Raw genomic sequence first — 60948 nt, forward strand, 5'->3', positions numbered from 1 at the left:
ATAGCAGGTTGATTGACATGTCGGACCCCGCGAACACCGGGTACTGGTCAGTACAACACAACCACCTCCTAGCCTAACACATAACACACAGCTGTCTGTGCGGGTCGCTACAGTTATTTAAAAATATCTATATATTAAAGCTCTTGCATATCTCCATTTATTTCTACAATTAATGAATAATATGCGTAATAATGTTGGCAGTCCATACAAAGGATTGTTACCAATAACCAGGTTTGACTTTACAAAAATTATTTTGGCAAACAATTATTGTAATTCATCCTGTATTGTCCCTCATTACCCCATAGCAACAGATGTGGGATACAGTACATACACACACCTCACAAACATCCACAAGCTCAGATGTTTAACAGTTGTTGGATCCCCGAGCCAAACTCAAGAGAAGACTTGGTGTGAACACATATACAGTTGTAGCTTTTTGAGAAGGCATGCAAATTGAGCAAGAATAGGGAGATTTGATTAACCAATGTCAATTCCTAGCTGATGCCCCCCCCCCCCCCATTGTGACCATTTACCCAAGTATCTCTGTGCAGTCAGGCCTTTTGATTATTTTGTGCCACAATACTTTGCCCCCTCTGACTGTATGTGACCCTCCCCATGGCTTACTGCAGCTAGTGCTGCCAGCAATGCCACTACCTGGGTCATCAAGGTTCTCATTAGCAGCTTGTATATTATGCTCACACAACTTGGGGCTTTGGCATTGTTGGACCAACCCTGCCAGGCAGGCTCAGACTCGGGGGGGCAGTGCTGCTTTAGTGGGTCTCTGAACGTGTTTATCTTTCCATCTTGGCTGCATATAGGCTATTTGAAACAGATAAGGACTTCTCCTTAGTGTGTGGATCGCCCAGGAGGGTGTATAGGGTTGGGGAGCGTTCCATCATGATTGGACACTAAATAAATCATTTATACTGTATTTATAATCTATTTTAAATATCCCATGTATGCACAACATTGAAAGTGCTTCGTCACAACTCCTGCTCACAGACACACACAAATCGGCTCTGGCTTTTGCAACCAATTTCACTCACTTACCTCCACACATTTCCAAACACAAAAAACACACACCCCACCTTCCATCACAATACACTCACACATATCCACATAATGGAATTTCTTGGCAAAGGAGAAATGCTCACTAACAGGTATGTAAACAAACAGATTTATTTTGAGGAAAACATTTTTCGTGTGTATAAAACTTTTCTGGGATCTTTTATTTCAGCTCATGAAACCAACACTTTACATGTTGCGTTCATATTTTTGTTCAGCATCTACAGTTGAAGTCGGAAGTTTTACATACACCTTAGCCAAATACATTTAAACTCGGGTCATTCACAATTCCTGACATTTAATCCTAGTAAAAATTCCCTATTTTAGGTCAGTTAGGATCACTACTTTATTTTAAGAATGTGAAATGTCAGAATAATAGTAGAGAGAACTATTTATTTCAGCTTATATTTTTGTAGTTGTTTCATCAGACCAGAGGACATTTCTCCAAAAAGTACGATCTTTGTCCCCATGTGCAGTTGCAAACCGTAGCCTGGCTTTTTATGGCAGTTTTGGAACAGTGACTTCTTCCTTGCTGAGCGGCCTTTCAGGTTATGTCGATATAGGACTTGTTTAACTGTGGATATAGATACTTTTGTACCGGTTTCCACCAACATCTTCACAATGTCCTTTGCTGGTGTTCTGGGATTGATGTGCACTTTTTGCACCAATGTACGTTCATCTCTAGGAGACAGAACACGTCTCCTTCTTGAGCGGTATGACGGCTGCGTGGTCCCATGGTGTTCATACATGCATAGTATTGTTGGTATGTGGTACCTTCAGGCATTTAGAAAATTGCTCCCAAGGATGAACCAGACTTCTGGAGGTCTACAAAAAAAATCCTGAGGTCTTGGCTGATTTCTTTTGATTTTCCCTTGATGTCAAGCAAAGAGGCACCGAGTTTGAAGGTAGGCCTTGAAATACATCCACAGGTACACCTCCAATTGACTCAAATTATGTCAATTAGCCTAACAGAAGCTTCTAAAGCCATGACATAATTTTCTGACATTTTCCAAGCTGTTTAAAAGGCACAGTCAACTTAGTGTATTTAAACTTCTGACCCACTGGAATTGTGATTAAGTGAAATAATCTGACTGTAAACAGGATTCAATGTCAAATTGTGAATAACTGAGTTTACATGTATTTGGCTAAGGTGTATGTAAACTTCCAACTTCAACTGTATACATATGTGATTCTTCCATTAGTCCCCCCCCAATCTAGTTTTGGAAAATATTTTCTTAACTCCATTTCCTGAACGGCATTGTTGGTTAAGGGCTTGTAAGTAAGCATTTCATGGTAAGGACTACAGTCATGGCCAAAAGTTTTAAGAATGACAAATATTAATTTCCACAAAGTTTCTTGCTTCAGTGTCTTTAGATATTTTGGTCAGATGTTACTATGGAATACTGAAGTATAATTACAAGCATTTCATACGTGGCAAAGGCTTTTGACAATTACATGAAGTTGATGCAAAGAGTCAACATTTGCAGTGTTGACACTTCTTTTTCAAGACCTCTGCAATCCACCCTGGCATGCTGTCAATTAACTTCTGGGCCACATCCTGACTGATGGCAGCCCATTCTTGCATAATCAATGCTTGGAGTTTGTCAGAATTTGTGGGTTTTTGTTTGTCCACCTGCCTCTTGAGGATTGACCACAAATTCTCAATGGGATTAAAGTCTGGGGGAGTTTCCTGGCCATGGACCCAAAATATATATGTTTTGTTCCCCAAGCCACTTAGTTATCACTTTTGTCTTATGGCAAGGTGCTCCATCATGCTGGAAAAGGCATTGTTCGTCACCAAACTCTTCCTGGATGGTTGGGAGAAGTTGCTCTCGGTGGATGTGTTGGTACCATTCTTTATTCATGGCTGTGTTCTTAGGAAAAATTGTGAGTGAGCCCACTCCCTTGGCTGAGAATCAACCCCACACATTAATGATCTCAGGATGCTTTACTCTTGGCATGACACGGGACTGATGGTAGAGCTCACCTTGTCTTCTCCGGACAAGCTTTTTTTCCAGGTGCCCCAAACAATCGGAAAGGGGATTCATCAGAGAAAATGACTTTACTCCAGTCCTCAGCAGTCTAATCCCTGTACCTTTTGCAGAATATCAGTCTGGCTTCTTTGCTGCCCTTCTTGACACCAGGCCATCCTCCAAAAGTCTTCGCCTCACTGTGCGTGCAGATGCACTCACACCTGCCTGCTGCCAATCCTGAGCAAGCTCTGTGTTGGCGGTGCCCCGATCCCGCAGCTGAATCAACATTAGAAGACGGTCCTGGCGCTTGCTGGTCTTTCTTGGGTGCCCTGAAGCCTTCTTCACAACAGTTGAACCGCTCTCCTTGAAGTTCTTGATGATCCGATAGATGGTTGATTTAAGTGCAATCTTACTGGCAGCATAATCCTTGCCTGTGAAGCCCTTTTTGTGCAAAGCAATGATGACGGCATGTGTTTCCTTGCAGTTAACCATGATTGACAGAGGAAGAACAATGAATCCAAGCACCACCCTCCTTTTGAAGCTTCCAGCCTGTTATTCGAACTCAATCAGCATGACAGAGTGATCTCCAGCCTTGTCCTCATCAACACTCACACCTGTGTTAACGAGAGAATCACTGACATGTCAGCTGGTCGTCTTGTGGCAGGGCTGAAATGCAGTGGGAATGTTTTTTGGGGATTCAGTTCATTTGCATGGCAAAGAGGGACTTTGCAATTCATCTGATCACTCTTCATAACATTCTGGAGTATATGTAAATTTCCATCATACAAACTGAGGCAGCAGACTTTGTGAAAATTAATATTTGTGTCATTCTCAAAACCGTTGGCGACGACTGTACACCAGTTGTATTCGGCGCATGTGACAAATACAATTTGATTTGACATGGGTTGTATTAGTTACTGGTTATTTCAGCCCTCAGGAAGTTTGTAATCAAGAGGAAATTCTGTCCCATAAACTACATAGCTACAGTACATTTGGTATCAGATATCAAAGAATTGCCATGTATATGTGTGGGGTAAATTAAATGTAATTGTAGTGAAAGCTTAATTAGTCAACCTTATTTTCAGTAGTCTTAACTGCAGACATTTGTATTTTATCATTTAATTATAAGAATACATTATGCAAAATGCAAATAAATACTTTTTAAACATTCGACTGGTTGTTACTTTGTCTATTGCTCGAAATACAAAAACCTGACTTTATACTACTTGGGTGCATTGACTTTTACGTGAACTTCCATAATAGTGTTAAGTTGATAATATAGAAATGACAGTACAACAGGCATGTTAGCCGTCTGTTTATTGAGCAGTGGATCGTTAATTCTCTTGCAAGCTTTTTTCTCTCCCTTTCATTTAAATACCATCACATTTTAAGCCTAATCTCTGTCCAACATTCCCAAATGTGGGCCTCCATCTCTCCATAGGGCATTGACTTTCTATTACTGTCCCTTACGCCAACTGCCACCTTCTGGCAAGAAATAACAAATCAAGTATCAAAAGTGCATTATTGCAATACTGTCCCGCTGAAAATGCAAAATGCTTTAAATAGTATAAAACTGCAAAAGACAGTGCATACAGCAAAAAATAATAATCACTTATGAAACTGTACCCCCCTCCCTTTGGTCTCAGACGTCAGGAAGCGAACCCAATCCCCCACCCGTCCCCTTTAGAAAAGTTGAAATATCTAAATTTTTAATCCCAATAAAAATGTTTTTTTTAATGAGTGCACTCTATGCAAAGACACCGCTATCTGCATAATAAACCTATCCGTTCTGTGCAGCAGTGACCTGCATTCCCCCGAAGTCCTCGTCTTCTTCCAGGCTTCGTTTCAGGCTGCCTGAGAAGTACAGACATTCACAGGGTCAAACATCCAGAAATAAAGAAAGGGAAAGATAGCAGTGACTGGTGGTGAACTTAAAAGGGATACTTCGGTACAATATGCTACCTTACATTTTTTTCAAACTGCACGCAGAGCCATAAAAATGGTATCTGTGAGTTTGTCTGAATCTGGGTAAGTAGGAAATTACCGAAGTATCCCTTTAATAAACTTTGTGTAAACATCTGAATTTCATGGGAAAGAATCGCTTATCTTTGGGCACTTATGAGAGCATCAATTCTGCTCAGTTGCTGATCAACTTCTTTCAATGCATATTGCAATACAGGGATAAAAGTTGAGCCTACATGTCGACTGCATAAACCACATGATTGGCGGTCACGCCGTTTTGATTTAAGTCGCTTCAAGTCTCTGCAGTTGCTCCTCATCCACTGCGCCCTGCAGCTATTGTGGAAAGCACAATTGTCCCCCAATCATTAATTAGGGTGTTTAGCTTGACCTACGTGAACCTGAATAAGAATAATTTGTCACGATTTATAAGCTGTAGTGCCCCCCATATACTCTAATGGCAGACCGCGGTTGGACTTCAACCCGATATCATATAAACACTCATAAGGCATGGAAAATGTGTAGAATTGCGGGAAATTAGCTTTAAAATGAATAATTCTATCTCCGCCAACAGGGCCGTGAATAGTTTGGGTCGCATGGGTTTCAAGTTGGGGGTTTGCCACCTAGGAAAGTTGTGTGACCGGAACTTCTCAAATAGTACTTGAGTACCCCTGCTATAGTGCATCCAAACAAATGTGATATTTGAGAGACCTCTTACCACAATATGATATTTAGTTTGCGAGTGTTCTTAATGTGTTGTTGGACGATATAGGGTGGTAGAATGTCACAATAAACTCTTCTCTAACTAAAACCTCTATTGAACAACGGTGGATATTTTGACGCTGCCCTGTTGCTATGAGCTTTGCGGTTGGAAAACCACTAAATGCGTTGTCTGTACATAAGAACCTCCGCCGACTGCAATCGAGGACTTTCTAGGCTGTTGGTAAGTCATCTTAAAATGCACCCACGGTGACACAGACGTGTATGGTAATCGTGGAATGAGCCCAGGTTCCTGTAACTGTAACATGAATGGAAGATGCACACACTGACCTGGCATTCCAGCATGCAGGGAGAACGATCTGCCCAGCTGTATTGGTGACATCATCTTGATGGTTAGTTTAGCTGAGTAGATCGCTTCATATTCCTGGAAAACACATCATCAAGAGATGGAGCGCTGCATTACAAACCATTCAGACAGAAATGTCTTGTATCAAGCAGACATCCATCTGACACATTTGTAAAGTTGAAAACTATTGAATATGCCTCATGTAATCTCAGTGATCAGAGCTGTTTGAAAGATGAGTTCACGACTTGATACACAGGACCCTACCTGCAATTGATGCACAAAGCCCACATTAGGGTTGATGCAGAATCTCCTCTCCTGAACGTGGCTGAAAGCATCCCTGTAGAAGAACCAGCACATTTCAGAAGGACATGGTACTAGATATTTGGTCACAATGCATCTGGATAGTGTCTCTGCAATAAATGAAACCTGCTTGGTTTGTTGAACGGTCTTACCTGTACTTTATGCCAAATGTCTCCATAAGGTATGCAATAACTAAGGCAGCGCTGAAAGGACAAGACAATAATTGCGATTGAGAGCAATACTTGTCTAACAGGAAGATCAAGCAAGATCAATACTCAAGCAGACAAGAAGAGTATTTTCAAACACTAAGGATCTATTAAAAATCTAATCTATAACATGAGACGTGACAAACCTTCTTGATATCCCTGCGTTTCCATGAACTAGTACCTTTCCTATGTGAACAAGACAAGGACAGAGTCAAGATACACTACTGTTCAAAAGTTTGGGTCACTTATAAATCCCCTTGTTTTTGAAAGGCACATTGTTTGTCCATTAAAACATCAAATTGATCAGAAATAGTGTAGTTAATGTTGTTATTGACTATTGTAGCTGGAAACAGCTGATTTATGGCATATCTACATAGGCACACAGAGGCCCAATCAGCAACCATCACTTCTGTGTTCCAATGGCATGTGTTAGCTAATCCAAGTTTATAATTTTAAAAGGCTGTTGATCATTAGAAAACCCCATTGCAATTATGTTAGCACAGCTGAAAACTGTAGTACTGATTAGAGGAGGAATAAAACTGGCCTTCTTTAGACTAGTTAAGTATCTGGAGCATCAGCATTTGTGGGTTCGATTACAGGCTCAAAATGGCTAGAAACAAATAACTTTTCTGAAACTCAGTCTATTCTTGTTCTGAGAAATTAAGGCTATTCCATGCGAGAAATGGCAAAGAAACTGAAGATCTGGTACAACGCTGTGTACTACTCCCTTCCCAGAACAGCGCAAACTGTCCCTAACCAGAATAGAAAGAGGAGTGGGAGTCCCCAATGCACAATTGAGCAAAATGACAAGTACATTAGTGTCTAGTTTGAGAAACAGATGCCTCACAAGTCTTAAAACTGGCAGCTTCGTTAAATATTACCTGCAAAACACCAGTCTCAACATCAACAATGAAGAGGCGACACCGGGATGCTGAACTTCTAGGCAGAGTTGCAAAGAAAAGGCCATATCTCAGACTGGTCAATAAAAAGAAGAGGTGGGCAAAACACAGACACTGGACAGAGGAACTCTGCCTACACGGCCAGCATTCCAGATTCGCCTCTTCACTGTTGACGTTGAGACGGGTACTATTTAATGAAGTTGCCAGTTGAGGACTTGTGAGGCGTCTGTTTCTCAAACTAGACACTAATGTACTTGCCCTCTTGCTCAGTTGTGCACCGGGGCCTCCCACTCTTTCTATTGTAGTTAGAGCCAGTTTGCGCTGTTCTGTGAAGGGAGTAGTACACAGTGTTGTACCAGATCTTCAGTTTCTTGGCAATTTCTCGCATTGAACAGCCTTCAAAACAGACAAAATGGTTTTCTAATGATCAATTTGACTTTTAAAATGATAAACTTGGATTAGCTAACACAACGTGCCATTAGAACACAGGAGTGATGGTTGCTGATAATGGGCCTCTGTAGATACTCCGTAAAAATAAAATCAACCGTTTCCAGCTACACTAGTTATTTACAACATTAACAATGTCTACCTTGTATTTCTGATAAATTTGAAGGTATTTTAAACAGACAAAAAAGTAGCTTTTCTTTCAAAAACAAGGACATTTCTAAGTGACTCCAAACTTTTGAACAGTAGTGTATATTGTAGAGTTCACAAGTACTGTATAGTACTGCAAATTCCAACAATTCTCAAGGTGCAGGGTACATGTAAATGGGTAAATGTAACATTGAAGTAAAAGTACCCGCACACTGTTGTACGCACACAGTTTATTGCAACTAAATTCTAAAGACAAGATACTATTCAATTAAAGAAATGTTTATTACCGCCACTGGCTAAACAGTCATCAATAAATTCTTTAATCTGTGGAGAGAGGAAAATATATACATTTTAACATGACAGGGCAAATCAAATCAAATTGTAGTCACATGTGCCGAATACAACACCTTACAGTGAAATGCTTACTTATAAGCATTAAAGAGCAGTGGTAAATTAAAGAGCAGTGGTAAAATAACAATAGCGAGGCTATATACAGGGTTACAGGTACAGATTCTATGTGCGGAGGCACCTGTTAGTCAAGGTAATTGAGGTAATATGTACATGTCGGTAGTTAAGTGGCAATGCAAATAGTCTGGGTAGCCATTTGATCAGCTGTTCAGGAGTCTTATGGGTTGGGGGAAGAAGCCTTTTGGACGTAGACTTGGCACTCCGGTACCGCTTGCCATGCGGTAGCATGGGTGGCTGGATTCTGCCAATTTTCAGGGCCTTCCTCGGACAACGCCTGGTATAGAGGCCGAGCAGGCCATACCTGGCAGTGATGCAACCAGTCTTAATGGTGCAGCTGTAGAACATTGAGGATCTGAGAACCCATGCCACATATTTTCAGTCTCCCGAGCGGGAATAGGCTTCGTCGTGCCCTCGATTGTCTTGGTGTGTTTGGACCATGACGGTTTGTTGGTGTACTGGACACCAAGGAACTTGAAGCTCTCAACCTGCACCACTTCAGCCCCGTCGATGAGAATGGGGGCATGCCCGGTCCTCTTTTTCCTGTAGTCCACAATCATCTGCTTTGTCTTGATCACGTTGAGGGAGAGGTTGTTGTCCTGGCACCACACGGCCAGGTCTCTGACCTCCTCCCTATAGGCGGTCTCATTGTTGTCGATGATCAGGCCTACTACAGTTGTGTCATCGGCAAACTTAATGATGGTGTTGGAGTCGTGCCTGGCCATGCAGTCATGAGTGAACAGGGAGTACAGGAGGAGAATGAGCACGCACCCCTGAGGGGCCCCCCCATGTTGAGGATCAGCGTGGCAAATGTGTTGTTACCTACCCTTACCATATAGGGGGTGGCCCGTCAGGATCCAGTTGCAGTGGGAGGTGTTTAGTCCCAGGGTCCTTAGCTTAGTGATGAGCATTGAAGGCACTATGGTGTGGAATGCTGAGCTGTAGTCAATGAAAAGCATTCTCACAGGTGTTCCTTTTGTCCAGGTGGGAAAGGGCAGTGTGGAGTGCAATAGAGATTACATAATTTATGGATCTGTTGGGGCGGTATGCAAATTAGAGTGGGTGTAGGGTTTCCGGGATAATGGTGTCTATGTGAGCGATGACTGACCTTTCAAAGCACTTCATGGTTACAGACGTGAGTGCTATGGGTCGGTAGTCATTTAGGCAGGTTACCTTAGTGTTCTTGGGCACAGGGACTATGGTGGTCTGCTTGAAAAGTTGGTATTACAGACAGGGAGAGATTAAAAATGTCAATGAAGACCCTTGCCAGTTGGTCAGCGCATGCTCGGGAGTACACGTCCTGGTAATCCATCAGTAAGATTCGATTTTATTCCAGTATTGACGCTTTGCCTGTTTGATGGTTCTTCTGAGGGCATTGTGGGATTTCTTATAAGCTTCCCGGGTTAGAGTCCCACTCGTTGAAAGCGGCAGCTCTACCCAATAGCTCAGTGCGGATGTTGCTTGTAATCCATGGCTTCTGGTTGGGGTAAGTACAGTTGAAGTTGGAAGTTTACATATACCTTAGCCAAATACATTTAAACTCAGTTTTTCACAATTGCTGACATTTAATCCTAGTAAAAAATCCATCTTAGGTCAGTTAGGATCACTTAATTTTAAGAATGTGTAATGTCAGAATAATAGTGTAGAGAATGACTTATTTCCGCTTTTATTTCTTTCATCACTTTCCCAGTGGGTCAGAAGTTTACATACACTCAATTAGTATTTAGTAGCATTGCCTTTAATTATTTTTTAACTTGGGTCAAACGTTTTGGGTAGCCTTCAACAAACTTCCCACAATAAGTTGGGTGAATTTTGGCCCATTCCTCCTGACAGAGCTGGTGTAAATGAGTCAGTTTTCTAGGCCTCCTTGCTCACACACTTTTTCAGTTCTGCACACAAATTTTCTATAGGCTTGTGGTCAGGGCTTTGTGATGGCCACTCCAATACCTCGACTTTGTTGTTCTTAAGCCATTTTCCCGCTTAAGCTATTTTTCCTCAACTTTGGAAGTATGCTTGGGGTCATTGTCCAGTTGGAAGACCCATTTACGACCAAGCTTTAACTTCCTAACTGATGTCTTGAGCTGTTGCTTCAATATACCCACAATTTTACTTCCTCATAACACCCATTTTGTGATGTACACCAGTCCCTTCTGCAGCAAGGCACCCCCACAACATGATGCAGGACACGTTTTACTGTGGATATAGATACTGGAGGAAACCGGTACAAAAGTATTTCCACAAGGTCCTTTGCTGTTGTTCTGGGATAGATTTGCACTTTGACACCAAAGTACATTCATCTCTAGGAGACAGAACATGTCCCCTTCCTGAGCGGTATGACGGCTGCGTGGTCTAAAGCCATTACATAATTTTCTGGAATTTTCCAAACACAGTCAACTTATTGCATGTAAACTTCTGATCCACTGGAATTGTGATACAGTGAAGTATAAGTGAAATAATTTGTCTGTAAACAATTGGAAAAAATACTTGTGTCATGAACAAAGTAGACTTGCCAAAATTATAGTTTGCTAACAAGAAATTTGTGGAGTGGTTGAAAAACAAGTTAATGACTCCAACCTAAGTATATGTAAACTTCCAACTTCAATTGTACGTACAGTCACTGTGGGGACAACGTCATCGATGCACTTATTGATGAAGCCAGTGACTGATGTGGTGTACTCCTCAATGCCATCAGAAGAATCCCGGAACATATTCCAGTCTGTGCTAGCAAAACAGTCCTGTAGCTTAGCATCTGCTTCAGCTGACCACTTTTTTTATTGACCGACTGAAATACTACGTAACATTATCCACCGCACATGCTGAAACTCACCATAGGGAAATATCTAATTATGTTTTCCACAGGATTGTCAGCAATATCTAAAACGAGGTATCTGAAAACAGAAGAAAGCAGGCCACATTAATTAGCTGATAAATTAAGTGAGAGATGTCATTGGCTGAGTTATAAACACTACAAGTACCTGTTCTCAGTTTGTCGCTTACCTAAATTTATGTGGGAAGTTGGGCTTTATAAAATTGGCCTCGATATCTTGGCGGACACACACCATGTGCGTTATCCCCTGTCTTTCAAGGACAGAAAGCTAAAAGAGACCAAAAGAATTGAGTTAACTTTGAGATTCTACAATATGTTGTTATTTTATAGTCCAGGGCACGGTTTCCCAAAATCATCTCTCTAGGACAGACATGGGCAAACTACGGCCCGCGGGCCACATACGGCCCGTTAGGCTTTTTAATCCGGCCCGCCGAACTTGTCCAAATTATAGTAAAAACCTCATTTTTTCCCCTTTCCCTGCAATGCCCACGTTTCCCCAATAGATGGCGCACTCAAAACACATTGACCGTTGTTGGAGTGGCGCGTATTTCTCTTTATTTCACTTTAATTTTCACTTCGTTTCACGTCACCATTAAGCCCTTCTGTGTAAATGAGCGGACCAAAGAGAAGGAAAGTGGACAGCGAATGCCGAGTGTTTAATAAGGATAGCAAATGTCAAACAAATCTTTCGCACATTTCCCCACACTAGCCGTGCAGAAAGAGGCCGCCCGAAATGCGAAGAAATACTGCAAATCACTGGACGATCTGCACAGAGAATTTTGCCGTCGGTTCTGTGATTTTGAAAAAATTGACAAGTCACTTCAACTGGTGTCCTGTCCCCTGTCACAAGACCCCGAATCAGCACCGCAGGAGCTGCAATTGGAACTGATCGATCTTCAGTCTGACTCCGTCTCAAAGGAGAAGTTCAAGTCTCTTAAACTGAATGACTTTTACGCTTCACTTAACGAGACCGCGTTTCCAAACCTCCGGAGGACGGCGCAGAAGATGCTGGTGTTGTTTGGCTCGACCTACGTGTGTGAGCAGACGTTTAGCGTCATGAAAATCAACAAAGCCCATCACAGATCCAAGTTAACTGACCAACACCTCAGATCTGTCCTGAGAATTGCCACAACAAAACTAACTCCAGACTTTAATGCACTGGCAAAAAGGGAGACCAACAACACTGTTCCCACTGAAATGGTGAGTTTTTCTGCTGTGTTATGAAAAAATGCATATGGAAAGTTTGGAAGTGCGTCTTTTAATTAAGAGCAATGCGCATTTACGCACAGCAGCGGTACAGTAGCTTAATTAACACGCCGCACATCGCTCTTAATTTAAATTAAAATTTTCAGCTGATATTTAATACAGCCTATGTCTGTGTGCTTGGCAACGATACACGTGTACTGTTTGCGCGTGAAGGCGAGGGCGTCCGTGGCGAGTTTGTAGAGCGCGCGGTCAGGACAATCCATCCATGATTTTGCGGAGTTTAACACAAGTAGATATTATTGAGCTTGAGTATTTCGTTGTGTAATAATATGTTTTGAATGTTGAAAGTGATTCCATTTTTCAATAAATGTTGATTTCTTTAACTTTGCACCTTCGATTGAAACTTATTAAAAACAGACGCAATCTTGATAAATCACAGTGCGTATGTTATTTTAATCTATTTACATTTCCTCCTCCCAGTATCTCCGAAATAGTATGTAAATGCCATATCTTGAATATTCCTTGAGACAAATTTATTAACTGATAAGGGCTATTTTTCACATTTGAAAGACAGTTAATAAATTGGGTTGTAGTGTTCTTACTGTGCTATGAGGTTTGCACACACTACATTTAATGCTTTAGTATATCCGGCCCAAACACTCCCTCCAAATGCTCCTGGCCCGGCCCCTCTGTCAAATTTTAGAACACATTGTGGCCCGCGAGTCAAAAAGTTTGCCCACCTCTGCTCTAGGAGCTGATACGTCATTAATATTGTGGAATAATTATAATTTCAAGGTAAGATTTGAATGGAGAAGGTTGATCAGAGAGCAGCCCTGCCTTTCTTTCGATCCTATCAGTATCAACACATGCTCCAACGACACATAATTTGTTATTTGGCGCGTTGTAGGATCATTAAAACACTTGTAAGCATAAGTTCCATCACTATCGGAAAACCGTGCTGAGGACCTTCAATGTTTCGATGACCAACGTAGAGGGCCGGTGTGGGTTCTGGCTTTTCATCTAGCCAAGGAGAAACACACCTGCTTCTAGTAATCAACTAAACAAGATTTGACAGGTCGAATCCATTACGCCAATTCTGTTGCAAAACGTTGTCTATTGTAAATTAGCGTTACTTATAGGGGAGTGGACTAAGACACTGCATCTCAGTCCAAGAGGCGTCACTGCAGTACCAGGTTCGAATCTAGGCTGCATCACATCCGGCCATGATTGGGAGTCCCATAGGGCGGCGCACAATTGGCCCAGCATCGTCCGGGTTTGGCTGTCATTGTAAATAAGAATTGGTTCTTAACTGGCTTGTCTACCTAAAATAAAAATACTTAAATAAAAATACTTCGGTAGTTTCATTCCGTTTGGTTCTTAAACAGTAAACAGTTTCTGCTTGACTTGTCTGGAACAAATGCCTGCACCCACACCTGCCCTCAGCAGATAAGAACAGCCACCGCAGCAGATTTACGGGATACCAAATTACCTTGCTTTTCATAGCAGCTGAGTAGGGACCTAAAAACAGGCCTGGTAGAATTTCCTAAAACAACAGATGAGCAGGTTTTAGGTACATCATTATGAGATTACATGATTTAGCTACTATAGCTAATCACTCAGCAGCAGTCACTTTTGGTGCCCCTTACAATAATTCAATTTAGGGGACAAAAGGGCAACAAGCAAACGGTACCTGCATCTCTCTTCTCATTGGATACGCCCAGTCCTGTGGAATAGATAAGAAAATCAATGGAATATGTTAACTGACTGGTTAGCTAGTTCTCTAGCCGGTCAGTAGTCATCTGCCAGAAGATACCCCTACCTGGATGTGTTATTGTAGCGAGCATAAGCTACACTTGCCAATGGGACAGCCAGCTGAACTCTTTCGACTGGCGATATGTGGTTAGCTAGTTAGCAAACAAACATTTGAAAAATGCTTCATACATGATTACATTTAGCTACAAGTCCAATTTAGCGAGTGCGATTACATGTTATTAGAGTAATTTGTTCATGTTATGGGCTGTTTTTGAGTATGCTCGCAAGTTAGCTAAATTATTAATGATTTGCTAGCTGCGTTAGCTTGCATGCTAGCGCTTACCAATAGGTCATCCTTTGACGCAGGAAGGGACGGGAACTGAAGTTTATTATCCTCGTCCATGTTGCAGTGACCTCAGGCGGACGTGGCCTATGCCTGTCGCACGGTTTTCGTGGTTTGCTAAGTGTATAATTGAGGGGGTTTGTTTTGAGGTTGCCTATTCATGTCCGCCATGCTGCTCACTCGGATGAGTCACGTGACCAAAGTTACGTAGATGTCGTTCGTCACTAGTTACCACATCCACAAAGTCATAAACCACGCCTATTTCTACAATTTATTTTCTTAAAATGTGATTTTTAACCTATCCTTCCACCTAACCACGCGGCTAACATTATGCCAAAACATAAACTTAAATTAAGACTAAAACTGGTTGTTTTCATGGTAACTAGTGGAAACCATTCTTCTTCTCAGGTGATGTTTTTGGGCAAACGGTGTATTTCCGCACACGACTGGATGCTGGAAATTAAAAAAGCTTTGGTGCTATTTGGTTCATTGGGACATCCCTACCCCCACTGAATTTTAAATTTAAAAAAATTAAGATTAGGGTCAGGGTTAGGATTATGGTAAGGTTAGGGTAGGGATGTCCCAAACATCCCGGATGACCTATAAAAGAAGGGATATCCAAAACGTAAAATGGAATTCACTAAAAACTAAATACAAAGCAAAAACGTAAAACCCTCAGTCCCTCAAAACACACTCAGAGCCTTACTCAGGCCTGTATGTCCATTCCATATTTTCCATTTTACTTTGACCTGTCCTGTTATTAGGGCATGTTGTTTGTTAACATGTCAGCACTTTTTTTATTTGATGGCGCCATTTAGTTAGGCTATTTGATCAGAGAAACCTGCATGATGTAAAAACTGTCTCTCATTACATTGTCATAGATTTTATCTACAGCCTGTAGGCTACAGAAAAGGCCACATACTCTTTCTACAGATACAGTGCCTTGCGAAAGCATGCCCAATTTTTCAGTTTTTGATTTGTTAAAAAAGTTTGAAATATCCAATAAATGTCGTTCCACTTCATGATTGTGTCCCACTTGTTGTTGATTCTTCACAAAAAAAATACAGTTTTATATCTTTATGTTTGAAGCCTGAAATGTGGCAAAAGGTCACAAAGTTCAAGGGGGCCGAATACTTTCGCAAGGCACTGTTATATACTATATCTGCTACATGATTTATGTTAGATTATTTTTTTGAATGTTGGGGGAGCGCCGCAACGATGCATCACTGCAACAGCGCCCCGGGGGGTGATAAATATTTTGCAAAGTGGGCACTGCTTATCACAGGGTGGCATCAGTGCTCACCTAAAAAGCCCCTATGCCAGTGGTTGAGATAATTTGTAATTGTTTTGGGGCAGAGTTATGTGAAGTTTTATGTTGTTGGAGGTGAGTCTTGGTCAGTTGAGGTCAGAAAATTCTGACTCCAAGGGGGCCTCCTAATCTACTTCTGCAGTTTATCGCCATAGCAATAAATGCCAAAATATCTTCTTCCTTCATAACAATGGAGCCAGAGAAGGCAGACGTTTTACGGGCCCCCAACCGATTGTATTTTTTTGTGTGTTTATTTGCGTTGTTTGTAACTTATCCTTTTACTTATTTTGTACATAATGTTGCCTCTACAGTCTCTTATGACTGAAAATAACTTCTGGATATCAGGACCGTGATTACTCACCACGGACTGGCAGAATCCTTTTTTCTTTTCATGAGTCTGATGAGCCCGACGTGAACGATATACTGCTTTCTCGGGAACAGGCCCAGATCCCCGTGATTTGCATGAAGAGGAGGTGGAGAAAAAGGGTCCAGAGGGTGGGCTGCCTTCTGATAATTCGTAGGCTATCGAATAAACCCCCACTTCCTTCCATTCTGCAAGCAACCATGCAATCTTTGGACAATGAAATAGATGACCTACTCAGAAGATTAAACTACCAACGGGACATTCAAAACTGTAATATCTTATGCTTCTCGGAGTCGTGGCTGAATGATGACACTATCAACATACAGCTGGCTGGTTATACGCTGCACCGGCAGGATAGAACAGCGGCTTCTGGTAAGACAAAGGGTGGCAGACTATGTATTTTGTAAATAACAGCTGGTGAACGAAGGAAGTCTCGAGCTATTGCTCACCTGAGGTAGAGTATCTCATGATAAGCTGTAGACCACACTATCTACCGAGAGAGTTTTCATCTGCATTTTTCGCAACTGTTTACATACCACCACAGTCAGAGGCTGGCACTAAGACAGCAATGAATAAGCTATATTCCACCATAAGCAAACAAGAAAACGCTCACCGAGAGGCGACGCTCCTAGTTGCCGGGGACTTTAATGCAGGGAAACTTAAACCAAATTTCTATCAGCATGTTAAATGTGCAACCAGAGGGAAAAAAAAACTCTGGACCACCTTTACTCCACACACAGAGACTCATGTAAAGCTCTCCGTCAACCTTAATTTGTCAAATCTGAAAATAATTATATCCTCCCGATTCCTGCTTACAAGCAAAAATGAAAGCAGGACGCACCAGTGACTAGATCAATAAAATAAAATGGTCAGATGAGGCAGATGCTAAGGTACAGGACTGTTTTGCTAGCACAGACTGGAATATGTTCTGGGATTCCTCCGATGGCATTGAGGAGTACACCACATCAGTCATTGGCTTCATCAATAAGTGCATCGATGACGTCCTCCCCACAGTGACCGTACGTACATACCCCAACCAGAAGCCATGGATTACAGGCAACAGTCGCACTGAGCTAAAGGGTAGAACTGCCGCTTTCAAGGAGCGGGACTACCTGAACGGGACTCCTTGAAAATTATAAGAAATCCTGCTATACCCTCCGACGAATGCCCTCCTCCATCCAACAGGCAAAGCGTCAATACAGGACTAAGTTTGAATCGTACTACATCGGCTCTGACCCACTCCAATTTGCGTACCGCCCCAACAGATCCCCAAATGATGCAATCTCTATTGCACTCCACACTGCCCTTTCCCACCTGGACAAAAGGAACACCAATGTGAGAAAGCTATTCATTGACTACAGCTCAGCGTTCAACACCATAGTGCCTTCAAAGCTCATCAATAAGCTAATGACCCTGGGACTAAACACCTCCCTCTGCGACTGGATCCTGGACTTCCTGACGGGCCGCCCCTATATGGTAAGGAGAGATCATCTGCCATGCTGATCCTCAACACAGGGGCCCCTCAGGGGTGCGTGTTCAGTCTCCTCCTGTACTCCCTGTTCACTCATAACTGCATGGCCAGGTATGACTCCAACACCATCATTAAGTTTGCCGATGACACAACAGTAGTAGGCCTGATCACCGACAACAATGAGACAGTCTATAGGGAGGAGGTCAGAGACCTGGCCGAGTGGTGCCAGGACAACAACCTCTCCCTCAACATGATCAAGACAAAGCAGATGATTGTGGACTACAGGAAAAAGATGTTCTTGACAAAGATATTATAAATATACCCTGACAGAAATAGTTCCTGCTTCCGAGCCGGCCTGGCAGAATAGAGACTGGGCGTGGTTTAAACTTACCCAGCCTATGGTTGATTGTTGGCACAGAGGCTGGTCCCAGCCCCCTAAGTGCTTCAGTTGATAGATGTAACTGTTGCTGTGAAGAATATCTATGCGCTCATGCTCGATACTGTTATCTCGCACCTGGCTCCTGTTATCTAACAAAAGACCGTTTGTTCTCGCAACACTACGTTCTGAATGTGCCCCCTCAACTCATTGCACAGTTCCTTGTCTTCGTGTTATTCTGTATTTTTCCATCATGACAAAGGCCCATGGCCCTGAAACTGTTAACAATGTTTCAAGTCAGCTATGTTGCAAAACACATACATACATCCACACAAGCCAACAGCAGATAATATTCAATCACATATATGGTAACGGGCTATAGTGCATAACACAGAATCCTCATATTACTGATTTGTCTACAAATGTTGTTTTCTCCATCGGATGCCTGTAAGCTCACACTGGATCCAAACACAGCACACAGAACACTCTCTCTGTCTGAGGGAAACAGAAAGGTGACACAGGGAAGCTATCAGCCGTACAGCGCATTCACAAGGTATTCAGCCCCATTCCCTATTTTCACATTTTGTTTCGTTACAACCTTATTCTAAAATGTATTCAATTATTTTTAACCTCATTAAATCAACATAATTAAAAACAGGTTTTTAGACATTTTAATTGTCAGGGAGGTGACCAAGAACCCAAATTGTCACTCTGACAGAGCTTCACAGGGAGACAGGGAGACTAGTGAGGATCGAGGGAAAGATGAACGGAGCAAAGTACAGAGAGACCCTTGATGAAAACCTGCTCTAGATCTCTCAGGACCTAAGACTGGGCCGAAGGTTCACCTTCCAACAGGACAATGACCGTAAGCACACAGCCAAGACAATGCAGGAGTGGCTTCGGGACAAGTCTCGGAATGTGCTTGAACATCTCTGGAGAGACCTAAAATAGCTGTGCAGCAACAATCCCCATCCAACCTGACAGAGCTTGAGAGGATCTGGAGAGAAGAATGAGAGAAACTCTGCAAATACTGGTGTGCCAAGCTTGTAGCATCATACCCCAAAATAGGCTGTAATTGCTGCCAAAAGGTAACTTCAACGAAGTACTGAGTAAAGGGTCTGAATACTTATGTAAATCTGATATTTCAGTTTCTTTTATATGCATTTGCAAAAATTAATTTGTGATTTTAGGGTATTGTGTGTAGATTGATGAGGGGGTAACAAACAATTTAAGACATTTTAGAATTATGCTGTAATGTAACAAAATGTGATAAAGGTCGAGGGGTCGGAGTACTTTCCGAATGCACTGTATCCAGATCACCCAGGGAAATATGAGGTCTATGAGGTCTGTGTAGAGAAGGGCTGACTGGGCACTGTTTATGGGAGGCAGAGTGGAGTGGGACAGGGACTCTGAGGGGTGGCATAAAGGAAATAGTGGGACAGGAGAGGAGTTTAACTGAATGCTTAGAAATTACGAGTCCTAGATTCTGCAATGCTCTAAGTACATATACTCTGCCTGCCGCAACTGTAAGCAGACTACCATACACTCCTATTCTGTTGGAGGAGGCGGGTATCTGGACTGGACAGTTGACACTCTGTCCTTCTACACCATCTCCTCTGACACACTAACCCAACTGTACACATTATACTCCACTTTCACTAAGCCTCTCTACCCAGTGTTTCAGGTTGAAAATTCATTGACTCTTTGCTGTAATTGAATTAAAAGAAACTCAAACATAAGTGTGACGATGTGGTTTTCCTGCAAAATCAATTCTACAGGCAGTTGGGTGAGTGGGGGTGTGTTTTACCCTGTTCTGTTGGCTGTCCAGATGTTCTGTCTCACTTTATCCACTAGAGATCAGTGTATACTGTGAAATTGATACAAACTTTGGAAAAGAGAAGGATAATGGCACCAACCCCTTACCTGTAAATGTTTATAATTATTGGCCATGTGATGACAACGGCGACAAGTGTAGTTTAATGCTCGTAACTGCAAGCATGTTCTGATTTATTTATTTCACCTTTATTTAAACCAGGAAGGCAAGTTGAGAACCAGTTCTCTTTTACAATTGCGACCTGGCCAAGATAAAGCAAAGCAAAGCAGTTCGACACATACAACAACACAGAGTTACACATGGAGTAAAACAAACATACAGCCAATAATACAGTAGAAAAATAAGTCTATATACAATGTGAGCAAGTGAGGTGAGATAAGGGAGGTGAAGGCCATGGTGGCGAAGGCAATACAATATAGCAAGTAAGACACTGGAATGGTTGATTTGCAGTGGAAGAATGTGCAAAGTAGAGATAGAAATAATGGAGTGCAAAGGAGCAAAATAAATAAATAAATACAGTAGGGAAAGAGGTAGTTGTTTGGGCTAAATTATAGATGGGCTATGTACAGGTGCAGTAATCTGTGAGCTGCTCTGACAGCTTGTGCTTAAAGCTAGTGAGGGAGATAAGCGTTTCCAGATATTTTGTAGTTCGTTCCAGTTATTTGCAGCAGAGATCTGTAAAGAAAAGGCGGCCAATGGAAGAATTGGTTTTGGGGGTGACCAGAGAGATATACCTGCTGGAGGGCGTGCTACAGGTGGGTGCTGCTATGGTGACCAGCGAGCTGAGATAAGGAGGGACTTTACCTAGCAGGGTCTTGTAGATGACCTGGAGCCAGTGGGTTTGGCGACGAGTATGAAGCGAGGGCCAGCCAATGAGAGCGTACAGGTCGCAGTGGTAGGTAGTATATGGGGCTTTGGTGACAAAACAGATGGCACTGCGATAGACTGCATCCAATTTATTGAGTAGGGTATTGGAGGCTATTTTGTAAATGACATCGCCGAAGTCGAGGATTGGTAGGATGGTCAGTTTTACAAGGGTATGTTTGGCAGCATGAGTGAAGGATGCTTTGTTGCAGAATAGGAAGCCAATTCTAGATTTAACTTTGGATTGTAGATGTTTGATGTGAGTCTGGAAGGAGAGTTTATAGTCTAACCAGACACCTAGGTATTTGTAGTTGTTCACATATTCTAAGTCAGAGCCATCCAGAGTAGTGATGTTGGACAGGCGGGCAGGTGCAGGCAGCAATTGGTTGAAGGGCACGAATTTAGTTTTACTTGTATTTAAGAGCAATTGGAGGCCACGGAAGGAGAGTTGTAATGGCATTGAAGCTCGCCTGGAGGGTTGTTAACACAGTGTCCAACGAAGGGCCAGAAGTATACAGAATGGTCTCGTCTGCGTAGAGGTGTATCAGAGAATCACCGGCAGCAAGAGCAAAATCATTGATGTATACAGAGAAGAGAGTCAGTCCAAGAATTTAACCCTGTGGCACCCTCATAGAGACTGCCAGATGCCCGGACAACAGACCCTCTGATTTGACACACTGAACTCTATCAGAGAAGTAGTTGGTGAACCAGGCGAGGCAATCATTTGAGAAACCAAGGCTGTCGAGTCTGCCGATGAGGATGTGGTGATTGACAGAGTCGAAAGCCTTAGCCAGGTCAATGAATACGGCTGCACAGTATTGTTTCTTATGGATGGCGGGTAAGATATCGTCTAGGACCTTGAGCGTGGCTGAGGTGCACCCATGACCAGCCCTGAAACCAGATTGCATAACGGAGAAGGTATGGTGGGATTCGAAATGGTCGGTAATCTGTTTGTTGACTTGGCTTTCAAAGACCTTAGAAAGGCAAGGTAGGAGAGATATAGGTCTGTAGCAGTTTGGGTCAAGAGTGTCCCCCCCCTTTGAAGAGGGGAATGACAGCAGCTGCTTTCCAATCTTTGGGAATCTCAGACGACACGAAAGAGAGGTTGAACAGGCTAGTAATAGGGGTGCCAACAATTTCAGTAGATAATTTTAGAAAGAAAAGGGTCCAGATTATCTAGCCCGGCTGATTTGTACGGGTCCAGATTTTGCAGCTCTTTCAGCACACCAGCTGACTGGATTTGGGAGAAGGAGAAATGGGGAAGGCTTGGGCGAGGAGCTGTGGGGGGTGCAGTGCTGTTGACCAGAGTAGGGGTAGCCAGGTGGAAAGCATGGCCAGCCGTAGAAAAATGCTTTTGAAATTCTCAATTATAGTGGATTTATCGGTGGTGACAGTGTTTCCTATCTTCAGTGCAGTAGGCAGCTGGGAGGTGTTCTTATTCTCCCTCTTTACAGTGTCCCAGAACTTTTTTGAGTTTGTGTTGCAGGAAGCAAATTTCTGCTTGAAAAAGCTAGCCTTGGCTTTTCTACCTGCCTGTGTATATTGGTTTCTAGCTTCCCTGAAAAGTTGCATATCACAGGGGCTGTTCGATGCCAATGCAGAACGCCATAGGATGTTTTTGTGTTGGTTAAGGGCAGTCAGGTCTGGAGAGAACCAAGGGCTATATCTGTTCCTGGTTCTAAATTTCGTGAATGGGGCATGCTTATTTAATATGGTGAGGAAGGCATTTAAAAAAAATAACCAGGCATCCTCTACTGACGGGATGAGATCAATATCCTTTCAGGATACCCCGGCCAGGTCGATTAGAAATGACTGCTCACTGAAGTGTTTCAGGGAGCATTTGACAGTGATGAGTGGAGGTCGTTTGACCTCTGACCCATTACAGATGCAGGCAATGGGGTAGTGATCGCTGAGATCTTGGTTGAAAACAGCAGAGGTGTATTTAGAGGGCAAGTTTGTTAGAATGATATCAAATCAAATTTTATTTGTCACATACACATGGTTAGCAGATGTTAATGCGAGTGTAGCGAAATGCTTGTGCTTCCAGTTCCGACAATGCAGTAATAACCAACAAGTAATCTAACTATCAATTCCAAAACTAATATCTTATACACAGTGTAAGGGGATAAAGAATGTGTACATAAAGATATGAATGAGTGATGGAGCAGAGCAGCATAGGCAAGATACAGTAGATGGTATCGAGTACAGTATATACATATGAGATGAGTATGTAAACAAAGTGGCATAGTTAAAGTGGCTAGTGATACATGTATTACATAAGGATGCAGTAGATGATAGAGTACAGTATATACGTATACATCTGAGATGAATAATGTAGGGTATGTAAACATTATATTAGGTAGCATTGTTTAAAGTGGCTAGTGTTATATTTTACATCCTTTCCCATCAATTCCCATTATTGAAGTGGCTGGAGTTGAGTCAGTGTGTTGGCAGCAGCCACTCAATGTTAGTGGTTGCTGTTTAACAGGCTGATGGCCTTGAGATAGAAGCTGTTTTTCAGTCTCTCGGTCCCAGCTTTGATGCACCTGTACTGACCTCGCCTTCTGGATGATAGCGGGGTGAACAGGCAGTGGCTCGGGTGGGTGTTGTCCTTGATGATCTTTATGGCCTTCCTGTAACATCGGGTGGTGTAGGTGTCCTGGAGGGCAGGTAGTTTGCCCCCGGTGATACGTTGTGCAGACCTCACTACCCTCTGGAGAGCCTTACGGTTGTGGGCGGAGCAGTTGCCGTACCAGGCGGTGATACAGCCCGCCAGGATGCTCTCGATTGTGCATCTGTAGAAGTTTGTGAGTGCTTTTGGTGACAAGCCGAATTTCTTCAGCCTTATGAGGTTGAAGAGGCGCTGCTGCGCCTTCTTCACGATGCTGTCTGTGTGAGTGGACCAATTAAGTTTGTCTGTGATGTGTACGTCGAGGAACTTAAAACTTACTACCCTCTCCACCACTGTTTCATCGATGTGGATAGGGGGGTGTTCCCTCTGCTGTTTCCTGAAGTCCACAATCATCTCCTTAGTTTTGTTGACGTTCAGTGTGAGGTTATTGTCCTGACACCACACTCCGAGGGCCCTCACCTCCTCCCTGTAGGCCGTCTCGTCGTTGTTGGTAATCAAGCCTACCACTGTTGAGTCGTCCACAAACTTGATGATTGAGTTGTAGGCGTGCGTTGCCGCGCAGTCGTGGGTGAACAGGGAGTACAGGAGAGGGCTCAGAACGCACCCTTGTGGGGCCCCAGTGTTGAGGATCAGCGGGGTGGAGATGTTGTTGCCTACCCTCACCACCTAGGGGCGGCCCGTCAGGAAGTCCAGTACCCAGTTGCACAGGGCGGGGTCGAGACCCAGGGTCTCGAGCTTGATGACGAGCTTGGAGGGTACTATGGTGTTAAATGCCGAGCTGTAGTCGATGAACAGCATTCTCACATAGGTATTCCTTTTGTCCAGATGGGTTAGGGCAGTGTGCAGTGTGGTTGAGATTGCGTCGTCTGTGGACCTATTTGGGCGGTAAGCAAATTGGAGTGGGTCTAGGGTGTCAGGTAGGGTGGAGGTGATATGGTCCTTGACTAGTCTCTCAAAGCACTTCATGATGACGGAAGTGAGTGCTACGGGGCGGTAGTCGTTTAGCTCAGTTACCTTAGCTTTCTTGGGAACAGGAACAATGGTGGCCCTCTTGAAGCATGTGGGAACAGCAGACTGGTATAGGGATCAATTGAATATGTCCGTAAACACACCAGCCAGCTGGTCTGCGCATGCTCTGAGGGCGCGGCTGGGGATGCCGTCTGGGCCTGCAGCCTTGCGAGGGTTAACACGAAAACAATGTTTTACTCAACTCGGCTGCAGTGAAGGAGAGACCACATGTTTCCGTTGCAGGCCGTGTCAGTGGCACTGTATTGTCCTCAAAGCGGGCAAAAAAGTTATTTAGTCTGCCTGGGAGCAAGACATCCTGGTCCGTGACTGAGCTGGATTTCATCTTGTAGTCCGTGATTGACTGTAGACCCTGCCACATACCTCTTGTGTCTGAGCCGTTGAATTGAGATTCTACTTTGTCTCTATACTGATGCTTAGCTTGTTTGATAGCCTTACGGAGGGAATAGCTGCACTGTTTGTATTCGGTCATGTTACCAGTCACCTTGCTCTGATTAAAAGCAGTGGTTCGCGCTTTCAGTTTCACGCGAATGCTGCCATCAATCCACGGTTCTGGTTAGGGAATGTTTTAATCGTTGCTATGGGAACGACATCTTCAACGCACGTTCTAACTCGCACACCGAATCAGCATATTCGTCAATGTTGTTGCCTGACGCAATACGAAACATGTCCCAGTCCACGTGATGGAAGCAGTCTTGGAGTGTGGAATCAGCTTGGTCGGACCAGCGTTGGACAGACCTCAGCGTGGGAGCTTCTTGTTTTAGTTTCTGTCTGTAGGCAGGGATCAGCAAAATGGAGTCGTGGTCAGCTTTTCCGAAAAGGCCCTGCCCCGTCCCCCTATATGCGTCGCGGAAGTTAGAATAACAGTGATCCAAGGTTTTGCCAGCCCTGGTGGCGCAATCGATATGCTGATACATTTTAGGGAGCCTTGTTTTCAGATTAGCCTTGTTAAAATCCCCAGCAACAATGAATGCAGCCTCAGGATGTATGGATTCCAGTTTGCAAAGAGTCAAATAAAGTTTGTTCAGAGCCATCGATGTGTCTGCTTGGGGGGGGAATATATACGGCTGTGATTATAATCGAAGAGAATTCTCTTGGTAGATAATGCGGTCTACATTTGATTGTGAGGAATTCTAAATCAGGTGAACAGAAGGATTTGAGTTCCTGTATGTTTCTGTGATCACACCACGTCTCGTTAGCCATAAGGCATACACCCCCGCCCCTCTTCTTACCAGAAAGGTGTTTGTTTCGGTCGGCGCGATGTGTGGAGAAACCCGCTGGCTGCACCGCATCCGAGAGCGTCTCTCCAGTGATCCATGTTTCCGTGAAGCAAAGAACGTTACAGTCTCTGATGTCCCTCTGGAATGCTATCCTTGCTCGGATTTCATCAACCTTGTTGTCAAGAGACTGGACATTGGCGAGAAGAATGCTAGGAAGTGGGGCACCATGTGCCCGTCACCGTAGTCTGACCAGAAGACCGCCTCGTTTCCCTCTTTTACGAAGTCGTTTTTTTGGGTCGCCGGCTGGGATCTATTCCGTTGTCTTGGCTGAAAGGCAGAACACAGGATCCGCTTCGCAAAAGTCATATTCTTGGTCGTACTGATGGTGAGTTGACGCTGATCTTATATTCAGTAGTTCTTCTCGACTGTATGTAATGAAACCTAAGATGACCTGGGGTACTAATGTAAGAAATAACACGTAAAAAAAACTGCATAGTTGCCTAGGAACGCGAAGCGAGGCGGCCATCTCTGTCGGCGCCGGAGGTAATACCTATCTATGAGGGTGCCCGTGTTTACAGCTTTGGGGTGGTACCTGGTAGGTTCATTGATATTTTGTGTGAGATTGAGGGTATCAAGCTTAGATTGTAGGATAGCTGGGGTGTTAAGCATGTTCCAGACTAGGTCACCTAGCAGCACGAGCTCTGAAGATAGATGGGGGGCAATCAGTTCACATACAGTGGGGAGACAAGTATTTGATACACTGCCGATTTTGCAGGTTTTCCTACTTACAAAGCATGTAGTGGTCTGTCATTTTTATCATAGGTACACTTCAACTGTGAGAGACGGAACCTAAAACAAAAATCCAGAAAAATCACATTGTATGATTTTTAAGTAAATAATTAGCATATTATTGTATGACATAAGTATTTGATACATCAGAAAAGCAGAACTTAATATTTGGTACAGAAACCTGTATTTGCAATTACAGAGATCATACGTTTCCTGTAGTTCTTGACCAGGTTTGAACACAATGCAGCAGGGATTTTGGCCCACTTCTCCATGCAGACTTTCTACAGAGCCTTCATGTTTCGGGGCTGTCGCTGGGCAATACAACCTTTCAGCTCCCTCCAAAGATTTTCTATTGGGTTCAGGTCTGGAGACTGGCTAGGCCACTCCAGGACCTTGAGATGCTTCTTACGGAGCCACTCCTTAGTTGCCCTGGCTGTGTGTTTTGGGTCATTGTCATGCTGGAAGACTCAGCCACGACCCATCTTCAATGCTCTTACTGAGGGAAGGAGGTTGTTTGCCAAGATCTCGCGATACATGGCCCCATCCATCCTCCCCTCAATACGGTGCAGTCCTGTCCACTTTGCAGAAAAGCATCCCCAAAGAATGATGTTTCCACCTCCATGCTTCACGGTTGGGATGGTGTTCTTGGGGTTGTACTCATCCTTCTTCTTCCTCCAAACACGGCGAGTGGAGTTTAGCCCAAAAAGCTCTATTTTTGTCTCATCAGACCATCCAGATGGCCATTGGCAAACTTCAGACGAGCCTGGACATACGCTGGCTTGAGCAGGGGGAACTTGCGTGCGCTGCAGGATTTTAATCCATGACGGTGTAGTGTGTTACTAATGGTTTTCTTTGCGACTGTGGTCCCAGCTCTCTTCAGGTAATTGACCAGGTCCTGCCGTGTAGTTCTGGGCTGATCCCTCACCTTCCTCATGATCATTGATGCCCAACGAGGTCAGATCTTGCATGGAACCCCAGACCGAGGGTGATTGACCGTCATCTTGAACTTCTTCCATTTTCTAATAATTGCGGCAACAGTTGTTGCCTTCTCACCAAGCTGCTTGCCTATGGTCCTGTAGCCCATCCCAGCCTTGTGCAGGTCTTCAATTTTACCCCTGATGTCCTTACACAGCTCTCTGGTCTTGGCCATTGTGGAGCGGTTGGAGTCTGTTTGATTGAGTGTGTGGACAGGTGTCTTTTATACAGGTAACGAGTTCAAACAGGTGAAGTTAATACAGGTAATGAGTGGAGAACAGGAGGGCTTCTTGAAGAAAAACTAACAGGTCTGTGAGAGCCGGAATTCTTACTGGTTGGTAGAAATACAAATAAAATGCAAATAAATTACTAAAAATAAAAATAATTATTAAAAATCATACAAATGTGATTTTCTGGATTTTTAGATTCTGTCTCTCACAGTTGAAGTGTACCTATGAAAAAAATGACAGACCTCTACATGCTTTGTAAGTAGGAAAACCTGTAGAATCGGCAGTGTATCAAATACTTGTCTCCCCACTGTATGGTGTCCAGAGCACAGCTGGGGGCAGAGGTTGGTCTATAGCAGGCGGCACCAGTGAGAGACTTGTTTTTAGGGAGTAGTTTTTAAAAGTAGAGGTTAAAATTGTTTGGGTACAGACCTGGATAGTAGGACAGAACTATGCAGGCTATCCTTGCCTAAATGTTTTTTTTTGGGGTGTTAAGCATGTTCCAGTTTAGGTTGCCTAGCAGCACGAGCTCTGAAGATAGATGGGGGGCAATCAGTTCATATATGGTGTCCAGAGCACAGCTTGGGGCAGAGGGTGGTCTATAGCAGGCTGCAACGGTGAGAGACTTGTTTTTAGAGAGGTGGATTTTTAAAAGCAGAAGTTCAAATTGTTTGCGTACAGACCTGGATAGTAGGACAGAACTCTGCAGGCTCTCTTTGCAGTAGATTGCAACACCGCCCCCTTTGGCCGTTCTATTTTGTCTGAAAATGTTGTAGTTAGGGATGAACATTTCTGAATTTTTGGTGGTCTTCCTTAGCCAGGATTCAGACACGGCTAGAACATCCGGGTTGGCAGAGTGTGCTGAAGCAGTGAAAAAAAAAACTTAGGGAGGAAGCTTCTAATGTTAACATTACTGTTACAGAAGTCATCAAAAGAGAGCACCTGGGGAATAGGAGTGGAGCTAGGCAATGCAGGGCTGGAACAGAGAGTAAAAGGAGGTTTCTGGGGGCGATACGATAGTTAAGGTATAATTTACAGACAAAGATATGGTAGGGTGTGAATAGAGTGGAGGTAAACCTAGGTATTGAGTGATGAGACATATTGTCTCTAGAAACATCATTGAAACCAGGTGATGTCATCGCATGTGTGGGTGGTGGAACTGAAAGGTTGGATAAGGTATAGTGAGCAGGGCTAGAGGATCTACAGTGAAATAAGCCAATAAAACACTAACCAGAACAGCAATGGACAAGGCATGCTTAGTCGAGTGATCATACGGGTCCAGTGAATAGTGAGGTTGGTTGGGGTCACGGCGATTCAGACAGCAAGCCGGGCCATCGGTAGCAAGCTAGCATTGGATGGAGGTCTGTTTTTATTCACCTCGTGCGTTTCAGTCGGTAGATTAGTGGGGTTCCATGTGGTAGAGGGGATCAATCCAATTGGCAAAATAGATATAGTTATAGTGACCCAAGAAAAATTGTCAGACCTATTCAGATAGCGGTCTTATCAGCTGCTAACGATTAGGGGGCTGCAGATGGGTGTTCAGGTAACGTCGCGACGGAGGGGATAGCAGTCACACGGATAGCAGCCATCTAGCTACAGAGCTTGCGGTTGAAATCCGGGGATATGGAGAGGAAAAATAGGTCCTGTATGTTCTAGTCTGAGTTGCATTGTACAAAACTGGCGATAGATTTGAGCTAAAGGATAGCTGATGACAAACCGTGGTTAGCGGAATACTAACGTTAGCCAGTAAACTGGCTAGCTTCTATTGTGGATTTCAGATTTGAGGTAAATATTGTTTTTGTTTTTTTAATTGTTGAGGTGGGTTGCAGGAGAGTGTTTAAGCTGTTTTTGGAAAAGAAAATATAAAAGATATGCGAATATATATATATGGGACACAAGATGAGGACTGACTGAAACTGACTGCTTAGAACGACCTACCAAGATGTGTGCATGTGTAACACTGACTTCCACCCCACCGTGAATCCTCCTGTATTCTGACATTTTCACCATCGTTTACGGCAGTGTTGTTCTCCTATTGCATGACAGGTGGTTTACTCTACTCATACCACTTAAGGGCTCGATTCAATCCGGATCGAGGAAGATCTGTGGTATAGCACGATTGAAATTTAAAAAGGTAGCCTAATGTCCGATTGAGCCGAGATAGAGCGTTTACCATGAATGCAGTCTCCATTAATGTGGGAACATTATCTTTAAAATTTCTATCCTGCTATACCCTGGATCCTCTGCAATACAGATTGAATCAAGCCCTAATTTAGGAGGTACGCCACCTTTTAAATCAAATGTGCCTAATGTTCAGAGATACAAAAATGACACTGCATTGCCCAGACACACTGAAGACAAATGATGAACAGGTCAATAGCAGCTTTCAAGAATTCCTTGTTGAAAATGCTTTTTATTATTGAATTACGAAATTAACATTGCGACACATTGCTGTTTTGTTTTGATTCATTTTAAAACAAAGCATTTGGAAAAATAAGAAATAGTTTTCGAAAACAGAAGACATGTACAGTAGAATATCTAAAGTTGATGGCTTTCCTACGTGTTTAGGGCCTCAAGACTCGAACAGACAAGAAACTGACAATTACGTTTTGTTCTTTTTTCTTGGTCTGCAATTTATCCCAATGCATGATAGGAGTTGTCCAAATGCCATCATGTGATACTATAACCATCCAAACAAAGATCAATAAGTGATGTGACTAGTCCACAACAGCACTGTTTTTTTACGTCTTATTTGCTGCACCCAGCACAACAAATGTTTCAGTCCGTCTTCTGTCCTGTGATCACCACAACGGTCATTACCCCACTGGCCATGTAAAGAATGTTTGAAGTAAACAATACGTCTGAAATATTGAAATTCTATCCATTTCAGTGCTTGGTATCCTTAACCCTCTGTCCCATAAAAACACACGTATTCTTTCACCATTATCCTCAAGACATTCCTCTTCCAACTCAGGCCAGCTGTAAAGAATCTCATTTGTCCCATCAGTCAAAAGGAATTGGAAAGTGCATTGTTTTTGCTATGGGTCTGAAATGGCCACACAATGGCCAGTGAACAGGTTACAATGTGCTTGTTGATATAGGGTCACCTGCACACATATCGGTGTTGACCAAGAACATTAATGATGAAATTACAAAATTATGTAGCCAGTGTTATTAGCATGTTTTCACACCACAGTAGCATCTGAAAAGTTCAACCAGACCACTCCTTTAGTGGAAATGATATACAGATGTCTTTTCTTGGTTTCAAAACCTACCCTATTACAAGGGAATATTGAGATAACTGGGCAATATCCAATCCCCTTTTTCTGACAAAGCCAGAGTTTGTTACAGGCGAGAGGAAAAGAATACTGATCCAAAACAAATGGATAACTTTCAATCAAGCTCGAGTATCTGGTTGAACTTTCCATCAGTAGTGGGGGTATAAGGAGTTGCTCACAATAACCTCATTGGTCAAACTGTCTTGGTGAATGACATTTTAGAAGTAGAAGGGAACACTATTTGAATTTCTCCTCAAATATTACTCCAGCATTTAAACCCCAATGCCTCCCATGCAGCTCCTTAAAATACATTTTATTCAACCACCACACAGAAGAGAAATCCCTCACAATGTAAATCGCACAAACTTGTAATAAATGCATAATGTAGTTCAGGTACATTACTACCTGGTTAAATAAAGGTGAAATAAACTGAGGAAAACATCAATACGATGGCCATCGATACTATGATCAATGTTAGGAGTAAACTGGTGACAAACAAGGCATTGAGTAAAAATTGGCTCTTTTCCTATGAGACACTGCAGCTTTACAGCTCACCCAGTGAACCATTTTTGCTGTTCTACAGGCAGATCAGAAGACATCAGAACGCAAGGACACATTTAGAAAATATTAGCACACGCCATAAATACAAGTAGATCTGGAAATAGTCAGATGTTTATGAACACACTGTCTTTTGAAATCTCTCCATTGTCTCTGTATCCCTCCTTCAAACAGGAGGGATGTCAGGAAATTATTATTTGTCTCATTTAGTGATAGGAGTGCAACTCACCAGATGGCTTTACTTAATGTTGATCTAAAATTATGTCTTGCTTTCCACAGTTTGCCCCTCATATGAATGGCTTTACTGGCATTTCTTACCTCCATGTCATCTGTTTATTGCTCAACAAGCAAATTGAGGTGCTGGAGTTGAAATGAAGGGATGACACTGGCTGGTACAGGTGCACACATTTGGGTATACATTTTATTTGATTTAAATCACACTGACGCGCATGAGAAAAACAAGCGGCTTAGCCCTTGAGGGTTCCTGATGGCAAGAACACAGCTCACGGTTGGCTTGGTCCAGGTTTAGTGTGCTTTGTCTGCCAAGTAGGGGGCGCTGCTCACCCTCCCCACAAACTCACCATAACTGCCCCTGCTCAGAGGGCCAGGAGGGTGGGCGAGTTGAGGGAGTCCGAAGACTGATCCCCGCTGCTGCTGCGCAGGTGAGCCTTCGAGCAGGACTCAGAGGATGGCGAGGGGCTCTCGGGCTCCAGCATGCTGGGGTAGGTGAATATGAGGCTGGGGGCGCTGGGTGTGGATGCTGGGGTGGAGGCTGTCACCACCGGGGTGTTGAGGCTGTCACTATCGCAGAAGATCCCACTACCTCCCCCAAGACAGATAGGCTTAATGACAGAGCGCTGGGACTTGCCTTCCACGTAGTCTTCTTGAGGTTCTTGCTTCACCACAACGGGGTTGATGGGGCCTCGGGGAACCAGACTGTTGCGCATGGTCAGAGGGAGAGGGGCACACTGCTGGTGGTGGCCCCTCTGGTGGCGATCGTTGGGGGGCAGCTTGCACATGGGGTTGTGGGCCACCAGCATGAACTCCAACTTGTCCTTCTCCTTCTGCAGTGTCTCTATCTCTTTCTGTAGATCAGACTTCTCTTCCTCCAGTTCCTCAGTCTCCTGTGAACCACAGCAACAAAAAAAACAGCTGATAAGGACACATTTAAATTTTTATCTTCAGTTTCTGAAGGGTTCACATTGGTAAGTTTCTGCATCACCTAATGCTACCACAAGAGGTCGCCATTTCCCCCAAAAGAACCCAAAGCACATTGTACAGTGCCTTCAGAAAGTATTCATAACCCTTTACTTACTCCACATTCTGTTGTTTTACAGCCTGAATTAAATGGATTAGACGCAGTATCCCATAATGACAAAGTGAAAATATGCTTTAGAATTTCTAGCAAATTTATTGAAAACGAAATACAGAAAACTCATTTACATAGTATTTACTCAGGGGTGTGAATACCTTACAGCGGCGGGTCTTTATGGGAAATTTCAGAGCTTTCCACACCTTGATTGTGCAACATTTGCCCATTATTCTTTTCAAATGTGTCATTGCTAGACAACCATGTTCAGGTCTTGCCATAGATTTAAGTCAAAACTTAGACACAGGAACATTCACTGTCTTGATAAGCAACTCCCGTGTAGATTTAGCCTATTGTCCTGCTGTAAGGTGAAATCGTCTCCCAGTGTCTGGTGGAAAGCAGACTGAAAGATTTTCCTCTAGGATTTTCCCTGTGCTTAGTTCCATAACGTACATTTGTAATCCTGAAACTCACCAGTCCTTAACGATTAAAAGCATACCCATAACATGACGCAACCACCACTATGCTTGAAAATATTGAGTGATAACCTGGGGCGGCAGGGTAGCCTAGTGGTTAGAGCGTTGGACTAGTAACCGGAAGGTTGCGAGTTCAAACCCCCGAGCTGACAAGGTACAAATCTGTCGTTCTGCCCCTGAACAGGCAGTTAACCCACTGTTCCCAGGCCGTCATTGAAAATAAGTATTTGTTTTTAACTGACTTGCCTGGTTAAATAAAGGTAAAATTATTTTATTTTTTTACAAAAAATGTTGGATTTGCATCAAACATAGCACGTTGTATTCAGAACAAAAAGTGAATTGCTTTGCCATATATTTTTTTGCCCATTTTTTCTTTCTTTACTGCCTTGTTGCAAACAGGATACATGTTTTGGAATATTTTTATTCTGTACAGGCCTCCTTTTCACACTGTCAATTAGGTTAGTATTGTGGAGTAACTACAATGTTGATCAATCCTCAGTTTTTTCCTATCATAGCCATTCAACTCAGTATCTGGCCTCATGGTGAAATTACTAAACGGTTTACTTCCTCTCCGGCAACAGAGTTAGGAAGGCTGTATCTTTGTAATCAGATGGTGAATTGATACACCATCCAAAGTGTAATTAATAACTTCATCACGCTCAAAGAGCATTCAATGCCTTTTATTTTAAACCATCTACCAATAGGTGCCCTTTGTGAGGCATTGAAAAACCCCCCTGGTCTTTGAGGTTGAATCTGTTTGAAATTCACTGATCAACTGAGGGACCTTAGATGTTTGTTTGGGTACAGAGATGGGAGGTCATTCAAAAATCATGTTAACACTATTATATTATTGCAGTGAGTCCATGACAATTACACATTCTTACTTCTGAACTTATTTACATAATTCCACTGACATTATGGGGTAGTGTGTGTACTGAAGGCCAGTGACAAAAACAATCTCACTTTAATCCATTTTAAATTCGGGCTGTAAGACAACATTTGGAAAACGTCTAGGGGTATGAATACTTTCTGAAGTTACTGTAAGTTTGCTAAGGAAAATAGTTGAGATACAGCAAAAGGGCAATCAATGCACATCTTGGCGGTGTGACCGTTATCCTGATACTAAAAGAAATTCCTATTACAACTTTGTCCAAACAAAAAACACATTCATGTTTAAGGTTGTTGTTCTCAGATGGAGCTACGCGATGTAACACGCAAAACACAGCGTGTTTCCTCTAGCGTAATGTGTCATTAATGTGTCACGGACCCAGCAGACAAAGACAGACCCTTAGAAGCCTGTAGTCACCAGATCGGGAGGGCAGAAAACAGATAAGTCACAGGCCGGTCTGAGAACTGTCTCCAACACAAAGATATGAGAAAGTAGGAAACAAACTAGCAGACCCCCACCCCCCCCCAAAAAAAATAGGAGCAATAGAACAAGATAGATAAGTTTGCTGACATGGCTGGAATATGACACTTCCTTATTTGGTAATTCAACTAAGAGTTGTGTGTGGTGGAGGTAGCCAGCTAGCCCCCGAATAGCAGCACTGTTGTAACTATTACAGTACAACGGTTTGTTTTGTTTGATCGTAGCTAGCTAGCTACATAGCCGTCTTTGTATCTAAGACAATTGTGTAGCCTAGAGCGATTTTCTAGGTTAGCCAGCCAGCTATTGTCGTTCTTTTAAGTAACGGAACGCAATCAACCTTGCTAGCTAGCCAGCTAGCCCCCGAATAGCAGCACTGTAGAAACTATTACACTCGACGGAACGACTTGATTAGTGTAGTGTCAACATCGCAGCCACTACCAGCTAGCCTACTCCAGCAGTACTGTTTCATTTCAATCATTTTAGTCAATAAGATTCTTGCTACGTAAGCTTAACTTTCTGAACATTCGAGACGTGTAGTCCACTTGTCATTCCAATCTCCTTTGCATTAGCGTAGCCTCTTCTGTACCCTGTTAACTATGTGTCTATCTATCCCTGTTCTCTCCTCTCTGCACAGACCATACAAACGCTCCACACCGCGTGGCCGCGGCCACCCTAATCTGGTGGTCCCAGCGCGCACGACCCACGTGGAGTTCCTGGTCTCCGGTAGCCTCTGGAACTGCCGATCTGCGGCCAACAAGGCAGAGTTCATCTCAGCCTATGCCTCCCTCCAGTCCCTCGACTTCCTGGCACTGACGGAAACATGGATCACCACAGATAACACTGCTACTCCTACTGCTCTCTCTTCGTCCGCCCACGTGTTCTCGCACACCCCGAGAGCTTCTGGTCAGCGGGGTGGTGGCACCGGGATCCTCATCTCTCCCAAGTGGTCATTCTCTCTCTCTCCCCTTACCCATCTATCTATCGCCTCCTTTGAATTCCATGCTGTCACAGTTACCAGCCCTTTCAAGCTTAACATTCTTATCATTTATCGCCCTCCAGGTTCCTCGGAGAGTTCATCAATGAGCTTGATGCCTTGATAAGCTCCTTTCCTGAGGACGGCTCACCTCTCACAGTCCTGGGCGACTTTAACCTCCCCACGTCTACCTTTGACTCATTCCTCTCTGCCTCCTTCTTTCCACTCCTCTCCTCTTTTGACCTCACCCTCTCACCTTCCCCCCTACTCACAAGGCAGGCAATACGCTCGACCTCATCTTTACTAGATGCTGTTCTTCCACTAACCTCACTGCAACTCCCCTCCAAGTCTCCGACCACTACCTTGTATCCTTTTCCCTCTCGCTCTCATCCAACACTTCCCACACTGCCCCTACTCGGATGGTATCGCGCCGTCCCAACCTTCGCTCTCTCTCCCCCGCTACTCTTTCCTCTTCCATCCTTTCATCTCTTCCCTCTGCTCATACCTTCTCCAACCTTTCTCCTGACTCTGCCTCCTCAACCCTCCTCTCTTCCCTTTCTGCATCCTTTGACTCTCTATGTCCCCTATCCTCCAGGCCGGCTCGGTCCTCCCCTCCCGCTCCGTGGCTCGATGACTCATTGCGAGCTCACAGAACAGAGCTCCGGGCAGCCGAGCGGAAATGGAGGAAAACTCGCCTCCCTGCGGACCTGGCATCCTTTCACTCCCTCCTCTCTACATTTTCCTCCTCTGTCTCTGCTGCTAAAGCCACTTTCTACCACTCTAAATTCCAAGCATCTGCCTCTAACCCTAGGAAGCTCTTTGCCACCTTCTCCTCCCTTCTGAATCCTCCTCCCCCTCCCCCCTCCTCCCTCTCTGCAGATGACTTCGTCAACCATTTTGAAAAGAAGGTCGACGACATCCGATCCTCGTTTGCTAAGTCAAACGACACCGCTGGTTCTGCTCACACTGCCCTACCCTGTGCTCTGACCTCTTTCTCCCCTCTCTCTCCAGATGAAATCTCGCTTCTTGTGACGGCCGGCCGCCCAACAACCTGCCCGCTCGACCCTATCCCCTCCTCTCTCCTCCAGACCATTTCCGGGGACCTTCTCCCTTACCTCACCTCGCTCATCAACTCATCCCTGACCGCCGGCTACGTCCCTTCCGTCTTCAAGAGAGCGAGAGTTGCACCCCTTCTGAAGAAACCTACACTCGATCCCTCCGATGTCAACAACTACAGACCAGTATCCCTTCTTTCTTTTCTCTCCAAAACTCTTGAACGTGCCGTCCTTGGCCAGCTCTCCCTCTATCTCTCTCAGAATGACCTTCTTGATCCAAATCAGTCAGGTTTCAAGACTAGTCATTCAACTGAGACTGCTCTTCTCTGCATCACGGAGGCGCTCCGCACTGCTAAAGCTAACTCTCTCTCCTCTGCTCTCATCCTTCTAGACCTATCGGCTGCCTTCGATACTGTGAACCATCAGATCCTCCTCTCCACCCTCTCCGAGTTGGGCATCTCCGGCGCGGCCCACGCTTGGATTGCGTCCTACCTGACAGGTCGCTCCTACCAGGTGGCGTGGCGAGAATCTGTCTCCTCGCCACGCGCTCTCACCACTGGTGTCCCCCAGGGCTCTGTTCTAGGCCCTCTCCTATTCTCGCTATACACCAAGTCACTTGGCTCTGTCATAACCTCACATGGTCTCTCCTATCATTGCTATGCAGACGACACACAATTAATCTTCTCCTTTCCCCCTTCTGATGACCAGGTGGCGAATCGCATCTCTGCATGTCTGGCAGACATATCAGTGTGGATGACGGATCACCACCTCAAGCTGAACCTCGGCAAGACGGAGCTGCTCTTCCTCCCGGGGAAGGACTGCCCGTTCCATGACCTCGCCATCACGGTTGACAACTCCATTGTGTCCTCCTCCCAGAGCGCTAAGAACCTTGGCGTGATCCTGGACAACACCCTGTCGTTCTCAACCAACATCATGGCGGTGGCCCGTTCCTGTAGGTTCATGCTCTACAACATCCGCAGAGTACGACCCTGCCTCACACAGGAAGCGGCGCAGGTCCTAATCCAGGCACTTGTCATCTCCCGTCTGGATTACTGCAACTCGCTGTTGGCTGGGCTCCCTGCCTGTGCCATTAAACCCCTACAACTCATCCAGAACGCCGCAGCCCGTCTGGTGTTCAACCTTCCCAAGTTCTCTCACGTCACCCCGCTCCTCCGCTCTCTCCACTGGCTTCCAGTTGAAGCTCGCATCCGCTACAAGACCATGGTGCTTGCCTACGGAGCTGTGAGGGGAACGGCACCGCAGTACCTCCAGGCTCTGATCAGGCCCTACACCCAAGCAAGGGCACTGCGTTCATCCACCTCTGGCCTGCTCGCCTCCCTACCATTGAGGAAGTACAGTTCCCGCTCAGCCCAGTCAAAACTGTTCGCTGCTCTGGCCCCCCAATGGTGGAACAAACTCCCTCACGACGCCAGGACAGCGGAGTCAATCACCACCTTCCGGAGACACCTGAAACCCCACCTCTTCAAGGAATACCTAGGATAGGATAAGTAATCCTTCTCACCCCCCCCCCCCCTTAATGACTTAGATGCACTATTGTAAAGTGGCTGTTCCACTGGATGTCAGAAGGTGAATTCACCAATTTGTAAGTCGCTCTGGATAAGAGCGTCTGCTAAATGACTTAAATGTAAATGTAAATGGAGGGAAGGCGTTTTTTGCTGGAAGCAGTTGGGGGAGTTGGAGGGTGTAGCCATGGATTCGTCAAAATTGCATGGGATAGTAAGAGATGAAACTCCCACTTTATTAAACATCTCCCATTCATAATGACAGCCGCCTGCAGCACATTCCTTTCCCGTTTCTTTTGTAATTGAGCTAATGAGTCTAATTAGTGCTGTCTGCTTAGCTAGGAGGGTTAGGGCCCAGCCCTGTCCATGTCTACAGCTGTCGGCACCCAGACAAAAACCCTTACATCCACTGTCAGCACGACTTAGTGCTAATAGCTAAAGTCCTCCGAGACCTAGACAAACCAGTGTCGCAAGGTTCTGTTTGAGGTCGACGCATAAATACGCGCAACACTGTTTGAGAAGTGTTAGTGAACTGAGCTGAACATGAAACTGTCCTGCACAAGGGAATATATTTTTCCCCCCTTTGGTGCCTTGCTTGTACTGCAAGTGCACAACATATGAAGAATTGTAGCAACTAAGTTGACAAATAGAGAGTCTCTGGAATTTAAACTGAGAGGGGCGTGTGTATGTGCGTGTGTGTACGCGTAGGAGAGTGTGTTGTGCAGTTGTCTAACTAACCCCTTGGAGCATCTCGGTGAGCTCTCGTCTACGATTGCGGCACTTGGCGGCTGCCAATTTGTTCCTCTCGCGCCTCACCCTCCTCTTCTCCTCTTCCTCAGGGGTAAGCTGAGGGCAAAAAATGTCATTAACACTTAAGCGGAACAGAACAAACAAGTAGAGAAGCTTTGGGTTTACAACTATAAGCCATCATCTTCAAATAAATAAAAAATAAATAAAAAGAATCGCCAAATTCCTCACATCTTGGTACTTTGAAAGTAGAACTCTGTTTTACAATATTATAAGATATTTTAAAATGTTGCTTGCCTCCACAAGATGCTCTTCACACTTAACTTTTGAACACAAGCATCTGTACACTTGTGGTCCTCACCTGCTCATCTCTCCTTCGTCGTACGCGGGTGTCCCCGACAGAGCGTATGACACCCGGGCGGGTGAGGGCAGTGTGACCCAGGAGCCCGGGGCTGTTGGAGAGGTGGTGGCTGTAGGGGTGGGAGCGTGAGTAAGGGTTGGACATGGAGGTGATCACTGTGGGCTGCACCATCCACTGCAGGTCCTGGCTGGTCGTTATGGCGTTTATCGTGGGGATGAAGGCACTGCTAGAGCCAGGCATGTCTGCCCGGTATTTCTAGATACAGGAAAGGTAGCAAAGAGGAAGGGAGGTTGGGAGAGGGAGAAATTAGAGAAATGGTGAGTGGATGATTTCAAGATGACAATTGCTCCTTTGCTTACTATTGCAACCTCTGACATTTTCCCAGGAAGCCCAATTCAAACACTGCCAAACAAACTGTTTCTAATACAGACTGAAATTAAAAACAGACTTCCCCTTGCTAATCAGGAAACTCTTGGGTATGTTGTGGTGGACTGCTATAAATTGCTTCATGTGAAGCTGGTAAAATTATATTTGTAGTGTAGCTAGCCACTGAATGGCTCTGAATTCCCTGCCAGCATGCAATTTTGGAGCCAACTAGTGCTCTCAAATCATATCCTCATGTCGACAGCAGATGTGAGTTATATTCATAACATTGCTAACTTAGCTAGCTAACATACACCTTAAGAAAAATATATATATTAAGTGGCTAGCTAGCTAGCATTAGCAACATTTGGAGGTCAATGAGACTGTGCTAGCTAACCAGCTGGGCTAGCAAATAATGTAACAAAAGTATAATTTCAGATTTTAAAAATACTCCATGAACTGGCTCTGAATTTCAGTAATCACAGTTGCTCCTCCTGCAGCACTGTTAAATTATTCAGCCGTTTATCAACAGCCTTCCATACCATTTAAAAGTGAGCTTGTCCTTGTCCAGGTGGTGGACTCGACTTCCATTGGAGTCCATTGGTTGCCCAAAATTATGGGGCAGGGCCTAGCAAGTAATTTCTGTGTGTCAACTCTAGGGGAAGACCCATCATTGTATTGGAGTAACATACCAACATGGTGACTATTTCACAGATCTCAATTTCCATTCATTTTTTTTCTCCCACTTGTTACAGCAGAAGAAAAAACACCACTTGACATGTAGGCCATTTGACTCTGCTATCAATTTCCAAGCCCTGTAGCTTAACCACCTTGAACACACAGGTCACCCACTCTTAATCATACTCACAAATCCTCTACATTGAAGCCTACTGTAGTAGTGAATCACTGACTCCACACACAAACACTGTCTAGATTTGCCTGTGTAACCCCCGGAGTGGCAGTCAGTGACATTCAGTGAATCATGGCGGGAAAGCCCGTAGTGCTGCTACTGCCTCCATCTTACTATGGCTATAGGAGAGAAGAGCTTAGTTGCATCAATCAGCAAGTCATCTGGTGAGCAACATGGTATGGAATTGTACATTTCTGGAAAAAAATACAATCCATGGAGAAAGGACAAAGGTGTGATGACTAGTTAATTCCCATCAGAAAGTGTGATAGTTGTCTTGCATTGGCACTGAACACTGCATAGGCCCATCTCTTTCCATAGAAAAGTGTAACCTATCTAATAAAATAGATTATATGAATAGATTACTCTTAAACCCTCATGAGGCACCTTTATGGTGATAGAGTTAAAGGCAAAGATGACACCAGTGAGCGTGTACATTGTACAGACAATGAAAGCTCTTACAATGTTCAATGATTAATTCATCCATTATGTTGTGATGAGTCATGTTGGGGATATGTAACGCATGTGCGTAAAACGGTCAGTTCCAGTAAGGTGGAAGCGGTATTATATTAGGCTCGAGAGAAAAACCAGGTCCCCCACCAATACATTCCAGAAGTGAGGCAACAGTGAAAATTCCATTGCATTCATAAATCCCAGGGGCAGATAACTAACCAGAAGGTAAAGCTATAAATTGAGTAATCTAATGGCTGGTTACAATAAATTGAGGTGCCTGTTGCCACACGGAGAGGTCATACATTTCTGGTAAAGAGAGGGGGGATATGAAAATATGTCAAGTAAGGCGATTGTGCAAACTTCATTTTAGAGACAATAGGTGAATCGACCGTGGGTAAACTAATTAAAATGCATGAAAAGCAACATTGTTTGGAAACATTTCAGGTGTGGGGTCCAAATAAAACACAGCCAACACGTTTCATGGCACCAAGATTTGTCTCCAATAAGCTATCATGTCAGTCCTAGTGCCCCGGAAAACTTTCCCCGCTTTCCCAGATTCTGGTCCTTAATAACATACTGGGACTGGACCACTGCTGTAAGAGAAGAAAGAAAAAAGACCACTTGTCCCCCGCCCCCAGAAAACTAAAAAGATGTAAAATTCCAGGAACTTTTGCCTGCATAATACTAAACCCTTCCAGGGTAGAGAAAGCACCAACGGCAATGCTTGACTATCTCGAAGCTGATGTAACCCATACGGTCATTTGATGTATAGGCTCATTTCAAAAGACCAACTTAAACTATGACCAGTCCAGCTATTGTGCTTCCGCACGTCAACTGGTTCCATTTGGCAGAAGCAGACCCCGTCATCATGACAAAATCCCAAAATTGGCACCCGTCTTCAGCGTGATAGCCTTGACAATACTGTAGCTACGCATCAAGTTAGGCCTACCAATCGAAGAGTGTCAGTGGGTAGAAACTCAGACAACTGCAGTGACATTTAGATACAATGAAACTCAAATTAAGCTAATGATAGTTGTGAATATCAATATTTTCTTTTGAGAGAAGAGAAAATACATAGTGTTGGTTACCTGGTAGCTTGAGGTAGAGATTGGACTGCCGATCGTGCGGCTGCCGCTTGTGAATGACTCTGGCTGGGCCGGAGAAGTGCTACTGCCGCGGGACGAGGTGTCGTAGTTCACGGAGTAGTCCTGGTACATGATCCAGGAAAGAGGACGATTTCAGTAGATGAGCTCCGACGCTCTCAAAAAAACGAACAGTTGACTTGAACAGTCTTTAAAACACTGAGAACCCTCACAAAAGTCTCAAAATAGCCTGGCTATTAGTGCAATAAATCCAGTCTCTTCGAAATGAAATAACTTAAGGTAATTACCAAGAGGTAAAGCCGATTTTTTTTTTTGTCCACTCCAAAATAATTCTCTCCTTGAGAATAACTTCAGCTATTGTTCTTTCCTCCACTGCTAGCCTATTCGGGTGTGCTACAAGAGCCAACTTCAAGAGAAAAAAAAGGTCAGCAGGACACCTACTTTCGCTGTCAAAACAGAGTTGACGGAGAATAGACCCGTTTTGCGTGTGAGTCACAGACAGAAGCTTTGTTTGCTTTCCACCTTAGCCTACTCTATAGAATCCCTTCCACAAGACACATTTATTTCAGCTATCCCTTGGAACAGTTCTGTATTTCTTTCTATAACCCTTCCCCGAACTTCCTAAAATGACTCACTCTAATGGCAATGTGAACAAATGCAACCGCTTATCAACGCTAACGGCCTTCACGTCACAGTCCCTGGGCGTAGACACTTCACTTGGGAAGGGGTTATCACAGCTAAGATTGTAAAAATCAGCACACAGTATCGTAAATCAGTTTTATTGTTTATACATGACATAGTTAAAGGGGATTTATTATGTTTATGTTAAATGTTTATGCACATGTATATAAAATCCGTTGGAGGTGAGATACACCGTTTGTCTGATTTGGTACGGTCCATTGACGCATGTTTCCTGAAATGGGCAGTTGCGTCAGAGGACACGCGTGTGGGTTTCCTTGGTAAAGACACGTCAGAGACTGGAAGGGATTTACCTCCCCTCCCTCAACGCACTTTCTCATCTCTTGCTCTAGAGAAAGGGTCTCTGGGCCGCACAGAGCAGGTATATGCAGTTAATCACCGCATGTTATATCTTTATCTTGCAGTCCTTGTGGATTTTCATTTCATAACTATTCAAAGTGTTTGAAGCTTTTGATTTTTACCGAAGGGAGAGAAAGAGAGAGGGAGAACGCAATCGAGAGAGATGATATCCCTTGAAAAAAAAATCGCAGCTGCAGTATGTCAATTCCTGCCCTTATGTGTAGCCCAAGTAACAGATAGATGTCGCTAGGCCAACAGTAACGGGAAATAATAAAGGAAACTACCACTTTCTCGACATTCTTTCCCCAGTCTCGAGTCCTCATAGCACATCGAACTATTTAGACCAGTGACATTTCAGAAAATACATCTTGCAAAGGCATATGGCTTATGTGGTTCATGCAGGATATATTGGTTATTTTGCTGTAAAGGACATCTGGAAACAAAACACAACACAAAAAAAATGCTATGGAATTATCATAGAGTGCAGCTGTGGATAATGTGTTACACAAAAATGTGTTTCATAGCTACAGCAAAGGATCCGACATGAAATGTGGGGTAATTCAGACGCAGTTCCAGGAGGGCATAGAGCCCAGAATACGCCACGTAGAAGAGGCCTACTAAATGCCAAATTAACTGAAATCCAATGTTATATGGTTCCTATGTTAATCGTTAAAACCACAACTACAAATAACACCACTAAAATACTGTTTGTTACATGCATCCTTGCCAAGAAAGCGTATTTAAGAGAGATGCCTAAGCTCAACAAACTACCATTAAATTAGGTCTACACTTGTTTAGGAAACGTTCAAAACGAAAGACCAATGACAGAGACCAAGGGTGTTCTTCCAATATGACACAAAAGGAACAACAAATAATGGAAGTTACCTCAAATGACCTTTGAATTAATTGAGTCGCCCTTGACCTATAGTCATAATCTGTTCAAGATAGTTTCCAGAGTGGTCCAATATGAAAAGCCAGGCTAACGGGAAATAGTTGAAAGGTAAAAGCTACAATGAGACCAAAGGTGATATAAAAACTGAAATGTAGGCTTGGGGTAGTGCCAGATAGAACCTAGGCTATTGATCATTGCGTCCCATCGTCCACATTTGGTAGCCTGTCGATCAGGTGTGCAAACAGCCTTTGGGGTTTACTCCCTCTCAACATAAACAATGTGTTATATAATCTATAACATGAATTATAGTGTGAGATGTGCTAGTTTCAGCATAGGTAATGAAATAACTAATTTTCAATCTATTGCATCAGATTCTTATGACTAATTTAGTCTGCAAACTGACCTACATGGCAATGATGTTTAGAACAATAAAGCGCATTTGCCCTTTCCTGCATTTGAGTCTTTCTGCTGCCGAGTTCCAGTCAGACATGTGAGGGGGTCATCTATATTCATCACCAACAATGTGAGGAATGCTTGGTATGAGAATGGCAAATTGCAGGAATCAAAAGCAGGTACAGTGGGGCAAAAAAGTATTTAGTCAGCCACCAATTGTGCAAGTTCTCCGACTTAAAAAGATGAGAGAGGCCTGTAATTTTCATCATAGGTACACTTCAACTATGACAGACAAAATGAAAAAAGAAAATCCAGAAAATCACATTGTAGGATTTTTAATGAATTTATTTGCAAATTATGGTGGAAAATAAGTATTTGGTCACCTACAAACAAGCAAGATTTCTGGCTCTCACAGACCTGTAACAACTTCTTTAAGAGGCTCCTCTGTCCTCCACTCGTTACCTGTATTAATGGCACCTGTTCGAACTTGTTATCAGTATAAAAGACACCTGTCCACAACTTTAAACAGTCACACTCCAAACTCCACTATGGCCAAGACCAAAGAGTTGTCAAAGGACACCTTGTAAGACATACAAGACCACTGATAATCTCCCTCGATCTGGGGATCCATGCAAGATCTCACCCCGTGGGGTCAAAATGATCACAAGAACGGTGAGCAAAAATCCCAGAACCACACGGGGGGACTTAGTGAATGACCTGCAGAGAGCTGGGACCAAAGTAACAAAGCCTACCATCAGTAACACACTACGCCGCCAGGGACTCAAATCCTGCAGTGCCAGACGTGTCCCCCTGCTTAAGCCAGTACATGTCCAGGCCCGTCTGAAGTTTGCTAGAGAGCATTTGGATGATCCACAAGAAGATTGGGAGAATGTCATATCGTCAGATGAAACCAAAATAGAACTTTTTGGTAAAAACTCAACTTGTCATGTTTGGAGGACAAAGAATGCTGAGTTGCATCCAAAGAACCTACTGTGAAGCATGGGGATGGAGACATCATGCTTTGGGGCTGTTTTTCTGCAAAGGGATCAGGACGACTGATCCGTGTAAAGGAAAGAATGAATGGGGCCATGTATTGTGAGATTTTGAGTGAAAACCTCCTTCCATCAGCAAGGGCATTGAAGATGAAACGTGGCTGGGTCTTTCAGCATGACAAGGATCCCAAACACACCGCCCGGGCAACGATGGAGTGGCTTCATCAGAAGCATTTCAAGGTCCTGGAGTGGCCTAGCCAGTCTCCAGATCTCAAACCCATAGAAAATCTTTGGAGGGAGTTGAAAGTCCGTGTTGCCCAGCAACAAAGGGTATATAACAAAGTATTGAGATAAACTTTTGTTGTTGATCAAATACTTATTTTCCACCATAATCTGAAAATAAATTCACTAAAAATCCTACAATGTGATATTCTGGATTTTTTTTCTTCTCATTTTGTCTGTCATAGTTGAAGTGGACCTATGATGAAAATTACAGGCCTCTCTTATCTTTTTAAGTGGGAGAACTTGCACAATTGGTGGCTGACTAAATAATTTTTTTGCCCCACTGTATTTGGATCATCCACAAAAATACAGATTTCATGGAAATTGGTGAGATTCTGGTTGTTAACACAGTTGAAGTCGAAAGTTTACATACACATTCGCCAAATATATTTAAACTCAGTCTTTCAAAATTTCTGACATTTAATCCTAGTAAAAATTCAATTTTAGGTCAGTTAGGATCACCAGTTGATTTTAAGCATGTGAAATGTCAGAATAATAGTAGAGAGAATGATTTATTTCAGCTATTATTTCTTTCATCACATTCCCAGTGGGTCAGAAGTTCACATACACTCAATTAGTATTTTGTAGCATTTCCTTTAAATTGTTTAAATTTGGGTCACACATTTTGGGTGGCCTTCCACAAGCTTCCCACAATAATTTAGGTGAATTTTGGCCCATTCCTCCTGACAGAGCTGGTGTAACTGAGTCAGGTTGGTCGGCCTCCTTGCTCGCACACACTTTTTCAGTTCTGTCCAAAAATGTTCTACGGGATTGAGGTCAGGGCCTTCTGATGGCCACTCCAATACCTTGACTTTGTTGTCCTTTAGCCATTTTTCCACAACTTTGGAAGTATGCTTTGGGTCATTGTCAATTTGGAAGACCAATTTGTGACCAAGCTTTAACTTCCTGACTGATGTCTTGAGATGTTGCTTCAATATGTCAACATAATTTTCCTACCTCATGAAGCCATCTATTTTGTGAAGTACACCAGACCCTCCTGCAGCAAAGCACCCCCACAACATGATGCTGCCACCCCCGTGCTTCACGGTTGGGATGGTGTTCTTCAGCTTGAAAGCATCCCCCTTTTTCCTCCAAACATAACAATGGTCATTATGGCCCAAAATTTATGTTTTTGTTTCATCAGACCAGAGAACATTTCTCCAAAAAGTCCGATCTTTGTCCCTATGTGCAGTTGCAAACCGTAGTCGGGCTTTTTTATGGCGGTTTTGGATTAGTGGCTTCTTCCTTGCTGGGCGGCCTTTCAGGTTATGTCAAAATTGGACTCATTTTACTGTGAATATAGATACTTTTGTACCCGTTTCCTCCAGCATCTTCACAAGGTCCTTTGCTGTTGTTCTGTGATTGATGTGCACTTTTCGCACCAAAGTACGTTCATTTCTAGGAGACAGTATGTGTCTCCTTCCTGAGCGGTATTGACGGCTGTGTGGTCCCATGGTGTTTATACTTTATACTATTGTTTATACTATTGTTTGTACAGATGAACGTGGTACCTTCAGATGTTTGGAAATTGCTCCCAAGGATGAACCAGACTTGTGGAGGTCTACAAAAACATTTCTGAGGTCTTGGCTGATATCTTTTGATTTTCCCATGATGTCAAGCGAAGAGGCACTGTATGGCAATACATCCATAGGTACACCTCCAATTGAATCAAATGATGTCAATGAGCCTATCAGAAGCTTCCAAAGCCATGCCATACATTTCTGGAATTGTAACAATTCTCGTCCTCCTCTTCTGAGGAGGAGTAGGAAGATGGATCGTAGGACCAATGCGCAGAGTGGTACGTGTTCATGACGATATTTATTCAACTCAGAACACTAAAACAAAAATAACAATGAGAATGATACGAAACAGTCCTGTTTGGTGACATACACAAAGACAGAAAATAAACACCCATGAAACTCTGGTGGAAAAAGGCTACCTAAGTATGATTCTCAGTCAGAGACAACTAACGACACCTGCCCCTAAGAACCATACCAGGCCAAACGCAAAACACAACATAGAAAACGGAACATAGACAACCCACCCAACTCAAGCCCTGACCATACTAAAACAAAGACAAATCAAAGGAACTAAGGTCAGAACGTGACAGAAATTTTCCAAGCATTAAAGGCACAGTCAACTTAGTGTATGTAAACTCCTGACCCACTTGAATTGTGATACAGTGAATTATAAGTGAAATAATCTGTCTGTAAACAATTGATGGAAAAATTACTTGTCATGCACAAAGTAGATGTCCTAACCGACTTGCCAAAACTATAGTTTGTTAACAAACCAAATAGGAGACATAAAAAGGATCTCTAAGGTCAGGGCATGACAGAACCCACCCCAAAGTTGCCGATTCCGGACGCAAAACCTGAAGGGGAGGGTCTGCTTGGGCATCTATCCGCGGTGGTGGCTCAGTTGCGGGACGCAGACCCCGCTCCACCACTGGCTCACCCCACTTTGGTGGCACCTCTGGTGTGGGGACCCTCGTCGCCGACCCCGGACTGGGCACCCTCACTGCGGGCCCCGGACTGGGCATCTTCATTGCGGGCCCCGGACTAGGCACCGTCTCTGGAGGCCCCGGACTGAGCACCGTCTCTGGAGGCCCCGGACAGGGCACTGTCTCTGGAGGCCCCGGACTGGGCACCGTCTCTGGAGGCTCCGGACTGGGCACCGTCTCTGGAGGCCCCGGACTGGGCACCGTCTCTGGAGGCTCCGGACTGGAGACCGTCTCTGGAGGCTCCGGACTGAAGGACGTCGCTGGAGGCTCCAGACTGGAGACTGTCGCTGGAGGCTCCGGACTGAAGGACGTCGCTGGTGGCTTTGTGCCATGACTCCTCACTGGAGGCTTTGTGCCGTGGATCATCACTGGAGGCTTCTTGCTGTGGATCATCACTGGAGGCTGCACCCCCTTTGCACCCCCTTTTGCCCTCAGAATAGCCTCAATTCGTCAGGGCATGGACTCTACATGGTGTCGAAAACATTCCACAGGGATGCTGGCCCATTTGGACTCCAATGCTTCACAGAGTTGTCAAGTTGACTGGATGTCCTTTAGGAGGTTGACGATTTTTTATACACACAGGAAACTGTTGAGTGTGAAAAACTCAACAGCGTTGCCGTTCTTGACACATGCAAACCAGTGTGCCTGGCACCTACTACCATACTATGTTCAAAGTCACAAATATTTTATCTTGCGCATTCACCCTCTGAATGGCAGACATGCACAATCCATGCCTCAATTGTCTTAAGAGTATAAATCATTCTTTAACCTCCCTCCTCCCCTTCATCTCATCGGAATTCACCTGGTCAGTCTATGTCATGAAAAGAGCAGGTGTTCCTAATCTTTGTACACTCAGTTTTACTGTATGTGCGCAGGAAAATAGAGCATGCTGCAGACAGCATAGAGAATAAAAATATATGTTTAGAATTGATAATTGATCGCATGGTGCAAGAACGAATGCAAATAATTGTTTATTGAATGTTATGATGGACACAGCTTTGTAGAACCAAAACACACACAGCCTCTGCTTAACAAACTCGAACTCGAGAGCAAATTGTTTGGGGGTCTGCCTGGGTGCTGCAGTTCATGAACGATATCATGCTTATCACCCCTCACAGCAGTCAGCAATGCATTCCGCCAAGAGACGTTCACAATCTAATCCGGTTACAATTAGACATCGTTTCAAATATATCAATACATAATTTTGCAATCAACAAATGTACATACTCATTGATTAATAATATGTACATTACTTATATAGTTTGAAGATTTATTAATGAAAGTAATTATACATTGTTACCTAATTGTTTTACATGGGCTCTCTACAGCCTCATCAACAATGTAGGACAAGGCCGTGCAACACATAGGTAGTTACAAACAGTACAGGAATGAAATCATCAACATTTAATGATCTCATCTTTACTAATGCTGCAGACATGTGCTTTCAAGCAGTATCCAAATTCATCGGATGTAGTGATCACAATATAATAGCCATATCTAGGAAAACCAAAGTTCCAAAGGATGGACCTAATATAGTGTATAATAGGTCATACAATAAGTTTTGTTGTGATTCTTATGTTGATGATGCAAAGATTATGTGCTGGTCTGTGGTGTGTAATGAGGAGCAACCAGACCTTGCACTTGACACAATTATGAAATTGCTTATTCCAGTTACTAATAAGCACACACCATTAAGGAAATGACTGTAAAAACTGTTAAATCCCCTTGGATTGATGAGTAATTGAAAAATTGTATGGTTGAGAGGGATAAGGCAAAAGGTATAGCAAATAAGTCTGGCAGCACAACCGATTGACAACGTACTGCATATTGAGAAATCATGTGACTGAACTGAATAAAAAGAAGAAGAAACTGTGCTGTGAAACACAGATAAATGATATAAAGAACAAAAGTAAAAAGCTTTGGAGCACCTTAAATGAAACTTTGGGTAAAAAGGCTACTCAGCTCCATCATTCATGGCTCATTCACCACAAACCCCACTGATGTTGCCAACTACTTTAATTATCAGCAAACTTAGGCATGCCATGACAACAACAAACACTGATACTACACATCCAAGTATATCTGACCAAATTATGAAAGACAAGCATTGTAATTTTTAATTCCGTAAAGTGAGTCTGGAAGAAGTGAAAAAATGTATGTTGTCCAGACAACAATGACAAGCCACTGGGGTCTGACAACTTCAATGGAAAATTACTTAGGATAATAGCGAATTATATTACCACTCCTATTTGCCATATTTTTAATCAAAGTCTACTAGAATGTGTGTGCCCTCAGACCTGGAGGGAAGCAAAAGTAATTCCGCTACCCAAGAATAGTAAAGCTCCCTTTTTTTTAAGTGTTTGACCAGATACAATGCTATTTCACAGTAAACAATTGACAACATAATTTCAGAATGATTGTAAGGAAGGACACTCAACAAGTACAGCACTTACACAAATGACTGATGATTGGCTGAGAGAAATTGATGATAAAAAGATTGTGGGGGCTGTTTTGTTAGACTTCAGTGCGGCTTTTGACATTATTGATCATAGTCTGCTGCTGGAAAACAATTGTGTTATGGCTTTACACCCTCTGCTATATTGTGGATAAAGAGTTACCCGTCTTACAGAACACAAAAAGTGTTATTTAATGGAAGCCTCTCCAACTTAATCCAGGTAGAATTCCCAGGGCAGCTGTCTAGGCCCCTTGCTTTTTAAAATTGTTTTTAAAGACAGTGTGTCATGTATGCGGTGACTCACTTCTATACATGTCAGCTACTATAGCGACTGAAATGATTGCAACATTTAACAAAGAGCTGCAGTTCATTTTAGAATGGGTGGCAAGGAATATGTTAGTCCTAAATATTTCAAAAACTATTTGGGAGAAATCATTCACTAAACGCTAAACCTCAACTAAATCTTGTGGTGAATAATGTGGAAATTGAGCAAGTTGATGTGACTAAACTGCTTGGCGTAACACTGGAGTGTCATGGTCATGGTCAAAACATATTGATACAACAGTAGCTAAGATGGGGACAAGTCTGTCCATAATAAAGCGCTGCTCTGCCTATTTAACAACACTTTCAACAAGGCAGAACTAGACAATAATTTGTGCCAGATGTGATATCCCTCCTAAATAGCTTGGGCTAATGTTCCTATTGACTCAGTAAGGCCAGTAGGCTAGTCTTTAAAAAAAATGTTTTATTGGTATGTAACTGTTCTGAAAGTTGTATTGTCAATTGTGTTATGTATTTAAAACACCACTGTGTACATGACACTGCAACAAAATTTCCCCACGGGGACAATAAAGTCAGTAAGTAAGTCTCTCATGGCTCAAAGTGGAGAAGAGATTGACTTCATCACTACTTCTAGTTTAAGTGTTGACAAGTGGAGTGCACCGAGCTGTCTGTTCAAAATACTAGCACACACCTCGGACACCCATGCGTATTCCACAAGACATGCCACTAGAGGTCTCTTCACAAGTCTAGAACAGACTATGACTATGACTACATGGCATTCTATTCCACATCAGATAACTGATGCCAGCAGTAAAATCAGATAAAAAAATCAGATAAAAAACATCTTATGGAACAGCGGGGACTGTGAAGACACACACAAACACAGGTACAGACACACGCTAGCACACGCACTCTACACACACGTACATTGTAATATTGTTTTATGGTGGTTTGTATTGGAGATATGTGTAATTATGTTATATGATGATAATGTTATATGATGTACTGTTTTATCGTACAGTATTTTGTGGTGGCAGGTAGCCTAGTGGTTAGAGCGTTGGACCAGTAACTGAAAGATTGCTGGATCGAATCCCTGAGCTGACAAGGTAAAAATCTGTTGTTCTGCCCCTGAACAAGGGAGTTAACCCACTGTTCCTCGCTAGGCTGTCATTGTAAATAAGAATTTATTCTTTAACTGACTTGCCGAGTTAAAAAAAAATGTTCGCCTTGGCAGCAGCGAATGCGGATCCTTAATAAATACAAATAGCATGTAATTTACTGCATGAGATCAGGAGGGTCAAACACTTTTGACCCACTGCCTTCAATGGCTAAATCCAGTTCCTATTGTTTTTATCTCCATCAACAGCTGGCATTCAAACAAAACACAACTCAGTTTATAAATAAATAGAGGTCAAGATCAATGTTTGACCATCCACCTCCATATGACCGTATGAGACAAAACACCATTCTGTTAGCTGGTTACAGTTTCAGTGGTATTGTAATATCCATCTATATAATGCGTGGCTTTGTTTTGCTGCAGGGCTTATGTTAATTTCAGCATGACATCAGTGCAAATATAATAACGACAGTACATCTGGTACAGATATATGGAAGACATATTTCAAATACACTCCCATGCATTTAACTCAGGTATCTGAAAATATTTGAAATACATTTTTGAAAATACTGTAGAATGCTTTCCAAGTGTATTTCCAAATACATTAAAATATTAAATTACTTGTCTTTCAAAGAAAATATATCTGAATACTTGATTTGAATGTATGTGAAAGTATTTGAGAAATTTGAAATAGTTATTTGTCTGATTGAATTATATAAATAGTATGCTTTTTGGTGTACTAATGTTTTCACTTGTGCGAAGACAAATCTGAAAGATTAGGAATGTAAGGTAACGTGTAATGATGAAAGTGTTAAGATAAAAGTGAGATGGCTGGAAAGGCGGGGAGAAGAACTGTAAACTGAAGTGGGCTCAGTTCCATTTGTTTAAAAGTTAGCCAAGGATATGAACTGATATTCAAAGTATGAGAAAATGTTTACATCGGCTATCAAATCATTTAATGAATGTATGGATGACAAAACTCATTTATTTTCTTTCTCTGTATCACCTCCACGACAGTATTTTTTAAACAGGTTTAATTAACACTCTAACCTGGATAATAACTCATGTGATCAGACTAGCTAATCTGATCACTCCAAATGCTGTCTATGCGTGCACACGCTAAAGTGCTGACTCGGAGGGCAATGGGGTAAAGGATCAGGCAGGGAACTAGGCAGTGTGAGCTGTTATTGCAGTCATATGCACGTGGTGTATGTACAACTATTTATGATGTCAGCATGACAGTCATATATATATATTTTACATATAAAAATTCAAAAGCCGAGTTGTACTACCATTATTATCATTATTATTGTTATTATTATACTATACGTTAGCTGACATGTTATCCAGGTGACTGAAAATATAGTGGTTTGTCTATAAGATTTTCTAACCACCACCTGAATTTAAGCAAGAACATATAATTTTGTTACAACCTATTTTAAATGACAAAATGTAAGAGCCAAATATGCACCACTTTGTTGGTGACATCTACCATGGTCTTCATAATGTTACTACATTTCATGTAATATTTTGAAGAACAAGTGCTCAAGATGACAACCCATTCATGTCATGAACCTTGCACAGATTTGTATTGTATTTTAATCTAGATTGGTAGACACAGCTGATCCATATCAGCAACCTATCTTTCTGCAATTGTATTTGCCGGTTGACATGGTGACTAATGTCAAGTAGTAAGAAACAGAGGAGCACACCAGCACAATAGAGCGTTCCTGACCATAGTGGAATGTGTGATACCGAGGAGAATTTATTTTATCCAAGTGCAGTTTTAACCCTCTGCTCTATTCTGACAGCCGTCATTATGATGTGAACTAATTAGAGGGTCAGAGCAAGAAAATCAGAAAGCCTATATGGTGCTTTGGACACGTCAAGCCAAGAGCTTCCAGGGCTTCAAAGTGATTGATAACCCCACCTATGATCTATTTCTATGACTCAATCATAAACTTCTTCTTTACATCCTTGTCAGATCACTGATCTGTTCAAGGAGGTATGGGCAGGCTTTGATACAATTTTAAACAGGTTGTGATCTCAGGGATCCAACCGTTAAAGGTTGCTTATGGATGAGGCGCTAGTAGGTAGGCCTACCTCTTTGCTTATTTTAAACAGTATTTGAGTATTCGTAGTAGTCAACAAACCTTGCATTCATAATGCCTCAGTCTCCTTATAATTTCAATATGTCATAAAGTATCCAATTGGACACTATAGTGCTGTAGAAAAAAGAATAGCCTTATGTGAAAACCTCTGAGGAATAGCACTGGCTAAAATGCCAACTTGCCATTATGTAGCAACCACCAAATGGTTCTTTGTTTGTTTGCTGAGGGCGGAAAAATCGAGCTGGTGACCTGAGAGGTGACTCAATGTTGTTAAGGAACGCTACGGTTCAACACTTCTCCTTTGTATGTTGACAACCCGCAGTCCATAACATAGTGGACTAAAGGTGATTCTCGATATTCGTTGCTAAATGCTATACAATTCTGCAATGGAATCATACCCTAGCCATTCTAGTGGCAAAAACAAGCTGCAACAACACCATGTGCAACAAGAGATGACTGTGAGTGAAGGTACCATATGTGACCTGTTTCAGTAAACTAGGCTTATGTCGCAGGTGACTACTTCACAGGAAAGCCGTTTGAACATAAACTTTTTTTAAATCAAAATACGTTTTTTGGCAGAAATGCATTCTCGAACATGTGAACTTTCATGTGCCTTAATAACAAACTTGTATGCCAAATATAAATATGAATACAATTGTTGAATTACGAGCCTCATTGGTTTAGCCACAGAAAAAGACAGCAACTTTCCCGCTAGCCATGATTGGCTAAGATAATGAGTGGGCTAGACATGCCGAAAGATGAGTTTGGATTGGTCTGCCATATACTGTAGCACACTTCTGTCTATTTGTTTCAGAGGACGGATGGCTCTCGACCTTCGCCTCTCCCGAGTCCGTACGGGAGTTGCAGCGATGGGACAAGACTGTAACTACCGTTGGATACCACAAAATTGAGGAGAAAAAGGGGTAAAAAAAATAAAATAAAAAATAATATTAATAATCATTGTTTCCAGTAGCACAGTTACATTCACCAACGCTCTGGACAACATGAAAACAGCCTAACCAGCTCTGCTAGGGTGAGTAAAATCGTCAGAGTTTGGGTGGGAGCTAAAGTTTGTGTGAACGATGCTGAATGGGTGTAGACAAAGAAGAGCTCTCTAGTAGGTACCAAAACATTCAAAGGCCATTTTCTCAAAAGTGAAGTTACAAGTTTATCAACTTTCAAAGCAGAATTAGTTTCTCATTGTTCCTCAAATGCAGTGTATGATATAACATTTTGTAGCTTTGTGCTTCTGCTTTTATCCAATGTAAAAAACAGAATCTCCAATTTTTCTACATAAGACAGAATCAAGGCGTTCTTATGTTGATATCCTCAATCACGTTACACGTGAACACACTTAACAGTAATAAGTGAGTTTTTCTTTACCATAAGTTTACAACCAGAGGGTATCAGTTCTTCCTGCTACAATGGAAGGAAGTACGCCACATACGCAGCGTACCTCGAAACAAAGAAGAATGAAACACTGTTCAGGCAAGGCGAAAAACAGAAGAGAGAAAATGTTGGAGTGTGTGGTCGAAGAAGCGAACAAATAGCCTGGACTTGGAGAGGAAAATAACTTTTTTTTAACCTTTATATAACTAGGCAAGTCAGTTAAGAACAAATTCTTATTTTCAATTATGGCCTAGGAACAGGCCTGGTCAGGGGCAGAATGACAGATTTGTACCTTGTTAGCTCAGGGATTTGAACTTGCAACCTTTTGGTTACTAGTCCAATGCTCTAACCACTAGGCTACCCTGACACCCCTTTGGTGGTTGGGGAACTTCTGAACAGGCAAAGGAGGAGTCAACCCCTCCATCTGCAGCTATGGATAAACAGGACCCTCGTACGTCCATCACCTTTACCGGACATTTCGCCAACTTGTTTTGAAGACTGGAAAAAGGCCCAATAAAAACAATGACAAAGTAACCTGTCAGTTACAGGTGACAGGTCAGTTACACCTGACAAGTAGTGCCGTAGGTCAGGTTTTCATTTTGGTAGTTCTCAGCCTTGTTTTCACCCCTCACTGCTCCAAAACAGGTCAAATCGAATTGTGTTTTCAGTAGTGCTTTTCAAGGGAACCACAACACAATGGGGAAGTTTATCTCTGTCCGTCAACAATGTTGTCCAGTGCATACGAAAATGTCGGCCTGAGCGGGAAGGCCTGTCAGCTTGGAATGTTAATGTTTTTTTGGGGGGTCGGAGAGCAAGTCATGCTCCCATTAACTACACTTTTTTATTTATTTTTATTTCACCTTTATTTAACCAGTTAGGCTAGTTGAGAACAAGTTCTCATTTGCAACTGCGACCTGGCCAAGATAAAGCATAGTGTGAACAGTGTGAACAGACAGCAACACAGAGTTACACATGGAGTGAACAATTAACAAGTCAATAACACAGTAGAAAAAAAGAGAGTCTATATACATTGTGTGCAAAAGGCATGAGGAGGTAGGCGAATAATTACAATTTTGCAGATTAACATTGGAGTGATAAATGGTCAGATGGTCATGTACAGGTAGAGATATTGGTGTGCAAAAGAGCAGAAAAAGTAAATAAATATAAACAGTATGGGGATGAGGTGGGTAAAATTGGGTGGGTTATTTACGGATAGACTATGTACAGCTGCAGCAATCGGTTCGCTGCTCAGATAGCAGATGTTTGAATTTGGTGAGGGAGATAAAAGTCTCCAACTTCAGCGATTTGTTCCAGTCACAGGCAGCAGAGAACTGGAACAAAAGGCAGCCAATTGAGGTGTTGGCTTTAGGGATGATCAGTGAGATACACCTGCTGGAGTGTGTGCTACAGGTGGGTGTTGCCATTGTGACCAGTGATAAGGCTGACCTTTACCTTTATTTAACTAGGCAAGTCAGTTAAGAACAAATTCTTATTTTCAATGATGGTCTAGGAAGAGTGGGTTAACTGCCTGATATGTACCTTGTCAGCTCTGTGATTTGAACTTGCAACATTTCGGTTACTAGTCCAACGCTCTAACCACTAGGCTACCCTGCTGCCCCATATTCACCCCGACGAATTTGTAGTGAGGGCCAGCCAACTAGAGCATACAGGTCGCAGTGGTGAGTGGTATAAGGTGCTTTAGTAACAAAACGGATGGCTCTGTGATAAACTGCATCCAGTTTGCTGAGTATGATCCTCACTAACTGATCCTTTCTTATGATGACTCCCAAATACAGTGATAAAGTGTAATTACTTCACTCAAAGATGATCTAGAGGATCGAAGAAGAAATGTAGGTTGTCAGACTAGATATGAGAAGAATTTGAGGTTGTCAACAATGGCCATCTAGAAGGCAGGTGTGCCACAGCACAGCAAACATTGAGAAGCAGGGGGAAAAAAGGAAGCGAGATAGAGAAAATGATAGCATCAAAGGGAAAGAAATAGAGAGCGATACAAAGGCAGAATATCTCTTTTGTCACTGTGCACACTCAAATGAGCATCGTCCTGTCTGAATACTCTCTTTACAGACACATTAACGAAGGAAAATCAGGAATCCAGAAATTGTGCTTATAACCCTGGATTCCCATGGAATGCTTGAGCAAGATTACCACACAATAGACTTGAGCTTGTATTTCTTAATCTTGAAGAAAATAATTCATGGTGCTGCAATGTGTGTGCCAATAACTGCCTCAAGCTCAGCATGTTGCTTCTAATCTGCAAGAATCGTCCCAATAATTTTGTGTTTTATCTATGCTTTTGATCATGTTCCCTCATGTACATTTTAAATGGAAGCAAATGAGCAGGCATCTCTATAATGACTGATGAGTATTCCCACTAGGGCTTCTCTTCAAGGTGCTAAGGGACAGTCAGCTGGTGAAGACGAAGAGACTGACTTCTTCTGACTGCTCTTGTCTCACGCACAACAGACTCTTTCTCCCTTTTGCCATACGCAAACAACTACAGCACAAATGCAAGGGAAGAGAAAAGAGGAGACAGGAGCGAAACAGGAGGAAGGAGGGAGGGGTGGGGGGCAGAGTCTTTTCCTGGGGTTTACTCCTCCGGTGAGTCCATTTCTTCTGGCTGGGTGGAGGCTTAATGCGAGTGTGGAAAAGTGGAAAATTTAATTAGGCTGCCAAGGGGGGTTTGTGTCACTTGGCACGAGCGACCCCCTCCCCTTCACTCTTTCATTACTGTGTTTGCTGTAGTCCGACCCGCACCTCACTTTTTACCCACAGTCCTTGGGGACATGACCTACAGGACTGACGGGGCAGATCGAGTTCAACCATGTACAGATGTGCAGTGACCACATACTGTATAGCTGGCCGAGCATTTTATTGAGCTGCCATCGAGTGTCAGGGTAGTTTCAGGTGCTGTTGTCTCTGGATTGGGTTAACATTTCTTTATGGTTACGCAAAAAAGGGCAAATATTATTTGTAGCTACATACTGTATAGCCTCACAACAAAATGTAATATTAATGAGCTTAAACGTCAGACATTTGTAGTTGTGTATGAGAGTATGTGTGTGATGGTGTGCTAATTTTATTTAATCTATATAGCCAAAATGGTACTTATTGTGGGGAGAACAAGTATTTGATACACTGCCGATTTTGCAGATCTGTAATTTATATCATAGGTGCACTTCAACTGTGAGAGATGGAATCTAAAACAAAAATCCAGAAAATCACATTGTATGATTTTTAAGTAATTAATTTGCATTTTATTGCAAGAAATAAGTATTTGATACATCAGAAAAGCAGAACTTAATATTTGGTACAGAAACCTTTGTTTGCAATTACAGAGATCATACGTTTCCTGTAGTTCTTGACCAGGTTTGCACACAATGCAGCAGGGATTTTGGCCCACTCCTCCATTCAGACCTTCTCCAGATTCTTCAGGTTTTGTGGCTGTCGCTGGGCAATACAGACTTTCAGCTCCCTCCAAAGATGTTCTATTGGGTTCAGGTCTGGAGACTGGCTAGGCCACTCCAGGACCTTGAGATGCTTCTTACGGAGCCACTCCTTAGTTGCCCTGGCTGTGTGTTTTGGGTCTTTGTCATGCTGGAAGACCCAGCCATGACCCATCTTCAATGCTCTTACTGAGGGAAGGAGGTTGTTGGCCAAGATCTCGCGATACATGGCCCCAGCCATCCTCCCCTCAATACTGTGCAGTCATCCTGTCCCCTTTGCAGAAAAGCACCCCCAAAGCATGATGTTTCCACCTCCATGCTTCACGGTTGGGATGGTGTTCTTGGGGTTGTGCTCATCCTTCTTCTTCCTCCAAACACGGCGAGTGGAGTTTAGACCAAAAAGCTCTATTTTTGTCTCATCAGTCCAAATGACCTTTCTTTCCTCCTCTGGATCATCCAGATGGTCATTGGCAAACTTCAGACGTGCCTGGATATGCGCTGGCTTGAGCAGGGGGACCTTGCGTGCGCTGCAGGATTTTAATCCATGACAGCGTAGTGTGTTACTAATGGTTTTCTTTGAGACTGTGGTCCCAGCTCTCTTCAGGTAATTGACCAGGTCCTGCCGTGTAGTTCTGGGCGGATCCCTCACCTTCCTCATGATCATTGATGCCCCACGAGGTGAGATATTGCATGGAGCCCCAGACCGAGGGTGATTGACCTTCATCTTGAACTTCTTCCATTTTCTAATAATTGCGCCAACAGTTGTTGCCTTCTCACCAAGCTGCTTGCCTATTGTCCTGTAGCCCATCCCAGCCCTGTGCAGGTCTACAATTTTATCCCTGATGTCCTTACACAGCTCTCTGGTCTTGGCCATTATGGAGCGGTTGGAGTCTGTTTGATTGAGTGCGTGGACAGGTGTCTTTTATGCAGGTAACGAGTTCAAACAGGTACAGTTAATACAGGTAATGAGTGGAACAGGAGGGCTTCTTAAAGAAAAACTAACAGGTCTTTGAGAGCCGGAATTCTTATTGGTTGGTAGGTGATCAAATACTTATGTCATGCAATAAAATGCTAATTAATTACTTAAAAATCATACAATGTGATTTTCTGGATTTTTGTTTTAGATTCCGACTCTCACAGTTGAGGTGTACCTATGATAAAAAATTACAGACCTCTACATGCTTTGTAAGTAGGAAAACCTACAAAATCGTCAGTGTATCAAATACTTGTTCTCCCCACTGTATCTATAGAACAGTGCTAATCTTTATAGCTAAAAAGTTATAATCTGCATAACACAATATCTAGTAATAAGCCTGTTACTGTAAATAGCGAGAATTCAATGGTAAAAAAAAAACGAAATTAATTTGGAGCACATTTCACTCAAACATGAATTCGAAAACCTGAAAAAATGTAAAAAATGCAGTTCTAATTTCGTGTTCATCTATAATTGACATATCACATGCTTACAGTAGGCTACTTCACATTCCTTTAGGCTCAGGTAAAGTTTTCCAAGTTGCATGGACACTAGTCCACACACTATGAGAAGTTACCAACATGCACGTATTTATATCTATTTATTTCCTGCCTGTCCAAGTCCCGGCTGTCACTCCACCTGACAGGTCTATCAGTGTACAAGGCAGATTGGGATGTGTCCCTCAGTCAGTGTGACAGGCTGAACCGGCAGCATCACAACCCAGAGTGACAGCTCCTCAGGTAGACTTGCCAGTGGAAAAGAGAGGGAAGAGAGAGATGGAGAAGGAGGGGAGAAAGAGCAGAGGAAAAGTGGTAGAGTGTAAAGAAAGAGAGACAGATG

At 43.1% G+C, this 60948-nt stretch overlaps 2 protein-coding genes across 4 annotated transcripts; both read right to left on the reverse strand.

Moving 5' to 3' along the window:
- Window positions 1-4340: 4340 nt before the first annotated feature.
- Window positions 4341-14862, reverse strand: LOC135507834 (serine/threonine/tyrosine-interacting protein A-like). Of its 2 annotated transcripts, XM_064927521.1 has the most exons (12): window positions 14656-14862; window positions 14380-14464; window positions 14251-14283; window positions 14050-14103; window positions 11525-11622; window positions 11355-11415; window positions 8350-8386; window positions 6716-6755; window positions 6516-6566; window positions 6328-6400; window positions 6048-6141; window positions 4341-4892 (listed from the first exon to the last, which is right to left on the reverse strand). In XM_064927521.1, exons 3-12 carry the CDS (start codon window positions 14266-14268, stop codon window positions 4819-4821), a joined length of 600 nt encoding a protein of 199 aa, XP_064783593.1. In that variant the 5' UTR covers window positions 14269-14283; window positions 14380-14464; window positions 14656-14862; the 3' UTR covers window positions 4341-4818. The 2 variants fall into 2 exon arrangements, with proteins under 2 accessions (XP_064783593.1, XP_064783592.1); XM_064927520.1 differs by lacking the exon at window positions 14380-14464.
- Window positions 14863-31971: 17109 nt separating this feature from the next.
- Window positions 31972-42867, reverse strand: LOC135507835 (fos-related antigen 2-like). Of its 2 annotated transcripts, XM_064927523.1 has the most exons (5): window positions 42505-42867; window positions 42203-42322; window positions 39392-39646; window positions 39022-39129; window positions 31972-32702 (listed from the first exon to the last, which is right to left on the reverse strand). In XM_064927523.1, exons 3-5 carry the CDS (start codon window positions 39629-39631, stop codon window positions 32175-32177), a joined length of 876 nt encoding a protein of 291 aa, XP_064783595.1. In that variant the 5' UTR covers window positions 39632-39646; window positions 42203-42322; window positions 42505-42867; the 3' UTR covers window positions 31972-32174. The 2 variants fall into 2 exon arrangements, with proteins under 2 accessions (XP_064783595.1, XP_064783594.1); XM_064927522.1 differs by having other exon boundaries at window positions 42203-42867.
- Window positions 42868-60948: the final 18081 nt, after the last annotated feature.

This window comes from Oncorhynchus masou, chromosome 21 (genome assembly GCF_036934945.1).
Source record: "Oncorhynchus masou masou isolate Uvic2021 chromosome 21, UVic_Omas_1.1, whole genome shotgun sequence".
NCBI lineage: Eukaryota > Metazoa > Chordata > Actinopteri > Salmoniformes > Salmonidae > Oncorhynchus > Oncorhynchus masou.

Coding starts and splice junctions, on each gene's coding strand:
- LOC135507834 (XM_064927520.1), bottom strand. CDS start 14,715: ATGGACGAGGATAATAAACTTCAGTTCCCGTCCCTTCCTGCGTCAAAG. Junction 6,401..6,515: donor ACATTTGGCATAAAGTACAG/GTAAGACCGTTC, acceptor GTTCTTCTACAG/GGATGCTTTCAGCCACGTTC. Junction 4,893..6,047: donor CCTGCATGCTGGAATGCCAG/GTCAGTGTGTGC, acceptor TGTACTTCTCAG/GCAGCCTGAAACGAAGCCTG.
- LOC135507835 (XM_064927522.1), bottom strand. CDS start 42,331: ATGTACCAGGACTACTCCGTGAACTACGACACCTCGTCCCGCGGCAGT. Junction 39,647..42,202: donor TCTCTACCTCAAGCTACCAG/GTAACCAACACT, acceptor TCCTGTATCTAG/AAATACCGGGCAGACATGCC. Junction 32,703..39,021: donor TCACCGAGATGCTCCAAGGG/GTTAGTTAGACA, acceptor TGTGGTTCACAG/GAGACTGAGGAACTGGAGGA.